General features: G+C 17.2%; 1 protein-coding gene, 1 non-coding gene and 2 pseudogenes across 2 annotated transcripts; 1 reads left to right on the plus strand and 3 right to left on the minus strand.

The window, feature by feature from the left end:
• Positions 1-10,476: 10,476 nt before the first annotated feature.
• Positions 10,477-11,460, minus strand: LOC125290536 (annotated as a pseudogene).
• An 8,898-nt stretch (positions 11,461-20,358) lies between these two features.
• trnan-guu lies at positions 20,359-20,431 on the minus strand. Its single transcript has one exon. It is a non-coding gene; the product is annotated as a tRNA-Asn (tRNA).
• A 3,251-nt stretch (positions 20,432-23,682) lies between these two features.
• LOC125290531 (flap endonuclease 1-like) lies at positions 23,683-24,549 on the plus strand. The gene is given in 1 exon segment (XM_048237211.1): positions 23,683-24,549. A coding segment is annotated over 1 exon segment (867 nt).
• A 3,602-nt stretch (positions 24,550-28,151) lies between these two features.
• On the minus strand, positions 28,152-41,900 carry LOC125290532 (annotated as a pseudogene).
• Between the last annotated feature and the right edge of the window lie 22,599 nt (positions 41,901-64,499).

Raw genomic sequence — 64,499 nt, forward strand, 5'->3', positions numbered from 1 at the left:
ATTGATATTTCATATAAAAATTTATGTAAAAATAAAATATAAATTTCTTGATTATCAGAATTAAAATTTAAACATTTTTTATTATTATTTAATATACAATTTATTTGTTCATAAGTAAATTTTATTTCTTGATTATTTTCAAATCATAATATTATATCATTTGCTAAATTATAAGGACTATTGGGATTATTTTCTATTGATTTTCTTTTAAATATATCTTTAATAATTCAATTACTATTTAAAAATTTTTTTACTAATTTTTTTAAATTTTTAAATTTTTAATATAAGTAAAAAAAACTCTATTTATTTATTTATTTTTAATTTTTTAATCTTTGTTTTATTTCTTTCATTTTTTGTTTTGATTTTAAAAAAATTTTTGAATGTCAATTAATGTCATATTTAGATTTACCTATAAATGATTCTTCATCTAATTCATTTTTAAAAAAATTATCGAAAAATAATATAATTTGAATAGTGTGGCTCATTGGATTGGTTCATTTTGGACAAGTTTCAATGTTATAAATTCCTATAAAATTAGGAGCGAATACTCTTGATAAACTATCTAGATTCATTTTAGTTATTGGTTCTTCTTTTATTAAAAAATTTATAAAATAATGTAAAAATATAAATATTTTCTTTTGATGATAGGAGCCGTTTTCTAAGCAATTGGAGTTATTATCTAATATACAAGTTATCTATTCGGGAGTTAAATGAGATTTTTTATTATTTAAAAACCATTTTTTTATACTTGCTGATATACTAATAGAATCATCAAGATTTAAAGATTGATTTGAACCAGATAGTCTAAATATACCTAATATTTTTCAGTCTGAATTTAAAAATTTTTTTATTAATGTATAAAGTTTTTCATCTACAGTTTTATTTAATAGGTTTAATTCTTCCTCTGTATATTGTTTTTGAATATTTTTAGATAGAATATAATAAAAAGTAAAATATATAACTAAAACAATTGATTTATTTTTCATTTCTTTTTTGTGTTATTATGTAGGATAATAATTTAAACGGGTCCGAAACGTTTTATTAAAATTAATTTTTTATTAAAAAATTATAATCGTTATATTTTTAAATTTTTTTTAAAAATAAAATTAGTTATTTATTTATTTAAAATTTAAGTTTAGGTTTTAGGCAGTTTAATTTTTTAAAAAATCTTATGTTTTTTTAATAAAGATTTGGTTTTATTATGATTTTTTTTATTATTATGGTGTTTATTAATGTATAGAATATTTTGATTTTTATTTTCTGTAATAATAAAATCTTCATTTTTAAATTATTACTAAAAAAATTTATAAAAATATGAATAAATTTTATTATAATTTTTTGTAATTAAGATAATTATTTTTTAAATTAATTTAGAAATAAATATTTCTATAAGATTAAATAAAATGTTTCAGTAATTATTAATATTTCATATAAAAATTTATGTAAAAATAAAATATAAATTTTCTGATAATCAGAATTAAAATTTAAACATTTTTTCATTTATTTTTGTGATTTTATTTAATTTTAAATATTAAAATATAGAAACAAGAAGATATATAAAAAATATTTAATTATAATAATAACATAAATACTTAGTATAATATTTTAATAATATTTGTTTTGATTTTTAATATATCTATATGATTTTATAAAATTTAAAAATTAAATTAGTTTTTTTTTCTTTCTATAAATATAAAAGGGATTTAATTTTTTAAAATTAAAAAATTTTTTTTTTTAGATTTTTTTCTTCTTTTATAGAATTATTATTATTGTCATTAGGATTAAATATATCTGTTTCTGTTTTTTCAGAAATATCTTTATTTTCTCTTTTTTAAATAATCAAAATTTATTTTTCTTTTTTTATGATTTTTACAAAAAATTTTTAGATTTTGATTTTTGATTTTCTAAAAAATTTACTATTTCTAATATCATCTTCATCATCTAATTATTAATATTTCATATAAAAATTTATGTAAAAATAAAATATAAATTTTCTGATAATCAGAATTAAAATTTAAACATTTTTCATTTATTTTTTTGTGATTTTATTTAATTTTAAATATTAAAATATAGAAACAAGAAGATATATAAAAATATTTAATTATAATAATAACATAAATACTTAGTATAATATTTTAATAATATTTGTTTTGATTTTTAATATATCTATATGATTTTATAAAATTTAAAAAATTAAATTAGTTTTTTTCTTTTCTTTTCTATAAATATAAAAAGGGATTTAATTTTTTAAAATTAAAAAATTTCTTTTTTTTAGATTTTTTTTCTTCTTTTATAGAATTGTTATTATTGTCATTAGGATTAAATATATCTGTTTCTGTTTTTTCAGAAATATCTTTATTTTTCTCTTTTTTAAATAATCAAAATTTATTTTTCTTTTTTTTATGATTTTTACAAATATTTTTTAGATTTTGATTTTGATTTTCTAAAATTTTACTATTTCTAATATCATCTTCATCATCTTCATCATCATCATCATTTATAATGAAATTATCTATATTTTCACTATGAAAAAAATCCTAAAAATATTTTTTTATTTTTTTATAATCTTCATATTTCTACTATAAAAAAATTAAAGTTTGATTTTTTCCAATTATAGAAGGAATAAATATTTCTATTAAATCATCAAAAGTTGTTTGAGTAATTCTATAAATAATTATTATTGATATTTCATATAAAAATTTATGTAAAAATAAAATATAAATTTCTTGATTATCAGAATTAAAATTTAAACATTTTTTATTATTATTTAATATACAATTTATTTGTTCATAAGTAAATTTTATTTCTTGATTATTTTCAAATCATAATATTATATCATTTGCTAAATTATAAGGACTATTGGGATTATTTTCTATTGATTTTCTTTTAAATATATCTTTAATAATTCAATTACTATTTAAAAATTTTTTTACTAATTTTTTTAAATTTTTATCTGGAATATCATTTATTTTTTTAGATCATACTTCTAAAATTTTCTTTTTATATTTTTCTACATTATCTGAACATAAACTATAATAAAAAAATAAAATATATAACTAAAATAATGTATTTATTTTTCATTTATTTTTGTGTTACTACCTAATTTTTAAATATTAAAACATAGAAATAAGAAGATATATAAAAAATAAAAATATATAATAATAAAATATATACTTAGTATAATATTTTATTATTATTTGATTTTTAATATATTAACTTATTTTTATAAAAACTAAAAATTAATTATTAGTTTTCTTTTTTCTATTCTTGTTATGACTGTGATGAAATATATTCTTGTTTTTTAATTTTTTAATTTTTTTCTTTGCTTTATTAAATTTTTGTTTTAATTTATGACGTATATTCTTTTTTTCTTTAATTTTTTTATTTTCTAAATCTTCATCATTTTCTTCATTATTATTTTCATTTAATAAATCTTCATCATTTTCTTCATTATTATTTTCTTCATCGTCATTTTCTTCTAAATCTTCAATCTAAATTTTATTTTCTATAAAATAATTAAAAAGATTAGTAAAAGATAAAGTAATTGATTTTATTTGATTCATAGCTGTTTTTATATCAGTAATTTTTGATAAATACTCATTTACTAAATTAGGACCCCATACTATCATTAAATTATTTAAATTCATTCGAGTTATTTCCTTTTCTTTTAATAATATGTTTAGAAATTTTGTTAAAATAATTAAATATTTTTTTTGATATTTAGTTAAACATATACCTTTGTTTTCTTTTATATCATTCACACATTTTATTTGTTCTTCATTGAATTGTATTTTTTTATTATTTTTTAACCAATTTTTTATATTATATGCTATAGTATATGGAGAACTTTTATCTTTCGTTTTTGATTTTCTAAATATACCTTCAACTCACCAATTTGAATTGAAAAAATTTTTTATTAATCTTTTAAATTTTAAATCTGAAATATTATTTAATAAATCTGATATAATATTTTCATAATCCTCTTCATTGTTCCTACATAAACTATAATAAAAAGTAAAATATATAACTAAAATAATGTATTTATTTTTCATTTATTTTTGTGTTACTACCTAATTTTAAATATTAAAACATAGAAATAAGAAGATATATAAAAAATAAAAATATATAATAATAAAATATATACTTAATTAATTATTATCTTTGTATTTTTACTCATTTTTTTCTTTATTATAATAAAATTTTTCTATTTCTTTTCCTATCTCTTCCGCATTATTTTCAAATCATTTTATACTTTTTAAAAAATCTGAAAATAATTTCTACTTATCATTATAAAACTAAAATAATATTTTGTCCTTGTCAAACCCATATATTATATTAACTAAACATGAAAATATATATTTTTTTATATTTTTTAAATATATTTCTAAATCATTTCTAAAATTAAAATAAATTTGATTTATATTATTAATTATTATATTATCTCCTATACTTATAAATAATGTTTTATTTTTTTCTAATATTTTAAATATAAAACTAAATCTATATAAATAATTTATTTGATACCAATATATTGACTATAAATATTCTATTTCTTTTATTTGATCTAAAACTATCATGTTATTATCTTTAATTAATAATTCCTAAATAATTATTATATTATCTATAAAAATATTTTTTTTATAATCTAATATCGTATCTGTAATACTTTCACACATATAATTTATTTTTGAATTATTTTTATTAATTTTATTATCATCTATAATAACATTTTCTTCATATAAATATTTAATATTATTTATTAATTCTAAAATATTTTCCTTATTTGAAAAAGTAATAACTAAATTTGTTATAAAATTTTTATAATCAATAACCATCATCTTTATAAACTATATATCTATTATTAACTTTATTATATTTAAACTAATATCATAAATATAATTAGAATAAAAATTTAAAATATTAATATTAAAATCCATATATATTTTCTAATTATCCTAATTCTCCTAATTTTTAATTTTTAATATCATATCTATTATTATTTTATACTTCTCATATAAATCTATTATCTCTATATTATTAATAATATATGAAAAAATATTAAGCGGATAAAATTCCTTTAATTTTTTAATAAAAATATTTAAATTCAAAATAAAATTTGTAAAATTATTCTTCTCCTATTCAATATTATCTATATTTAATATCTCAAAAATTAAATTCTATATCTTATTATATAATTCTTTTGAAAATTTATTATTCCATAAAACTATCATATTATACTTTATTTTTTTCATCTAAATCTCATATAATTTTAAAAATAATCATTTCTATCTCTCATTATTAATATATTCTATAAAATTTATTATATATTTTATAATATTATCTAATTCAAGATAATATGGAATTAATATCCTGTTATTTATTTGTTTATTATCAATATTCCCTATTGTTTTTATCTATATTATTTTGAAAATATATATTATAATAATAATTTTATATTTTATCTTTATCATTTTTATTATCTTTAAATTTATGATTTTTATTTATATAATTAATATTTTATATTTTAATTAAAAACGGTAAAATATAAAATTATTATATTAATAATATATTTATATATATTAAAAATATTTATATTAACAAAAAAATCTATTTACTTATTTTCTCTTTTTTTTACTTCTTATAAGTATATTTAATGGCTTTAATATATGTTTCTTAATTGGTTCTTTAATATATTTTTTACTTAACTCACCTAATTTTTTAATTGGTTTTAATAATCTATGCCTTTTTAATTTATGAGTTTGAAATTCTTCCTATTCATCCTCATCCATATTTTCATTATCTGCCTCATATTTTTTATTTTCATTATTTACATTTACTAAACAAATTATTATATATAATAAATAAACTATCATTATTTTTATTTTCATTATTTTTATGATTTTTCTATTATATATAAATTTATATAATATTTAAAAAAAATTTAAAATTTAAAAAAAATTAATTAATTAATTAATTAATTATCTCTATCTAATCTTTTTAATTATCTTCTTTATAGGTTTTACTGTATATTTTTTAATATACTTATTAGTATTATTTAATAATTTTTTATAAGAAAAATAATTTGATCTTAATCTTCGATTTTCATGTATACTATCCTAACTATATGATCAATCTTCATCATCATCCTCTGATATTGTATTTAAAAAATTCTAATTGTTTAAAAACTCCTAAGTAATTATAGTGTTTCTTCGAGTTCGTGGATATTTCCTATAATCTGCTAAACAATTCATTATATATAATAAACAAAATATTAATATTTTCATTATTTTAATATTAAATTTAAATATCATTTAACGAATATAATTTTTTTAAATATATAAAAAATATACTTTTTTAAATTTAACCTATTAACTATAAAATAACCTTAATTTTAATAAACACAAAATAATATTATAAAAAAATTAAATGGATGCTTCCTTTAGAGTAGATGATGATTATATTAAATACATAGAAGAAACCTTAAATCAATCCTCTGATTCTTTTGAAGAAAATAATATAGAAAATCTTAATCCTATATCTAATAATGTAAAAGAATACAAATATAAAATATTAGAAAATACTCTAAAAGATTTAGGATATAAATTTAATCTTACTTCTGAAGATAATCTTGATATAATAGAAAATATTCTTGATGATTATTTTTATTCTCTCTCCCATAATGAAAAATTACAAGAAAAAATTAATAATTTAGAAATTAATTGTTCAAATATTTCATCTGAAAATAAAAAATTAAAAGAAATTAATGATATAATTAATAAAAAATATAATTCTATAAAAGAAAAACAATTAAAAATTAATGATATAATATCAAAAAATCAAAATCTTTTAAATCTATTAGAAGAATAGAATCAAGAAATAAAAATTTTAAAATCAGAATTAATCTCTCATTTTCAACAAAAATCTTCAGAAAAATTTAATATAAATAAAAATGATTTTAATATAGCTGAATCTGAAATGAAACAAAAATTAAATATTAATAATTCTTATACTAATGATTCCTTCGTATTAAAAAATTTAAATGAATTAATAATTAAAAATTAACTTTCCTATACATAGAAAATAAAAAATATAAATTAAATAATAATAAATTAATTATTAATAATAAAAACTTAATTAATATACTAAAAACTTTTTATAAAAATTTACCCCTTATTAAAAATAATCTCTCCTTAATTAAAAAAAATATTTTTCTCATAAAAAATAATAAAAAAATTCTTAATTTAAAACAAAATCTTTATCTCTTCAAAAATATAATTTATATTAATAATCTTAATGATAATAAAATTCTTAATTCTTCCTTAAAAAATTTTAAAAAATATTTAAAAAATTTAAAAAATACCGTCATTGTTCTATTTAAAAAATTAAATTATATAAATTTATTAAAAAAACAATTTTTGTCCTTAAATAATAATTATATGAAATTATTAAATATAAAAAATAAAGAAAATAAATATTTTATAGAAAAATATCTTTATCTATATGAAGAATATAAAAATTTGTTCAATAAATAATAATTAATTAATAAAATAATTATGTAATCGCTATATTTAATAATAGTTCATCCTATTCAGTAAAATCTTCATCTATTGAGTTGTTTCCTTCAGTCTGTACATACATTACTATTAAAATTAATAAAAAAGAAATAATAAAAGCTGCTAATGATCCTAATATTATTCACTTTATTATCATTCTAATTTTCTCTCTTCTATTTATCTCATCAGTAAATCTACTATTACTTTCTTTACTATCTTCCTCACTATCATTATTATCTTCTTCAGATTTTTTTACATCTTCTATATTAGTTAAAGAATCCTCTTCTTCATCTAATGATAAAAATCCCTCTTTCTATTCTGAATTTTCATCTTTAATATTCTTATTTAATATTTTATTCCCACTCTACTATTGTTCTATTGGCTTAAACTCATCCCTCTTCTAATTTTCTTTTACTCTATTAGATACATTTTTAGGAATAGAATATATTAAATCATCCTTCTATCCTTTTTTATAAATGAATTTCTTAGGAGGTAATTCCGGTTTTGTTATAGTCTTTTCAGATTCTAATAAATTAAGCATCTATTTATTACTTAAATTCTATTTTTTTATATCTCCATCATTTAATCCATTACATGATTCATATAATGAAAGATTTGAATCTTGTTTTTTCATATTATTATTACGCTATGGTAACTATGGTGGTTCCTATGAACCAACATTCTATATTAAAATATTCTTATTAATAACATCCTATACTACAACATTCTTATTAGAAGTATTTAAATTAGTATCCTATTTCTATTCTTTCTTCTTATGACTAAATAAAGGAATTGATAACTTGAAAAATTTTGATTTTTTTACATTAACTGTATTAGTATTAACCATATCATCTTTATCATCTTCTAACGCATCACTTAAATCAAATAAATTACTATCCGATTTATACTATTTTCCTGTTTTTTCACCATTCATTACTCCAACTTGATTCTATAATTTAACTCCAGCTCATAAAGTTTTAGATTTTTTATTATTTTTATTCTCTACTATATTTATTTTTGGTGGAATTTTTAATTCATCCTATTTTAATATTTTATTATCGTCCTTATATTTTATTATACTTTTAATATCAGAACTATTATATAAATCATCATGACTTAAACTCTACTTTTTTCTTTCTGTAATAATTTGTTTCTATTTTTCATCTTCTAAAATTTCATTTTTTTCAACTTCTTTTACATCTATATTTCTAGTATATGTCATATAAATTATTTCTGAATCATCACAAGATATAGTCTAATTTATACCTTTAATATTATGATTTGTAAAAGTAGGAGTCATTGATTCAAAATTATTTTTGAATATTTTTCTATCATTATAAGAAATATGATCCGAATGTCTTCTAGTCTATAATATACTTATATTATTTGAACCATATAAATTATCTTGAGTTATTTCCTTTTTGTCTTTACCTAAAGATAATCCTAAATTATTACTATTACTTTTAACCATTATTTCATCCGTATTAAGCATTCTTTCCCTATACTATACATTTATTTCATTTAAAAAAGTAGTATAATCTTCTGTTGTAATTATAGGTGTTATCTTAGAAATCTAACTAGATTCTATATATCTCTTTAATAATTTTTCACATCCGTCTTCAAATGTTATAAGATTCTTATTAAAAAATTGAGCTAAATTACTAATATCACTATCAAATAATTTTAAATAAGAATATTCTCTATTTTCTTTATATATAACTAACTTCTTATTACTACTATTCTATCAATGAACCGTAGTATTATTACTTCCTATCTTAATATCTATAGTCATACTAGTATCTGCTATACCTTGAATAGGATTAGATATTATAAATATATATAATCCTATTATATTTAAAGCTTTCGGTGTTTTTACACCACTCTTATTTAACATATATGCCTACTTTAATTTAAATGTAAATAATTTTTCCCCATTTTCACTTGGACATAATATATATCCTTCATAATTTCTTCCTCCACCAATATCTATATAATTATGTAAAAATAAATAAAAAGATGACTACTATTGAACATCAAATTTTAATAATAAATTATAATTATTATCCTTAAAATGCTTTAAATAAAAATTATTTGATATTTTATCATGTTCACATTCATATATTTTAATATTATTATACGCTGAACTATAATAATATGATCATTGACATGGTATTTCTAATAATTTTATCTTATTATTAACTCATATCTATATACTATCACTATCCATTTTATTTGATTTATTACCTTTAAATCACTCTATTTTTTTAGTTCCTATACTTATAATATTACATACTAATAAAAAGAAAATAATCTAAATATTTTTCTACATAAATCAATTAATATTTATGTATTTATCTCTTTTATTCCTTACATAAATAAATATTATCTTTCTCATTCTTTTAATTATCGGATTTTTCTCAATTTTAAACTTAAAATAAATTAAATATCTTTTTTTAATTTTTTGATTATAATAAGTTAAACTATTCACTAAAAATTCCCCTTTAAATAATTTAATCTTAATTTCTATTCATATTTTAATTTATTGTAATCAATCATTTCATTCTCTTTAAGAATTATTATTAACTCTTCATATCTTTTTTTATAAAAAAATCATAAATTTAAAAATAATGATAATTAATTATAATGGAACAAATACAGGATTGTATCTTGCTATTCTTGGCCCTATTTCTTCATATGCTTCTTTTGTATGGACAGACTAAATAAATTCAGGTATAGTAGATAATATTGATGCTCCAAATCATACTGCATATCTCTATTTAGAATGTGTTATAACTTTACATAATACATCAGAACTTCCATCTTCTAATAATCCTATTCTCTAATCAACTATATTCTATACATCTCTCTATAATCTCTTAGAAAAATTCTTAAATAATGTACTTCCTCCTGATAATATAATATTCTAATATAATATTCTTCTATAATCTATAGGACATGAACTTATACATTCATCCACTAATTCAGGTATAGATTTTGTAAATGTTGAATTATATATAGAAGGATTAAAAAACATTTCAGGTACTAAAAACTATTCATATCCTATTGATATCTTATATTCTTTAGAATTTCTTGAATCAAATCCTGAAATAATTTTGAAATGTTTATCAGGTTCATTATCAAAATTCTAAAAACTTTTAACTACATTAGAAGAACAATAACAAAACTATTCCTTTATTTTTATAGCTGTTCTCATCATATCTTCTGAAGGTATAGGCTCTCTTCTCCTATTTAAAAATTCAAATATAAACTTTGTCATATCACTCCCTGCTAAAGGTACATGTTTAATACAACTACTAATAACAAATCCATCTATAACAGGTATTATATGTGTTACTCCATCCCCTATATCTATAACTGTACCTGTTAAATGATGCTTAGTCCCTTTAGCTATTCTACTAGTAAATAAAGCCATTACAGCCTATACTCCTATATATAATCCCGGTACATTAAATGTTTCAAACATAATCTCAGCTGTTCTCTCCCTATTCTCTGGTGGATTCATTGGCGGTTCTGTTATAACTAAATATTGCTACGTAGGATCAGTTCTTAAATACTAATAATAACATCTCTATAAAAATCTCTCCATATAATCTCAATTTTCAATTATTCCCTAAGATAATGGTCTCTTTATCAAATAATCAGACTCATTTTTTTCATATACTTTTTCCCCTATCTCAAAATCAAGAACCTCCTCCATTGATTTATTTCTCTGTTTTATTCCTGTAACTCTTGATAATCTCATAGCATTAGATAACTCCTTTCCTGTATTTGGTACTGTTAATATTGTTGGTATAATAAATGTTGGATCAAAATTTCCAGCAAATCCCATTTTAGTATATCCAGTTCCTACATCTATAATAACAGGATCTCTTAATGTATTATTCATTTGTGTTATATTTGAAGAAAATATGAAATCTGATGATGAAATAAATATAATATGAAAAATAAAAATTAATGAAGAACATTTACCCTTAAAATTAATAGAAATGTTTTTAAAATTAGAAAATATAAATTTTAATAATTTTTATTCAATTTTATATAATATTTTTTTACTTTTATTTAATATTTCTGAAAATAATAATAAAATTAAAATATTAAATGATTATAACTATTTACAAAATAAAATAGAAAATTAGTATTATTTTGAAAAATATAATATGTATTTATGTCAAGATATAAACATAAATAACTTAGAAAATATATTTAAATTATTTAATATTTGCCCTATGTTCTTAATATTTTATAAAAATAATAATATTTATTATAAATTTGATAATTGTTTATGCCAAAATAAATTAATTATTAAAAGAAAAAGAGGAAGAAAAAAAAAAATTAAATTAACTGATGATTTAGATAAAGAAAATGATAATATTCTAACAGAAAATAGAAAATTTATAAAAGATATATGAAATGATTATGATATATTAATAGAAAAATTAAAAGAAGATATAGAAAAATATTATAAAGATAAATTAAATAAAAAAAGATCAAATTATTCAAGAACAATAGTCTATTATAGAAGAATTGAAAAAAGGTATTCTAAAAAATAATATAAAAAATGAACAAAATAATCTTGTAGAAAAAATTGATATAATTTAGAATATGTTATTTAATAATATCTAAATTATAAATAAATATTTTGAACTTTTTAAAATTAATTAAAATTTTAAAAATTACAAATATTTTAACAAATTATCTAAAACTTCCTATTTTAAAATAATTTTTTTCTTTTAACAATTCTACTTCTTTATTCTATTCTTCTATTTGCTCTAAAGGAATTTCTTTTATTTCTTCATTTATAATATTTATATTAGAATCTTCTATAAATTTCTAAGTTTCATTAACTAAATTTTCTAAATTTTTTAAAATTTCTATTTCACAATCTGTATTATATTTTATTTTTAAATCATTAATAAATTTTTTAATATTTTGATCTTCTTCTTTAATAATAATTTCTTTTTCTTCAGTATTTAAAATATTTTTTATATTATATATTCTCAAATCTCTATAAGTTTTTTTCAATTTTTTATACATTTCATTTATTATCTAATTTTTATATAATTTTAAATGTATTTTTTCACTTGTTTCTTCATTATTAATAGGAGGAATTGATTTCATTTTACTTCTTAAATTTTGTATATAGCTAGCTCTTGCTATTTTACTATTAAATTGTAAATAATATTCTATATTAATCTATAAAATATAATTTTTCTAAGTTATTTTTTTAAAATTTTTATTAGTAATACCTTGTAAGGTTAATCTTTCTATGCCTTCATTATTTTTTATAATATTTTTCAAATTTTGAAAAGATGAAATAATTAATATAGGTTTATCTACTATATCGTTAGTTACTTCTAAGTCTATTATATAAACTTCAAATAATATTTTTTTATCTTTTCATTCTTTATTAAGATTATTTCAGTGCATATTAACTTTCATATTTAGAGTATCAAATCAAGAACAATAACATTCTCCATTTTCTCATTCAAATTTAATAGGTATAGTCTAAGATTCTTTTTTTATAAATATTCCACTCTATGTATAAACTTTTATAGAAATATAGACTAAAATTTTCTTTTCTTCTATGCCTATTATTTTCAATTTCTTTAAATTAAAAATAAGATGAAAATTTTTCTTTTCTTCTTTTTTCATTTGTGATTTATGTAAAAAATTAAAAATTAAAAATTAATAAATTTTCTAAGGTTTACCCATTGTGCTTTTAATATATATACTTTTAATGTTTGTTCATTTTTTCTTTAATTGAGCAATTATTTTAGATATAAAAAATATAATATTTTCTTCTATTAATTTCTATTCCATGTTTAGATTACCTACAACACCACCAACTGATAACTAACAATTATTTTTTAATTTTAATGTTATTCTTATAGTTTTCTTACATTCATCATATTTATCTGATATATTTGTACCGGGTAATATAGGCTAAGGGAATTTTCCTAATTTACTTATAGTTGGACCTAAATATTGAGGAACTTTTCTTACTAAAGAAGAAGATGCTAAGAATCCATTATAACTATTTGCTAATTTTTTAACTAATTTTTTATCTTTTTTATATTTCATTAATTCTTCTTGTGTCTATATATCAACTCCTAATTCTTTACATTTATCTATATCTTCTCCTGCACCAAATACACATAACTTATACTTATTTCTAGGCTAATTTGGGAATGTTAATAGGAAATTAAAGCCCTAATCTCTAGCTCTATCAATATTTTTTAATCCTATCTATATCTAAATTGATTCTATAAATTTTCTTTTCTTTTTTTCAGAAGAATATTTATATATTTCTTCTATAGCAGTCTTTAAAACTTCACTTTTTATTTGATTCATTAGTGTTATATATGAATAAAAATAATTATATTAATGGACAAATTTTAGAAATAGAACTAAAAAATATTATGACACATAGTTATATATGTATTCAACCATCTAATAAAATAAATTTAATTGTTGGACCAAATGGTTCAGGAAAATCAAGTATTTCTATTGGTATATGTTTAGGACTTGCAGGTAAAATATAGACTATAGGAAAATCTTCACATATTAAGGATTTTATAAAAAGAGGACAAAGTAGTGCTTATATAAGATTAAATATAAAAAATGATAAAGCATTTAATAATTAGTTTATAATTGAACGTAAATTATTAGTAAAAGATAAAAATGTTCAAAGTAAATTTTATTTAGATAAGAAAGAAATTACAGAAGAAAAATTAAAAAATTTTTTAATTTTATTTTCTATAGACATAAATAATATTTGTCAATTTTTAGCACAAGATAAAGTTTATGAATTATGTTCATTAACACCTGAGCAATTATTATTAGAATTAGAAAGAAATTTTACGATTAAAGATGGTATATTACTTTATAATTTACATTTAAATTTAATAAAAAATATAGACAAAATTAATTAATTTATAGGATTCTTATAATAAAAAGTATTTAGAATTATTATCAATAGAAAAAGTTCAGAATTTTTTAACAAATGATTATACAAAATATAAAAAAATAATTGAATATGAAAATACGATTGACATTTTAAAATATTTAAAGCATAATAGAAACAAAGAAGAATATGAGCATATTTTAAATAAGAAAAAATTAATTATAAAAAGTATTAAAGATTTAATTGAAATGAAAAAAATTGAGCTTTAGCCATTTCAAAAAGAGATAAAAGATATGGAAAAAAATATTAAAAATTTATTGGATAAAATTGACAATATAATTAAATAGATAAGCGATAATATTAAAAATATAGATTTAATTAAGAATAATATGTATATAAAGAATAATGAATTAATACAATTATATAAAGAAATTTATTTATTAAGTATTAATATAAAGGAAATAGAAAATTCATTGAATGAATTATTAGAATTAGATGAGAGTGTAATAGATTGGAACAAGTATAATAAATTGGAAGAAGAGCATTCATAGTTAGTAAAAAGTATGATATAGAATAGAAAAAAATTAAGAACATTTGAAGATAAGTTAGAGGATATTAAGTATAATAAAATTCCGATATAGAGAGAAATTAATATGTTAAATTAGGGATTAAATAGTAATAATTTTTTAAATTTATTTGAAAAGCATCAAAATTTACATAAAATTAAAGAATTTATAAATTAGAGTGTAAAAAATCAATTAAAAAGTGAAATTTATGGGCCATTAATATCATTAATAATACCTAAGAATAAGAAGAGTTCATTAATGTTAGAAAATGCGATAGGTAGTAGTTATGCGTATGCTTATATAGTATTAAATTTTGAAGATAGTGTTTTTTTAAATAAAAAATTAAAAGAAAATAATATAAAGATACCGATTATATTGTATAAATAGGGAAATTTAAATAGTATAATTAAATAGTATGAGGAAGAGAGGATAGGAGATATAAATTATCTTAGGGGAAGTGGAGCAGAGTGTTATTTGGATGAGTTAGTTGAAAGTGATGATTTGATTAAGTGTATATTAAATGATTATTTCAATTTGCATAGATTTGTAGTATCGTATAAGGATAGTAAAGAATTAAATTTAAAGAATCTATTAAGTTAGAATAAGAATGAAAGGAATAAGACGACATTATTATATACAAATGATGAAGTTATAAGAGTAAAATTTTCAAGATATAATAACAGCTAGTGTATTACGGAGATGAGATGTTATGATAGGAATAATAAGTACTTATATTATACGTAGGAAGATATAGAGGTAGAAAAGAGTAATAAGAAATAGATAGAGAATAAAATAAAAAATTTAAGTATAAAGGAGGAAGAATTTATATATGAAGAGAAGAAGATAAATAGGATATAGATAGAGATAAAGGAAACAAATATTAAGTTAAAAGAAAAGATAGATTAGATATCAGTAGAATTAAATAAGGATAAGATACTTATAGAAAAATAAAAAAAAACAAAAAACAACAGAGAAAAGTTAGAAGAAAAAATGAAAAAAATAGATGAAAAAAATAATTTAAAAATAAATTCTATAAAAAATATTTTTGAAAAAAAATCAGAGTATATAAAAAGTTTAATAAAAGAAAATTATTTTAATTTATTACTTTTATTAAAGAAGGAAAGGGAAGAATTAAAAAAAATTAAAATAATTTTAGATAATAAGAAGGAGGGATTAGGAATAGTATCGGATGAATTTAATTATTTGAATGAGATGATAGAGGAATAGACTACGGAGAGTAAAGATTATGAGGTTAGATTAAATATAATAAATGAAAAAATAAAAAATATATAGATTAAAGATAAGGAATTATATAATTAGTTAGAAATTATAGTAAAAGAATATTCTATATAGAATATATAGAACAAAATAATAGAGACAAAGGTTAAATTAAAGAATACTACGTATAATAAGAAAAATTTATAGGAATATTTAGACAATAAAGAGTTATATAAAGAGTAGGAAGAATCTATTAAAGATATAGAAAATGAAATTTTATAGTTAAAAAGAGGGGTAGAAAAAGACAAGTTAATATGAAGGAATAATGTGGAGGAAATTATTAGTAAGGTTAATGAAAGATTTTCTGATATGTATAAAAAATTAGAATTAGGGTAGGGTTAGGTTAGATTTTATAATCCTACAGATATGGAAGGAAATTATGATTTTAATAAGGGAAGATTAGAAATATGGGTATAGTTTCACAAGGATTAGAAATTAAAATTATTAAATCCTTAGTCTTATTCTGGGGGTGAAAAATCTATTACTACAATAACATTTCTTATGACATTACATAATATAAGTTCATTATCATTTAAAATTTTAGATGAAATAAATTAGGGGATGGACATTAACAATGAAAAAAAATTTTTTAATTGATTATAGAATGATCTTTCTAACAATTGTTAGTATTTTATTATAACGCCAAAATTAATAGAAAACAATTTTTAGTATTCTAGTGATATATCATTACATTTTATATTTAATGGATCTATTGAATAGGGGACATTAATTAATTAAACACTATTATTATGTTTTATCCAATTCAAATATTAGAATTTTTTAATAAAAAATAGGATAAGGAAGAAATAATAAGAGTATTAAAATTAACGGAGGAATTAATAAAAAATAATTTTGAAGATTTTTAGAGTATATTTAATGATTTTATATTAGAATTATTAGGAATTAAGTACAATAATAATTGTATTAAGATATAGAAATAGATAGATAAAATAATAAGAATTATATTAGAGAAAGATAAAAAAATTATAATTGAATTATTAAATTAGAATATATCTACATAGAGTAGAAAATATTTATCTAATTTAATTAATAACACAAATTAGTAATCAATATCCAAGAAAAGAAGAGATTCAGATATTGATCTAATAGAGGGAAAATATTTTTAGAATAATAAAATTTATGTTTATTTTAACTTAATGAAATATTAATAACACAAATCAAATGGAAAATAATAAGTAGATAACACCAACAGTTAATGATGTATTAGAGGATAAGATAAATATGGCATTATAGAATAATAAGTTCAATGGATATTTTATAATTAAATGTAAAGATCACAATATAGTAAAGATAGATAAGAAGATAGCAAAATTATCTGAAGTTTTATTAGATATATTATTAAAAAGTAAAAAAAATCAGAAGAAGATTTTAAGATAAGAATAGATTATGATTCAAGTATTATTAAGACAGTATTAAAATATATAAATTATCATTTAGAGGAAGGAATTGAAAATATTATTATTCCTGATATGCCATTAGAGAGTGTAGATTTAAAAAAAAGTATTAATAATGTATTTGATTTAGAGTTAGTATATGAATTGACATCTAAAGAAATATTATTATTATTATCATGTTCAGATTCTTTAAAAATAATTCCATTTACAAAGTTATTATGTGCAAAGATTGCGAGTATGATAAGGGGAAAGTCTATAAAATAGATTACGGAAATTTTAGATAAATAAAATTATTTTATGTTTTTATACAGAAAAATAATATGATAATTTAATATCCGAAGGCTAATTATTATTAGTGTAATCTTTACATAAAATATTTTTATCAGAAATATGAAAGCAACAAATTAGAAAGAAATAAATGAGGATATGATTAATAATGGTAGTAAAGGAATGCAATGTACAAAGAAGCAAAAATCAGACTGGATATTTTTAATTATTCCTATAATAATATTAATTGCACCACTTGGATTTTATTTTCCAATACATAATAAATTAATAAGTTTAGATACAGATTCACTTATAATTTCTTAGTTTTTTAATACTATATTATGAAAATTAGTAATAATCGGGGCTTTAAGTGCAGTTGCATAGTATATTTTATTTTTAATTATAGTTACTATAGGATATAATGCAATTTATGCTGGATTATTATTAAATTTAATAATAATGGGAGTATCATTTTTTATTTAGGATTTTGTTTCATTAATATTTAGTGGAGTTGTTTTATTTATATAGTTAGTATTTTGTATTTTATTTATGTGTTCAAAATTATTTGAATTTGAAACAATTATAATGAAAATTACATTCGATATAATATGAAAAACAAAATTTTTTTATTCAATTTTTTATTTTATTTTACCTACATTTTTAGTATTTTATAAAATAGTATTATTTATACCTACATGTGAAGGAATATTATTATAGCATATAATTGATGAAAACGATGCGATAGAAACTCATTATTCTACATCTATATTTTTAGGAATATTACCTGTAATAACAATTTTTATGGCTGAATTTTTATCATATTTATGGTTTATAGGAGCTATTTCTATAGAAGATCAAGCTGATAATAAAGGAAATGGTGTTAGTGTATTTAAAATATTAGGAGATATAATTTTTCATTCAGGTTCAGCTTCTATTTTAGCATTTTTAATAGCATTAATTAAAGTATTAGAAGGAATGATAGAGGATTCAATTGAAAAAAATAACAATATTGTTGTTGTTATTTTACTTATTATAGTTCAAATAATATTAAGAAATATTAGAAAGGTTATTTAGGTATTTATAAATTATGCAATTATTTATACTTATAAAACAAGACAAGGTATAATGAAAGGAGCAAAATATGCAAAATAGTTCTTTGAATCTTAGGGATTATTAAAATTATTATCTTCAATGTTTTCACATATTTCATATTATGTATTTTTTACATTAACATTATTAGTTTGTTCATTAATAAGTATTATATCTATAAAAGTAGCAGAAATAGTAGATATGGAAAAAATCCATATTTTATTATATATATTATTTGGTTGTATACTCAATTTATCTATAATGATAGGAATGGGTCAAATTTCATTTTCAGGAATTTATTTAGCTGTTTTTGTTAGATATTTTGACGATCCTACTTCATTTCAAGAAAAATATCCAACATATTATAAAGAATTACAAACATGTTGAACATACTACAAATAGGGAAAAGAAAAAGAAAATAAAGATAAAGATAAAGTTTAAAAATTTAAGTAATTTTTTTATTAGAGAATTATTTTTTAAATTTTTTTAAATTTTTTTTAAAAAATAAATAAATACGGAGAAACTTTTTTATGAATTATTTTTTATTAATTACATAAATTATAAAAGAGATGTATTTGGTATTAATTTTAATATTAAATTAGATATATTCTAATGATTTACCGGTTGATGGAATAATAAAAGATTTATCTAGTAATAATAATATAGAAAAAACTTCTTCTAGTTCAGATAAAGAAGATGATGATGATGAAATTCATCTTAGTTGAAAGAATAAAGATGATTTTTTAGAACTTTTTAAAGATAATCAAATAATAAAAAATATAGTAGATAGTCCAACAAATAAAGATACAGTTGATCATCCTAATGATAAAAAAGTTATTAAGGAAAAATATTCTTTTACTAAGAAAGAAGATACTATTAAGTTAAATCTTAAGTTAGATGATATTGAAAGACCAGAAAACGTTGAAAAAATAGAATATAAACTTGATTTAAATAAAAATTAGAAAAAAATTTAAAAAAAATTTAAAAAAAGAAAAATAAAAGAAGAAAAGAAATTACTTAAAAAAAACTAACTAATTAATTTTAATTTTAATCAAAAAATAGGAATAATATCCACTTATTTTGGAAAGGACTTAAACATTTGGTCTTCCTATTAGGAACCAAACACTCTATGACCACTTGAGTTATCAAAACTTATTTAAGAAATAATTTTATGACTATTAATTAAAAAAAATAATTAATTTTATAACTAACTAAATTAATTTTAATTTAAAAAATTATTCTTTTATTTTTTAGAATAAACTTTCCGTTTCGGAGGGGACCCGAACCCCTGACCTTCCGGTTAACAGCCGAACGCTCTACCTACTAAGCTACCGAAACTTATTTAATAAAATAAGTATATGATTATTAACTAAATCATTATTTTATTTAAATTTAAGTAAATATGAAAATAATAACAATAATAATTCTTTATTCTATATTAACATTATTTATAATTTATTTAACATATTATGAATATTTAAAATATAATAATAAATCGAAATTAATACATTTATTAAATTAGTTTCTTGATATAAAAATTAAAATATATGAATTAGTTCCAATAGAAATAGAATGTATTATTCAAATTATAAAAAAATCAAAAAATTTAACAAATAGAGAAAAAACTGAATTGAAAAATGCAATTTATAATTTTTTATATTTTAATCCATTTTTATATAATAATAACAGATTAAATAAATTATATAAAATGTTGTTATAAAAAAATAATTGTATTAAATTTTTCTTTAAAAAAATTTATTTAATTGCGAATTTGTTAATATATATACCTAAAATAATAGATATCGAGTACACAGAATTAACTATCTAATAACCTTCTCTGTTTTTTGTATATTCTTTTGATACTAAAAAGAAATTATTAATCTATATAGAATAAACAAATGAAAATATTACTAATAAAAATATTGAAAAAAAATTATATTTTCAATTTTCAATAGCTATTATTAAATAAATAATTGTTAATAAAAATGTTATAAGCATTAATATCACTGTTTGTTTTAAACCAGTTAGAGATTCTTTAATTTTTACTTTAAAAATTAATAAACTTTTAACTATTGTATCAATTAATCCGAAAATAAATAAAGAAATAGTATGATCTAATCTAAATATTACAAATTGATTTTCTTCATTTATTTCAAATACTTTTAGTATAAGCTTAGGATATACTATATGCAATAATGTATTACTTAATATAATTAATAATAAAAATTTACTCATTTTTTTAGTTGTTTGTATTAAATTCATAAATTTAACATCTCTTTTTCTATTCTTTATTTCTTCATAGAATAAAATATTATGTATTGCATAATAACATATTATCGAAATTATCTAAATTAATAAAAAAATTGTATAAAATAAATAAATCTAAATATTTTTCGTTATTTTTAATCAAATTATTATAAATCTTAATATAGTAGATATTATTAATGCTAAAGGTATTCCCATTACTCCTATTATAGATTTTCTTGTTGGAATAGATGCTAATACAGAATAAAAGAAAGTATAAGAAATTTGAGTAAATATTCCTAAAAATACACATAATATTCTAAATAATAATATTTTTTTATTATCATTTTTTATTATGATTATTTTAATAATAATGATTAAACATTGTAATCCAAATGATAGACATATACTTGAAATAATAGACATATATGACTCTAATAATATGATAAAAGGAGACAAAATTGAACAAAATTTAAATAGACTTATACTCTATTCTACTATTTCATTATTTTTATAAAATTCTGATCAAAAATTAGATGTATTAATAATAAATGAAAATGGCAAAGCACATGATATACTAACAAATCCCAAACAAAAAATTTCTGATAATGTTATATTGCACTCAATCTTTTTAATAATTCTATTATTCATGATTTATATACTTATTATTATTATATTTTAATGTTTATATAAAATTTTGTGATTTTTATATATAATTCATAAATTTAAAAGTTGATTTATTTTTTAAAATAGAATTAAATAATAAAATATAAATATTTTTTAATTATAAAAAAAATTAAAAAAATTAAAAAAATTAAAAAAATTAAAAAAAATTATTTTACTTCTTTTGTCTATATCATTTCATTTTTTCCTAATAAATTCTAAATAATTTTAAATCCCTCATCTGTTATTACATAATAGTTATAACTGCAATTATATATTCTTTTTACTATTTTTTTAGAGACTAAACTCTACATTATTAACCATGATTCATGTAATGGAATTCCTAATTTACCTTTTTTATTTGGATCAAAATCTTTATACTCACAATAGACGCCTTTAGTACTTAATAACTATAAAATCTTTTTTCTATTCTAAATATTATAATGCATTTTTAAGTTGATAAAAATATCACTATGAATATAAATTTATATAAATTAATTGAATCAAGACTTGAAGAAATAAAATATTTCTAGAAAGAAATAATTTTATGAAAAAATAAGATAAAAAAATGTGTTTATCAAAGATTACCAAAGCATTTAATTAGAAAAAGTATGTCAAAAAAAGAAAATAAAAAAATCAAGAAAAAATATAGAAAATTAATAAATAAAAAGGAAAAAATATATACAGAAAATTATATATTTTTTGCTAAAAGATTTTCAATAATAAAATTATGATTTCATAAATTACCATTTTCTCCTATGGATAAACAATTTAGATCTTTATTTAGAAGTTCTATTAATGAGAATTTTGTTATTTATAATCTTTCAACATATTATTCTATTTCTTTTAATTAGGAAGATTTAATTAAAATTTCTAATTATTTTAACAATAAATGTGGAGATAATATTTTTCAAAATTAGAATATAGGAATAACATATTTTTATAATTATAATTCATATCCTTATAATATTATTACAGAAATTTATTTTATTTATTTTAATAAAAAAATTATTTTTTTAATTCATTGTTCTATTTATAATAAAATAATAGAATTATTATCTAATGTTATTAGTATAGTAAAAAATGAATTTTCTATTTATCAAATTATTGGACCAAATAAATATAAATTTAATTTTATGAAAAATATAATAAAAATAGAAAAAGATAATTCATATTTTATTTTAATAGAAAAAGAAAAGAATAAAATATTTTTTAATAGTATTAAAAAATGTAGATTTTTTGGTTTAAATGAATATATTTATTATAATAATTGTCATAATAAACTTTATTTTCATTTATAGTCTATTGAAGAAGAAAATATTTTAAAATATATTAAAAATAATAACTTTTTTGAAAAAAATAATTTTTATATTTTAAGAGAAAAAATAAATTTATTAAAGTTGAAAAATAATATTCCAATAAATTTAGGAGAAAATTCTAACAATTGTTTTATATTAGTAAAAATTTATAAAAAATATAAAAAATTTGATATAATTTTTTTAAATAATATTTTTATAGGTATTATTATTTGTTCATTATATTCTATGAAAGAAGGAAAAAAAATTTCATTTGGTTTAATAAAATATGAATTTATAAAAAATAAAGATTTTATAATAATTTAAAATAAATTTATTTTTTCTCTTAAAATATAAAAATTATTTTTTTCAAAAAAGTTAAAAAATATGGGAATAAAAAATTTAACTAAATTATTAAAAGAAAAATGTCCAAATGCAATAAAAAATAAAACAATAAAAAGTTTATCAGGTCATAAAGTAGCTATTGATGCAAGTATTTATCTTTATCAATTTTTAATTGCTATAAGAACTAATTATGGAACATTAAGTGTAACAGATAATGAAAATGAAGAGAGTACTACTAATCATATTCTTGGATTTTTTTATAGAACAATAAAATTATTAGAAAATGGAATAAAACCTGTTTATGTTTTTGATGGAGAACCTCCTAAGTTTAAAAATGAAGAAATAAAAAGAAGAAAAGAATTAGTTATTAAAAATGAAAATTTATTAAAGTAGATAGAAGCAGGAGAAATAGAAGGAGATAAAGAAAAAATAGTTAAAAGAACTATAAGAGTAGAATAGAAACATGTGGATGATATTAAAAAATTATTAACTCTTATGGGTATTCCTATAATAATTGCTCCTAGTGAAGCTGAAGCTCAATGCGCTTATTTATGTAAAAATAATTTAGTAGATTATGTTTTAACTGAAGATATGGATGTATTAACTTATGGTTCTCCTAATATTATTAGAAATATAAGTAAAGGTTTATTTAATAAATCAAAAGAAACTCTTCAAATAATATTTTTAAATGATATTCTTAAAGAATTTAAATTTTCCTATAATCAATTTATAGAATTATGCATATTATTAGGATGTGATTATTCTTCTTTTATAGGTAATATAATTGGAATAGGAAAAATTAAAGCTTTAAATTTATTAATAAAATATAATACAATAGAAAATATTTTAAAAAATTTATCTAAAAAATATAATACAGAAAATTTTAATTATTTACCTATTATAGATTGATTCAAAAATCCAAAAGTTGAAACAAATATTAAAATAAATTGAAACATAATTTCTAATCTTAATGAAATAGAATTAAAAAAATTTTTAATAGAACAAAATAATTTTTCTTCTATAAGAGTAGAAAAAAATATTGAAAAAATAAAAAATTTAAAAGGAACTCTTAATCAAAGTAAATTAAAAATAAATTACATAAAAAAATAATTAAATATAATTTTAGAAAAAAAAACATTAAAAAAATGTCTTATATTAATCTTAGTAAAACAAATATAACAAATGAAGAATATGATAATTTAACTATATATTTATATAAAATTCATGAAAAAGATTCTATTACTATACTTAAAAATGAATATCAAAAAAAATTAGACGAATTAAATGCTCTTAATGAAGAATTAGAATGTTAGATAGATCCTATAATATTAAATAAAATATTTAGTGTAACAAAACAATTAAATTTAGAAGAATTTAAAAAGATTTATACTGAACAAAAAAAATATTATATAGAAAAAATAGAAAAATTAACAGATAAAATAAATATGCTTTCAGAAGAAATAAAAGAATTAATTAAAAATATTCCTATAATTAATTAAAAATATTTTTTTTATTTTGATGACATCAACACTTAAAAATACTTAAACTTTAAAAATGATAATTAATGAAATTTAGAATTCTGGAACAATAAGTTGAAATAATTCATATAATTTTAATCAATTATTAGCTATTGGTACTAAATCTAGTATTCTTGATGAAAATTTTCAAACACATAGTAAATTAACTATTTATAATACTTTACCATCTAAACATTCAGTATTATTAGAGCATAAAAGTAATACAATTTATAATTCTATATCTTGATATGAAAATAGATTATTAACATCCACACATGATAATCAATTAAGTATTTTTGATACTAAAAATATTTTTGAAAATAAATTAATTTCTATATCTTAGTAGAATATATTTAATAGTAATAATAATTTTATAGAATTAAATAATATAAATAAAAATTTATTATTATGTTAGGATTATCAAAGATTATTTACTTATAATTTAGAAAAATTAAGTTTAGAAAATGAAATGAAATTAAATAACAATATATTAAAAGTTAAATGAAATAAAAAAGTAGAAAATATTTTATCTTCTATTTCAGATAATAAAATTGAAATATTTGATACTAGAAAAAATAAATCAATTATGAATATTAACAATAATTATAAAATTAAAGATATGGATTGATCATTAAGTACAGCTACATAGATAGTTTGTATAACAGATAACAATGAAATAAATATTTATGATTTGAGAAATATTAAAGAACCTTTACTCCATAATTAGATTAAAAATAATATAAATAAAGTATCATGATGTAATATGGATACTACATATATTGCAATAAGTAGTATTAATGGTCTTTATTTATATAATACTAACAATAAAATTTAGATTTATGATGAAATAAATATTAATGAAATTAGTTGAAAGCCATATACAGCATAGTTATTATGTGAAAAAGATGAAGACAATAATTATATATTAAAAAATATATTTTCAAATTTAAATACAAAACCTAAATGAATTTTTGAGAATAAAAATTTAAATAAAATTTCAGGATTTAATAATATTATAAATTATAATAACAATGAAAATTCAATAATTTTTAACAAAATTTATTAGTTAAATATTAATGACAACATTTAGAACAAAATTAAAAATATTGAAAATATTATTAACAATGATATAATAGATTATAATAAGGAAATGGATAAAGAATTTTGAAAATATATAGAATATAATAAAAAAAATAATATTGAAAATTTTTATAATTATTTAAATTTAGAGACATAGAAATAGGATAAAAAGTAGGAAAGTATTTCTTCTAATAATTCATCTAATATTGTTAACAATGATATTACAGATATAGATTTTTTCAATATAATAGATGAGAAAAATAATGAAATGGAGGAGGTAAAAGTTGAAGTAGTAAAAGAAGAGAAAATTTTTTCAGAAAATTTTAATATGAAAATTAATAAGTTATCTAAAGATATAGAAGAGTATATAGTGAATAAATTATCTAATAAGGAATGAGATAATATAATAGAATTTTGTTATAATAATAATTTATTTATGGAAATATTTATTTTAATTATGGCAATATATGAGAATGAAAATAAGATGAAATTATTGGAAGTATTATGAAATAATTATATGATTAAATTATAGGAAAATAAATCATTATTATATAAACCAATTAATTTAATAAAGAATAAGGATTATGATAGTTTATTATTATTAAATACAATATCTGATTCTACATCTATATAGAGTAATTGAAAGAATACACTTAGTATGATATTAAAATAGGAAGATAAGGAATAGAAGATAAGATTATGTGAGAAATTAGGGGATGAATTATATAATAATAAATTAATAAATGAGTCATTTATTTGTTATCTTATAAGTGGAAATAGTAAAATTATTATATAGTTTTTATTAAAAAATATAAGTTTAAATATTTATGATTTGAATTAGGACAATTTAATAAATAGTATTTTAGAGAATTATTTAGTATAGTTAGAGAAGATTGTAGCATTATTAAATATTTAGATTATAAATTAGGGGGATATGTCTATAATAATAGAGTGATTATTAGAATTTAAGAATAAATTTATTCATATGAATAATATAAGAGAAATAATATTAAAAATAGAAAATATTTTAATAAATAATAAGATTAAGTGTGATTAGAGTGATATAAAAATTAATAAGAGAGTTATACCTGTTACTAGTGTTAATAACAAGGAAATAAAAATTAATAGAGTTAAGGATATATCTAATAATTAGGTTAATAAGATTAAAGAAGAAAGTTTATATTAGAGAATTGATTCAATGCCTAAAATATAGAATATTAAAATTAAGTCATAGGTTAGTAGTAATATTTAGAAGCTACCTATAAGTATTTCTTCATAGTCTGTTTAGAGTTAGAAGAAGAATATTAAGATTAATTAGGATATGAATATAGAGATGGGTAATTTATTTGGATTAGATGAGATAATAAAGAAGTTAAATACTATTAAGGATTTATCTAAGATTGAGAAGAAAAGAATAAAGGATATAGAGAGTAAATTATTAGATTTGTAGTAGAAGAAGGAGAGTATAGGATAGGAATTAAAATGTAAAATTGAGCAATTTTCTGGAGCTATATTAAATAAGAATTTTGAATTAGGAAATAGTATAAGAATGGATTTAGTAACTAAGGAGTGAAATAATCATAAGAAATGAATACCTACATTAAAATTATTATCGGGATTATATAAGGATCATTTTTAATTATATTTTATTTATTTTTACTTATTTATATTCTTCACTAATATCTATATGAAAACTAAATAATTCTTGATTATTTTCATCATCATCTGAATTTCTTATTATATCAATAACTCTACAATTAACACCTACAGTATTTAATTTATCTATAGAATAAATTTCGCATTGATTTTTACTGAATAAATCATCATAAGAAATTATATTTTTATTTATTAAATAATTTGATAAAATTTCTTTTTGTTTTATTAAATTATAGAAAGAATTTTGAGGATCATAATTTAATACACCGCTAAAGATAAAAAAGGAAAATTTAGAATTTTGATTATAAATGAATAGATATGTTGTACAAGTTGTTATAAAGAATACAAATAATAAATTTATAGTCATTATAAATATTCTAAAGGGACTTTTTAATAATTTATTAAATTTTATTATTTTAAGATAAATGAACAAATCTATAAGATTAACAGAGTATGAAATATTTTTATTATTATTATTATTAATTGATGTATTTATAATATTTATATTCTATTTATTGTTATTGTTTTCATTAGTTTCATCAGATAATTGTGAAGAAAAATGGGGCAATTTATTTTGATTATTATTTTCTATAGAAGAATTTAGATTTAATTCATTCATTATTATTTTAATTTAGTGTTTTTTAGTATTTAAAATATAATTTTATTATTTAAAAAATATTTTTATTTTATTATTTTAAAAATAAAATTTAATTTAATTTAATTTGGAATAAAATTATATTTTAATGATATGTATGTATTTTTATTAGTAGTATATGGATTTATTTGATGATGAGATCAATAAAAATACAAAACAAACAAGTTATTAAGATATAATTAAATATATTTTCATTTTTTTTATTAGATTTAATACTTTTTTATATCATATTATGTATTTTATTATTTTTATATTTTTTTATATTTAAGTTTAAGTTTTTTTTAAAAATATAATATATTAAAAATATTTATTTAAAAATTTAATAAATCTCTTTTAACTATTTTATTTTATTTTCTATTTGATTTTTTAAATTAAATAATTGTTCAGGTATTTCCTTATAAATATAAAAATATTTTTCAATTATTTGTTTATTTTTTTTACTATGTTCATCAATATAGATATTTAAGTGATTTAATAATAAAAATTTCTAAAAAAAATAACTATACATTAAATTATATTCTCTTTTCTTTATTATAGAATCAGTTTCATATAGTTCTTTTATTTTAAGTTTCTTCATCTAATTTTCAGTTTTATCTAATTCTTCATATAGTGAAGTACTATCTATCTATAAGATTAAATATTTTTTATTATTTTCTAATATTTTATTTCATAGAAATATTATTCTACTATTTAATTTAAAGTTTAGCATTTTCTCACTTTCATATAACTATTTTAAAGAATATTCAATTTTTTCTCTAGAATATTTAATATTCTATAATTCTTTAATATATTTTCATAATGTATTTATTATAAGCTAATATGTTATTTTAAATTTTTCAATTTTTATTTTCTATTCATCAGTTAATTTAAATTTCTAATCTTGATATATTAATTCGGTTTTATATTTTTCAAATTGATTATTTAATATTTCTACTTCATCATATTTTTTCTAATAACTAAAATTTATCTAATTTAAATGTCCAAATCAAATCATAAATTCTAATAAATAATTTTCATTAATTGAATATAATTTATTATATCTTTGTGCAATAGTAACTATACCAACTATATCTTCTAATATATTCTATTTATTAGATTCAAATTCATCCTATTTTATATAAAAAATAATATTAAATAATATAATAAAATGCATTTAAATAATTTTATATACTCCGTATAATTAAATATTAAAAAACTTATTATAAAGTTTTTTTTATTAAAAATTATAAAATAATATGTAATAAATAAATTTTTAAACAATAATATAATTAATTATATTAAATAAAAAAAATATTATCAATTTAATGAATAATATATGTTTAATTTTTAGGAATAAATTATTTAAATAATTTTAAATAATTTAATTTAAAATTTTATTATTAAAATATATTTACAATAAAAATAGTTATTTTAAAGATGAATAAGAACTATATAATATTATAAAGTTTTTTTATATAGATAAAAAAATAAGTTTTTAATTTATAAATAAAAATTTTAAAATATATTTTTTAACGGTTTTTCTAAAAAAATATGAATTTTCGTAATTTATAAATATTTTTTTATATTTTAAATATTCTAATAAAATAGTATTAAGCGGTATTTAAAAATAAAGGAATAAATTTAAAAAAAATAAATATAGAAAAATTGAAATTTATTAGAAATTATGAAATAAACAATATTATAAGAGAAGATGCAATTAAATAGCATAAAAATAAAATAGACAATATTGAAAAATTATTAGATTCATTAAATAATAAAATTCTTAAATAAAAAGTAACTTGAATTATTTTTACTTTATTTCTTATTTTTTTTAATTATATTTCTTGTTTTATTATATAAAAAATAACTAAGTAAATATTATATAAATTTAAAACCTTTTTATATCACATTATGTTATTAAAATATTACTCTAATCTAAATTAGAATATAAAATTTCTATATCTATTTTTTTATAATTTTAAATTTATGTTAAAAATAATATACAAAAATATTTATTTATATTTTATTGAATAAGAATATTTATATTTTCCACCTCTTTTTCTATCTCATTTTTTAATTCGTATATATCAATACTTAAATTACTTATTTTTGAATAATAAACTTGAATTCTATCCTCACCATTAAATTTCTTTAATTTTAAATACTATAATAATTTCTTTTTCTACATTAAATAACTATATAATACATTATCTTCTTTCCAAAATAAAGCCGATCCAAATCATTTATCTCTATTTTTTTCAATCTCTCTTCTAGTTAATTAAATTTTCTTTTCAATATTGTCCATACTAATTGTTAACATATTATCTTTCTAAAAATATTTTTCTATAATTTTTTCTAATCTAATCAATACATAATAATCCTACTATACCTATTTTATTTTAATTAATCTATTATAATTGTCTAATAATTCATCCATAATCTATCCGAATCTAGCTATAAATTTCTACATATGTTCCTATACTTGATCAGGTAATTCTTCTAATTCTAAAATATTTTCTAAATTCACAAAATACCATTCTATCATATCTTAATAAATCCTCATAATTATCTCATAACAAATCTATTTCTTCAAAATAATACATATTTTGTATTATATTCATTTAATATTTCTAATATGATTCAAAATGATCTTTTACCATCTCATCTAATACAACTATATCCTAATACGAATATAAAATAACAAAAAATAATAAAGTACATTATAATTTTTTAAAAATTTTTTATGTACCCTGTAAAAAAATTATTTACCCCCTAATTTAAATATTCAGTAATTTTATATCTAAATAAATTTTATAAATATATATTTCTTAATTAATAATTACTTAAATTTTGTCAAATAATTTTTTATTACAACTAATTTTTGTTCTACTTTATTTTTAAAATATTTTAATTTCTTCTATAACATCATAATATTTTCAAAATAAATATCAAACTAATTAATATCGATACTACTATGATTATCATCATTTAAATTATCTAATAATGCTCATTTCTATAATATAAAAGTTTTTTTAAAATTATATTCTCTAGTACTATTATTTTCATAATCCTAAAAATTAATTTCATCTAACTATTTATTAGTCTTTTCCATTTCTTCCTTTAAACTAGAACTATCTATATATAACATATATGATTCTATATCCCTTTCTACCCTCTTATTCCATAAAAATATTATTTTACCCTATAAATTAAACCATAAAATATCTTTACTTTCATTTAACTATATTAAACATCTTTTAAGTCCTTCCTTCTATCAATCAAATTCTTTTACTGATCCAATATATTTCATTATCTTATTCGATATAACCCAATATAATATTTTAAATTGATAAAGACCTACCATATCATCATGACTTAAATTCTCATCTAATCCTTTCATCTAATTCTTAAAATTTAATTCTAATCTCTCTAACTCTTTATATTTCTTATAAAAATAAAAAATCATATATTTTAAATTCTTAAACTATTCTATAAAATTTTTTAATCTATTCTTATTCTCAATATATAGTTTTTTATGCACCTATACTATACTAACTATATTAGATAAATCCTCTAATATATCTATATTCTATTCTGAATAAAAAATAATATTTAATAATATAATAAAATGCATTTAAATAATATTTTGTGTATTTCCGTATAAAAATCTATTATTACTATTTATAATACATAAAATAATTTAAAAATATTTATTTAAAATTTTATTTTAGATTCTCAATTTCCTATACCATATTTTTTAATCTATCCTTTAATCTTAATAATTTACCTTCTAATTCCTTCTTCTAATTATATAATCTCTACTATAATCTCATATTCATATCATTGTCCTTATCAACCTCTAATTCTTCTAAAAATATTTGTTTCTATTTTAAATACTCTAATAATACCGGTTCCTAATTCTCAATATCAAATTCCTTTATTTCTTCCTCAGTCTTCTTATACTCCTTTCCTAATTCATTAATATCTATCCTTAAATTCTTATATTTATTAGTAAATCTATTCCATAAAAGAACTGTTCTTCTCTTATATCCAACATCTAATAAATTCTTAATATTTGATTTATCTTTCTATAATAATAATTCACTCTAAGATTCTATATACTCAATCTATAATAATTCCCCAAGACACTATCATACATTATATATAACTTTCTATAAATTTACCTTATAATCCTCAAGCTTTAAATAATCTTGATCCGATATTTCCCCTTTCTCCTTTATCCTCTCTTTAATCTCTGATAATTCCTATAAATCAATCTTTACCTAACCCTACTCAACCTTCCATACCTTAATTAAATCTGAAAATATTTCCTTTAAAAATTTTTCAAAATAAATTCCTAACTAAAGTTTTTCATCATATAAAAATTCATACTAATCCTATATCTTATCTAATAACTAAAAAGATTCTATCTAATTTACTAATTTCTATTCATACTTCTAATGTAAACTTCTATGTGTATTAGCCATAGTAGTTATATTCTTCATCTAATCTATTAATTCACTTTCCTAATATGTAAAAAAATTAAAATAAAATATAATAAAAAAATACATAAAATTTAAAAAAGTCCGTAAAAAAATAAAAAAAATTCCTATTATTTATTTATTTTAATCGATATTCCCATAGCGGTAAGCTCCTAAAATAATAATTTACACGCATATGGTAACTCTATTATACTCAATTTACTAGTATTGTTACATTTTCTACATTCAAAATACTATTTTTTATAATTCTATATCCCCTAAAATCCACATATATCACATACTACTATCTCATAAAAATCAGAATTTAAATATAATCTCTCCTTCAAAAAACTTGCAGCCCCATGACTTATTATACAATCTCTCTCCATCTCCCCAAATCTTAATCCTCCTCCTCTCTATCTTCCCTCAACAGGCTATCTTGTTAATATATTAACCGGTCCTTTAGCTCTACTATGTATCTTATCCTCTACCATATGCTTTAATCTCTAATAATATGTAGGTCCAATAAATATCTTACTTAACATCTTCCTTCCATTATACCCATTATACATAACTTCATTTCCCTAACCATCATATCCATATGTCTTTAATATAGATATTAATTCATCAACTCCCATATGATTAAATGCCGTAGACTCCTATAACTCACCACTTAATGATGCTATCTTTCCTGACATACACTCTAATAACTATCCTATAGTCATTCTTGATGGTACACAATGTGGATTAATTATTATATCTGGTACTATTCCATCCTATGTAAATGGCATATCCTCTTCAGGTATTAATAATCCTATAGTTCCCTTCTATCCATGCCTACTTGAAAATTTATCTCCTACCTAAGGTATCCTATAAGACCTTGTTCTTATCTTAACAAACTTATTATTGTCATTCTACTCCTTAGTAGTTAATAATACTGAATCTATTATACAATTCTCATTATGTCTTGATCTTATAGATACATCCTCTAATGTAGACTTATCATTATCTTCTTCCTTCTTATTCTATATAGTTTTTCCTATTATAATATCTCCTTCCGTAACTCTTACTCCTACTGGTAATATTCCATCACTCTCTAACTTATTATATAATTTTCATTTATTACTACTAATATTAACTATAGGTTTCTCTATCTTCTCATACTTATTCATATCTAAACTATTCTCTTCTCCTATATATGTCCTATATAATAATACTCTAAATAATCCCCTATCTACACTGTCTTTATTTATTATAATACTATCTTCCTAATTATATCCACTATATGCACATATAGCTACTATACAATTTATTCCTGATGGTAATTCAGAATATTTAACATAATCTATTCCCTTAGTATAAACTAATGGCTTCTATATATCAACTAAAACATGACTCATATTATCATATCTTAACATATAATTATACGCAAATATTCCTATAGACTATTTACACATACTACTCTAATATGTATTTCTAGGACTCTAATTATGATCTGGATATGGAATTAAAGATGCACATACTCCCATTATAATAGATGGATGTATCTCACAATGTGTATATCTCATACCTTTATTATTTATTAATGAATCTAAATCCATTGCTATTAACATTGTCTCTTCTTCATCTGTATCTAAATATTCTATATATCCCATTTTAATTAAATTTTTTCATGGATTATTTTTTAATATTTCACTACTTAATAAAAAATTAGAATTTTCATCTAATACTAAGAAAGGTCTTGTTAATCTTCCTTCATCTGTATTAATTTTAATTTCTTTACTTTTAATATCTCAACAGCATGAAAATTCTCAAGAATTATCTAAATTAAATTTATAGATTTTTAATAACTTAATTAATTGTTCAGGTTTTTCTGTTACTCCTATTCAAGAAGAATTAAATAAAATTTTAGTATGATAAATTAATGTCTTTATGTTAATATAATCTAATGCCTTAACATTATACTAATTAAATAATAAATCTAAAATTTCTTCATTATCCATTCCACTACTAACATAACACATGATAGCTAAATTTTTTAATAATCCACAAGATTTTCCTTCGGGTGTTTCAAATAAACAAATTTTTCCTCATTGAGTATTATGTAACATTCTAGGAAAATGAGAAATTGTATCTCTACCCATGGGTAAATTAATTCTTCTTAGATGACTTAAAGTGGATAAGAAGGAAATTCTAGATAACAATTGGGAGACACCTGTTTTAATAATACTACCATAGCCTGATCAATTACCTGTAGCTAATGAATATTTTAAACCTTTAGTTATTATATCGGAATTAAAAATTAAATTCATATTAAAATTAATAGTTTGTTTTTTATCTATAGTATATTTAATATTAGAAGAGGCATTATTTAGTACATTATTTAATAAATTTTTAAATAAAATAGACAATAATTGTCCGGTAATATCTACTCTTTTATTACTATAATTATCTCTATCATCTTGAATTATTCTTCCTAATAAAACCATACAATAATGATTCATACAATGACCGAGATAAAGATATTTATATTTTTCTCAATTATTAGAAGAATTTAAGTGAGAGAATAGCTATTCTTTTAATAAATCTCTGGCTTTTTCCAATCTTTCTTCTTTTTCCAATAAAGTTGAATTTTTTCTTCTATAAATATAGTCTAAAGCTTGATCTTGAGTTAAGACTCAGGAACATTCTTCTAAAGAACATTTAATTAATTTCATCATTTCAATATCTTCTAAATCATTACAAATCTAAAGAATTATATCTTTATCTGAGATACAGCCTAAAGCTTTAAATAAAATAACAGCAGGAATAGAATCTTTTAGAGTAGTTATAGTAATTCTAAATACTTTACCTAAAATATCATTAGAATTTTTTGGTTTAATATAGGTAATAACGGAATTACTCATATATTTAGAGGAAATATTTTTAGTACATCTAATTTCACCTTTCAATTCATTATGTTGTTTAAAGCAAAACATTTTATTATAAGTTAATCTTTCTTGTCCTATAAGAACTTTTTCTAATCCATTAATAATAAAGTAGCCGCCATGATCCATAAAGCATTCACCGGACTATATTTTTATATTATTTGTATTAACATTATCAACTTCTTTAATTATTTTAGATAGTATACAATAATCTGAGCCTACCATTATAGGAATTTTACCTAAAAATACGGTATAAATTTCTTTTTCTATTAATTTTAAATTTTTATCGTATTCATTTTCTAAATAATAAATAGTTTTTAATATTTTAATATATATTTCAGAAGTATAATCTAAGGATCTTAGTCTAGCCATATTAGGAGTTAAAGTTTTCTTTTCACCATCTGATTCAGTAACAGTGGGATAATTTATATTTATATCTACAAGTTTAAGAGAAATTTGATAAATACCATAATTTGAATTTTCAATATCTAATGGTCTAAATTCTTTCATTATAGAGATTGGAAGAGTATCTTCTATTATTTTTTTAATAGTTTTATTACAGAAAGTATTGAATGAATAGAAGTGAGAAGCAATTAAACTGATTTCTTGGAAATATTTATCTATTATTTTTCATAAATCTTTATTTTTTAAATTAAGATTTTTCATTTTTAAGTTTATTTGATATTTTTATCAGAACAAGAAAGATAAATGGAGGAGTATGAAATTATAACAAGGCCAATAATATATGGATCAATATCCAATTATATAGGAAAACAAATGAATAACTCAACACATAACTGGTGTTTATATGTTAGGGGTATCAACAATGAAGATTTATCTTATTTTATAGAAAGTGTTATATTTTATTTACATGCATCATTTGAAAACAGTATAAGAGAAATTAAAAAATATCCATTTGAAATACATGATAGTGGATGAGGTGAATTTGATATTATTATATAGATTAATTTTAAGGTAAAGGATATACCTTCTATTAAATTATCGCATTATTTAAAATTATATTCAGACAATCCGAATGTATCAATAAAGAAGCCAGTTATTTCAGAGGTTTATGATGATATAATATTTTTCAATCCATTAGAAAATTTTAAAAAATTATTAATAGATGGACCTGTGAATATATTAGATAATAATTATACTAATAAGTATACAGATTTAGGTAAATTGGCATTAGATGAATAGTAGTATATAAAGAATATAATAAAAGCTGATGAAAAAGTAGAAGAGGAAATTTAGACTATTATAAAGGAATAGAATATAAATTAAAAAAAATTATTTTAAAAAAAGTATATATGAAAAGTTCATAAATTTTGTTTGAAAGTATAAAAATATAAAAATTTATTTTATTATATAAAGAAGGATTTATTTAATTATATGAGAAATAAATTCATTACTATTAATTATACCAGTAGTAAGTATAGGAATATCTTTTATATTTTTTATAGAAATAATTTCATCATAAGTAATGCCGCCGATAACTACTATAAGATTTATATTTTTATTTATTATATTATGATCTAATTGAATAGTATTATTAAATTTATTAGTTATGCCATTATTAATATTATATCAGGAAATTTTTAAAGAATTTATTAGACCAATTTCTTTTAATTTTTCAATATTATTTATTTCTAATTCTAATTGCAATAAACTATTAGGATCAAACTATTGATTAGAAATACTTTTTTTAATAATATATTTTAAACAATCTTTTAATTCTACATGATTATATTCATTATCATCATTGTTATTATATAAAGACAAATTAAATTTTTTTAAATTAAATAATTCTTCAAGAATATTAAGATGTCTATGAACACTTTTTTCTAACATTTTAATATTTTTAATTTTAGAAATATTAATATTTTTTTTAATATTGATATAGGAAGAATTAATTTCTTTTAATTTATTACTTAAAATAGTATTAACTTCAGAAATATCTTTATATTTAATTTCATCAAAGATAATATTATTAGTATTAAAATCTATATTTAATTTTTCTGTATTTAATAAATTATGCTACATATTAAAATATTCATTTAATAAACCTATATAACTATATTGTTCATTTAGTACTGTTTTTAAATCATTATTTCTTTCATAAATAAGTACATTTATTAAAGGATAATCTATAGAATTAACTTTATTAAATTCAATTAAATTTTTTAATTCATCAGATAATGTTCCATATGAATAAATATTATTAACCTAACCTAAATTTAAAATTCTTTTAGTTAATAAAAATAATATTTCTTTATTTTTATTGATATATAATTCATTATAATATTTCTAACAATAAATATTTTCTATATTATCATATTTTAAAATTAAAGGAAATAATTCTAATGTTAATTTTATATTATATTTATTTTTATAACATATTAATAAAGAATTTTCAGTTTCATAATTCTACTCTAAAGTATATATATTTTCTATATTATTATTTTTTAATAATTTCATTCCTACTAAATTTAATAAACTTAATAATTCTTTTTCTATTATTAAATTTTTAACTTTATTTATTTTTATATTTTCTATTATATAACTTATAAATTCTTGAATTGTAAAAATTTTCATAATGAAAAAACACAAAAAATGTTAATTAATTATTTTTTTAATAGTAATTTTATTTTATCTTCTAAATATTCTGAATAAGAAGAATAAGCAAAATAATTGTCTATATTTCCTTTAAAGAAATTTTCATAATTATATCTTAAAAAATATTCTCGTCATAATTCTATATTTTTACTATTATAACATGGATATAATACATTAGTACATGTTTTATCATAAAAATTATTAATATATTTTTTATTTATATTTTCCCTATTTTTTATATTAAAAAATGATAATGTTTTATTTTTAATTTCAGTTTCATATTGTTTAATATTTGTACCTAAGAAATCTCCATAAAGACCAGAATACATCTAATCAAAAATATAAATTAAAAAATTTGTTTTATATTCAAAAGCATCTGGAAACTATTGAATAATAATTCTTAATACATCTAAAAACTATAAAAAAACAGGAGAAATTTGATCATCCTATAAACAAAATATTCCAGTTCTTTCTCCTAACTTATGTCCATAAATAATTCAATCTTTTCTTATTAATTCTAATAATCCATCTATTGTTCTATACTTACTATCCATACAAATCTATACTAATGAACATAACTAAGGAGTTCTATCTCATCCATCGCTACAATGTATTAATACATTACTATTTTCTTTATCTAATTTTATAATAACTTTAAATAAACCTATTAATATTCTTTTAAGTAATTCTAATCATTCCGATTTAACTATTTTCTAATGAAAATTAGAATTTTCTTCAGTATTTTTATTTTCTAATCCCATAATTTTCATTCCTTTATTTCATCAATTACTTAATTTTTTATTAATACTCTTAGTAGGTATATTATCATTCATAAAACAAGCATTAATTAAAATTTCATAAGAATTTCTAACTTTATGCATATTATCAATATCTAAAAAATAAACTCTAATTTTATTTCCATAATATTCAGGAATTTCTGTTCCTTTCCCCATAATCTAATTTCCAAAAACTATTAATTTATTTCTACAATCATAAATATTTAAAAAATTATTAGGACTTATATTAACTATAGATTCTATTAATCTCTCATCATAATCTGATCTATTAGAATTTAATCCTACTAATGGCTAACTTGATCTTCACATACTCATCTTCTTATCTTTATCTATTCAATTTAATACAGGAATTCTTTCCCTACTTCTAAATGATCATATTTTATTTAAATAAGAATTAGAAAAATCTTCCGGTATTATTAATATTTTTGGATATGTATTACAAAATTTATATTCTTCATTATAAATTTTCTTTAACTTATTCTCCTTAAGAAATTTCTCCTCTAAATAATCATTTTCATAATTTAATTTATTTTCCTATTTTTCTTTTAAATTTTCATAATAAGTAAATGGAAATAATTTATTTAAATTTGATTTTTTAGTTATAAATTCTAATAATTCTAATATTTTATTATAATCCTATAAAGAATAAAATGATAAAATATATTTTCTTATATCTATTGATATTATATGTATAATTTCTTCTATAATATTTTCATTAATTTTACAATCTAATTTATATGTTTCTATATTATATATACTAAATAAACTCATAATATAATATTTTTTATTAAATATTTTATATTCTTCTTTATCAGATAATATTATTATTCTATTATTTGTTACTGATAATATTACCTCTATACTATAATCTATACTTACTATCAATAAACAATTAATATTTATTAAAATTTCTTCTCCTTCATATAATTTTTCTTTTAACTTTAACATTTTGTGTTATGAAAATAATATAAAAATAATAATAATAATAAAGAAAATAATAAAGAATAACAATAATAATACTTATTTTAACTATAATGGTAAAAAATAAATTAATAAGTTCTTGAATATAATGTATACTAACTATTACTACCACATATAAAACAAGTATTCTACTAATTTTTAATTTTTAAAAAAATATCTGAATTATTATTACTATCAATAACACATAATGATCTAATACTAGGTACCTTTTCATTATTAACTTTTTCAATCTCTTCTTTGAATTTTTTTCCTATATAAATTTCACAATCAATACTATTACATGTAGGAACTAATGCAATTTTTTTATTTTTTTGAATAATTTCTAAAAATTTATTTCAATTGTTAGTATATATAATAGAATCTAATGTATTCTATTTAGATTTCTAATATAATTGATCATTAATACTGTTAAATAATGAATTTATATCAATAATAACATCTTTAAAAGAATATTTTATTCCATTTCTTCCTATAATAAATATTTCATTTTTCTCTACTTCATTTATACCTATATCTATCCTAATAGGTGAACCATTTAATTCTCATTCATAAATCTTATACCCTAATGAATAATGATTTCTTTCATCCAAATAATATGTAACTTTATTTTCTTCTAAAATATTAATTATTTCTATAATTTTATTTTTAATTATTTCTAATTTATCCTTATTTTTAGGATAAATTAATATAATATGACACTAAAAATTACAAATATTTGAATTTAAAATAAGCCCCTTATTGTCAGAATGCTACATTATAGCTATACCTATAGATCTTATCGTTATTCCAAATGAATTTTGATATGGATTAATATTTTCTTCCTTATTATTTTTAAATTTTATATTAAATATTTTACTAAAATTTCTTCCTAAATAATGACTTGTTCCCGCTTGAATAGATTTTCCACATTCAGGAATAAATGCCTCTATTGTTTTAGTATATATCGCTCCTGGAAATTTCTCATTTTTTGTTTTTATCCCCTTAATAACATAAATACTTAATATATTTCTATATAATAATTCATAAAAATCTAAAATCTAATCAACTTCTCTTATCGCTTCCTCTTCATTCGCATATACTGTATGCCCTTCCTACCATAAAAATTCTCTAGCTCTTATAAATGGTGTAGGAACTTTGAACTCTCATCTTATAACATTGTTTCATTGATTTAATTTTAATGGCAAATCCCTATAACTACTTATTCACTTATTATAATACTAATACATTATAGTTTCAGATGTTGGTCTTAACGCTATCTCTTCATCCAATACTTTCTTTCCCCCTTTAGTCACTCATGCAACTTCTGCTTCAAATCCTTCCAAATGATTCTATTCTTTCTCTAATAATTTTTTAGATATAAATAATGGAAAATAACAATTCTATATATTGTTTTTTCTAAAATAACTGTTCATAAAATTCTAAATCTACTCCCATATAAAATATGATTTTGGTCTTAAAATATAACACCCAGATATATCTGTATACTCTAATAATTGTGACTTGATTAATATCTACTAATATCACATTGAAAAATTTTTTTCTTTTTTTTCTGTTATTCCCTTCTTCATAATAATTAAAAGTTACACAAAGATAAAAAAAATAAAAATAAAAAATTTATACTCCATAAAAATAATACTATCATAAAAATATTACAAAAACTAAATTATTTTCTATAACATTTAATTTTCATATCGGTATATTAGTTGTAAATATAAAAATTATTGAAACTATTATATTAACTATTTTATATATTATACTTGTTAAATTTGTATTATAAATTTTTTTAATATTAAAATTAACATATATCTATGGAAATAAAGTAATAAATTCTGACTCATATGCATATTTCATAGTTGTTTCTACTATAAATTCCAATAAATTATTACTTTTATAAAATAAAAAAGAAATAAAAAATTTTCATATACCATAAGTAATTACTAATAATTTAATATAAAATAAAGCCTCCACATCATATAAATAAGTTTCACTATATAAATAATCATCATCAAATGTTCATTTTATATTAGGAATAAAAAATATTCTATAAATTATAATAAAATTTATTTTTATTTTCATTATTTTTAAAATTAAATATAAAATTAATAAAATTTCTATAAAATAATAAACTAGAATTAAAATGTTAATATTTTTTATTATCATTCCACATAATATAATTATTTTAAAAACAAAATTAAGTAATAAAGATGATAAAGACACACCATTTATATCATTTTTATAATATCAATATATTAAGTTATTAATTAGTGACAAATAATCTAATGTTATATAAACAGAATTAATTAACATAGTTCAAATTAAATGTCAAGTTTGCTTATTCTAAAATGGAACTTGTAATCAATTAAGATAAATTATATTTTTTCATAAATAAATATAATGAATTTTAGATTTAACTATTTCAAAAGAATATTTTTCTATATTTTCTTGTAATAATAATATAGTTTCATTTATTGGCTATATATCTATCTCTATAGGAATAGCTTTATAATAATCTTTTATTATTATATAACTATTAGGATAATTTCAGAATTTATCTATATAAAAAATAGGATTAAAAGTTAATTCTTCTTTATTTATTTTTACTTCATCTTTAAATTTTAAATTTAATCACATGTTTTTAGTTAAATATTCAATATTTAAAACTCTAATATAAATTTTATTTTGAAATAAAATATCGGAATTATTATTAATAGAAATTAAACTATAAATTTTATATAATGATTTTAATTTTTTATTTAATGGAATTATTTTTAAATGCATATAATAATTTTTATTTTTAATATGATTATATGTATCAATAATTATAGGATAATCTAATAATATTTGTATAATATTTGAATTAGTAGAATCTGAAAATATAAGATTAGTAATTTCATATATTAAATCATCATCAGTAACAGAATATTTTTCTATAGAACTCGATAAATATATATACATATTAAACTCTGTATTATTTTTTCATATACAAGTATATATAGTTTCATATTGATTATCAGAAATTAGATAATATTTTCTTATATAAAAAGTACATATAATAAGTAATATGAATAATAAGTAAAGGGAAAAATATCTTATTTTTTGAAACCACCAAGTATAATTCATTTAATAATATATTTGTGTTAAATTTAAAATTAATATTTAGTATGAATAATAACTTTATTTGGAAGATTATAATTATTATATTCTAATGAAGGAATATTTCCTTTATGTCAGTCATAAGAATATACTTTAGCAAAGTATGAGTAATCATTTGAGAAAGCGGAAGAGACAATATTTAATCTATCTAATTCTTTAGGGAGAGAATTATATTCATAAGAAGGAGGAGCATCAAAAGTAAATAATCTTTCTTTAACTAAAGCATCTCAGAAGAAGACAGAACCATCACCACCACAAGTACAGAAAATTGAAGATTTTTTATAAGACAAGATTGAATTAACTGGATAAACATCTTTTGTTATTTCTTGGCCATTAAAGAATAATTGTTGTCTAGTTGGAATATCTACTCTATGAGAAATAAATTCAATATTTTTACTAGTATCACCATCTATATTTAAAATATTAACTTTTCCACCAGTATTACCTACAACAACTGCTCTAATATTTTTTAAAATACAAGAGGAAGATATTTGAAATTTTATTAGATTTTGATCAATTCTTTTTAATTGTTGTAAGTTTTGATTAAGATCCATTATAAAGACTTGTTTATTAGAGCAAGAGATTGCTAATAAATTTTCATTTCTTGATAAATGAACGCATTTATCAGGTAGAGTTACTGTTGATATACAAATAGTTTGTTGATTATAACCTTGAGAAATATTTCAAAATTTTACTGTATTATCTCAACTTCCTGATATTAAAATATTTCTTTCTTTATAATATAAGATTTTACTTATAGGAGCATTATGAGTACCTAATAAAGTTTCAGTAGGTGGTTGAACTGAAGTATTATAATAAGAGAAGGATGATTTAATAGTATATTGTTTAATTTGATTATTAGTATCTGAAGTAAAAATTATTTCATCTGAAGCAAAAGTTAATGATAATATAGGAACATTATTATTATTTCATTTTTGAACAAAAATTCCTTTATTATTATTAATAGATCATAAGCCAATATCACCATTTCAAGAAGAAATTGAAATATATTTATTTGAATCAGAAAATGAAATATCTGATAGACAATTAGAGATCATATTAGGTAAAGTGAAAGTATTTGAGAATGATTTTTCAGTGAGAGTATCTGAAGAATAAGTTCTATACATTTTTATGATATGATATATAAAAATATCAAATTTATTTAAATTTAAAAAAAGAATATTAATAAAAATTTATTTTAAATGTTAATTATGCTAGATATTTTGAGTGCATCTTTTTAAGGTATTAGAAAATCTGAAGGTACTAATAGATTCTGGAAGATCTTTTTTATTATTATTTACATTAATAATAAAAAGAGTTTTAGAATTACCACCTAAAGAGTTTTGTAATAGATAAGTTAATTTAGAGTCTCTATAAGGGATATGATTAGATTTATTAGCTATAGAATTAATACACATTCCTAGAGTGGATAAACTTTTATTAATTTTTTAGTTTCTTCTAATCTTATTCCTGTGACTTTAGATTTAGAAATTCTTTCTGAGCCTGCTAAATCTATGAAATTTAAAGTGGAAGTTTTATTATTTTGAGTTATAAATAATTGAAATATTGAATGAGATCTACTTGAATGAGTATTAGATTCTGTTTTAGCTACAGATCTTCTTTTACTTGAATTTTTGAGTAAATTTATTATTTCATTTTTATTATTTATTTTAATTTTTAAAATTTCTGATTGATTTTCATTGTTTAGTAGGCAAAGAATTTTTTCATTATATATTTCAAAGAAAGATAATTCTAAAGTAATTTGATTTAATTTTTCTATTTCATTATATATTAGATCTAAACTTAGAGAGATAATACCTTTTTCTTTTATTAAAACATTTTCCATATATTCTGGTCCATACATAGTATGAGTTTTTCCACTTGAAGTTTGACCATAAGCAAATATTGAAACATTATAATTATCTAAAGATGAAAGAATAAATTCTTGTAATTGAGTAAATATTTGTTGATTATTTATATCTGAGTCAAATATTTGATCAAAAGTAAAAATTTTATTTTTTAAAATTTCTATTTTATCTGTTTCTAAGGGATTAGTTTTTGGTATTATATTATAGAGATGAAATTTTATAGGGCCTTTTATTCTACAACAGATTCAGATATTTCCACGAACAGTATGTAATTCATTAAGAAGTTTTCTTTTTAATTTATCATTATTAATTTGAATCAATTTTTGATTATTTATATTATTATTAATTGTATTCATGTTATTAATTATATTATTTATTTCTAATTCTATATTAGAAATTTTAATTAAAATATTTTTTTCTTTATTTTTTATATTAGTTAATAGGGTTAAAATATTATTATTTTCATTTTTTAAATTTTCAATTTCATTATTTTTATTTTTTATTAAATTATTTATATTATTTAAAATATTTTCATTATTTTCATTTATTATTTTTAAATTATTTATTTGATTTAAAAGAATATTTTTATTATTTATTATATAATTTAATTTATTTTTAAGAATTTCATTTTCATTTAATAATTTTTCTTTTTTATTATTAAGATCAAATAAATATTTTTCTAAATTTAAAGTTGAAATTTTTGATTGAATATTTTTATTTTCTAATAAAGATGAAAAATTATTTTCTTCTTCAAAAATATTAATTGGAATATTTAATTGTTTTATATCTATAGGATATAATATTTGAACATTTTTTATTGGTATATTTTCAGACTGAATAAATTTCTTCATTTTGTGATTATTACTTTTAAGTTTATGTAAAAATTTAAAATAAAAAGAAATTAAAGAAATATAAAAATAAAGAAACTGGATTTTTAAAATAATAATAATAATATTTATTTTTAACTTTAATTTAATAATAAATATCCTAAAAAAACAATGAATACAAACTATAATATTTATACTACTAGAGCAATATGAAGTACTTTTATTGTAATATCATTAATTTTTTTTAGATTAATATCATTTGAGTTGTGATATTTATGAAAATAGTATTAGAATAATAAATTACAATAGTAGTAGAACAATATAGAATTATCAGAATAGAATAATGAATATAATATTATAGAAAATTAGAATTTAATAGATACTAGAATAACAAATCCTTATTATCAATTATTAAATACACATAATAACAATGTTTACCAAAATATTTTTTCAAATAATTCTAGATTTTCTTAGGAAAATATAATAAGAAATCCTATACCTTAGAATAATAATTATTTATTATTACAACCTCCTGCATATGATAATTATACTAATTATTATACTATAGTTTAAATTTATGTAAAAATTTAAAATAAAAAAACTGGATTTTTAAAATAATAATAATAATACTTACTATAACTATAACATTTACTTAATTAAATCTTTTTATTATAACATCTATAAAATGATAAATACAAAATATAAGAAAAGTTGAATATACTAATATACTACTATAGAAATATAATTCTTTATTAACTTTTTTTTCATAGTTTTGATGATTTAATTTAAAATTATCTTCATACATTAAATATATTCTAAAAAGAAATAAAGGTAAATTTAAAATAAAAGGTAATCAACTATTTGTCATTAATAATAAAAATAATAAAAGAAATGTATGTATACCAAATTCTTTCATTCTTATATCATTAATTTCGTAACACATATTTAAAATATTTATGTCATCTTTTTCTAATTCATTGTATAATTTTCCTGTATTTAACTATAAAATTATTAAATAAATTACCATTATGAATATAAAAATTCAAACTATCATAAATATAAAAAGTCTAATAGTATAAAATAAAAAATGAGATTTATATGTTCCTAATTTTAATTCTTTTTTACTTTTCTAATACTAGCTATGATTAATTGAATCTATTTGTTCAAATCTATATACTATAAAATTTTCTAATAAAATCTAAGGATAGTATTTTGCTTTTTCTATTTTATTTTCTGTTTGACTTTTAAATGCTATAGTATATTGTTCATTATTAGAATTTAAAATATTTGTTTTTAAACATGTATATCTTTTATTTCACATAGAACCTGATACTATAGATATTTCTAATTTACTATTTTCCTATAATAATTTTATATGACTCATCTAATACTCAGATAAAATACATTTAGTTTTTTCTCCATTTTTATATGGATTAACTCTACTATCATAGATAGTATTATTTTCTGTAACAATAGTGTAAACTTCTACTTTTTTATTCAAATCATAATCATTTTTATACTAAAATATTATTATAAAGACTTTATCTAAGTATGTAATTAAATTTTCTATTTTAATATTGTCTTTATTAGTTAAAAATATTGACTAAGATATTTCCGAACGTCTTTTATCTGTATCTTCTGCTGTAGAATTATAAAAAATAAGTGCAATAGTATCACCTTTAGATGGTATATTTGATGACATCATTTCTGTATTAATTTTAAATTGTTTTAATTTTAATGAAAGATCTATCTATCATTTCTATATATGATAAAACCCATAATCACATGCATATATACCTCAAGAATCCCTTTTCTATGTTATTAGAAAAACACCATTATTTGTAGTAACAATAGACCCAAACTATGATCAAAATGGTGCTTTTAATATTGGTATATGTAAACTTAATTTATGCTATATGATTTCTCTTTCATTTGTAGATAATATTAACTAAATTAAAAAAATAAATATTAACATATATTTTTATGATAAAATTAAAAATTAATTTATTTCAGCAAGGGATGCTATAAGTCCTGTTAACTATATTTTTGTATTTATACCCGAATTTATTATCATAAACTTATCTGAAATTACTTTAAATAATAAAAATTTTTTATTTTCATCAATATTTATTGTCTTAGAAACTTTAATAAAATTGTCTATTATTTCATTAATAGAATATCCTTTATTTATTAATTTATATAAATCTCCTAAAGCTTTATCAATATTTTTATTAATAGAATTTATTATAATATTTTCTATTATAAGAGGATGAGGTTGATCACATATTTTATAAACATTATCTATATCTATAGACCCAAAACCTTTATAAATTGTCTGTAAATAATTTATAGACATTCTCATATCACCATCTGTTAACATAGTAATAGCATCTAATCCTTCATCCGTATATTTTATTATATTTTCATTTTTTAAAATAGAAATTAATCTATTTTTTATTTCTATATTTTCTAATTTATTATATAATAGAGATAAACATTTAGTTTTTATTTCTTCTATAATTTTATCTATAATATTACATGATAAAATAAAGACTGTATTAGGATGATTTTCCATTAATTTTCTTAATATTTGTTGTGCAGAAATTGTCATATTATCTACTTCATCTAATACAACTACTCTTTTATATTGTCTTGATAATGTAGTAAGTTCAGCGAATTTTCTTATATTATCTTTTAGTATAGAAATTCCTCTATCATCAGAAGCATTAAGTTCATAAATATATTTATTATAATTTTCTTTATAAATATTTTTTAATATTACATGAATAGTAGTTGTTTTACCAACACCTGAAGGACCAAATAATAATAAATTTGATAAATTATTTTCTTCTACAATTTTTTCAATATATTTTTTTATATGATTATTACCAGCAATATCAGAAACAAATTTTGGTTTATAAATATTTAATCAAGATAAATTATTTTCCATTTTATTATTTGTGTTTTTAATTAAAATAAACTTAATTAATACGCTAAATTTTAGCTATAAAGAAGGAAGAAGAAGATGAATGTCAAGGATAAATTCTTTTACATTTTTTTATAGATTTATCAAATAATTTATCAGAATATAATATCAATCCTTTATCTCCGATACAATTTTTTATTTTTTTTAATTTTATTTTTTTAGATTTTAAGGCATAATTTATAATTTCTTCATTTTCTTCTACTAATATAGAGCAAGTAGAATATATTAATATTCCATTAACTTTTAACATATTTATAGCTGAAATTATAAGTTTTTTCTATATTAAAATATTATTAAATAAAGTTTTATTATTTTTTCTCTTTATATCATTATTTTTATATATTGTGCCTGTACCAGAACAAGGAGCATCTAATAAGATAAAGTCTACATTAGAAAGATGATTATTTAGAAATAGACTATCAGTATTTAATACTATAGTATTTCTAGTATTAGTTCTTGAGATATTAGAGCATAAAGAATTTATTCTATTAGAATTAATATCATTAGCAATTATTTGAATTTTTTTATTATTAGTTAATAAATTAATTAAAGTAGTTTTTCCACCAGGAGCAGCACAATAGTCAATAATTTTTGTATTTTCATTTAATTTTATATTTTTGGTATTAAATAAGGAAGATACAGCAAAATAAGAAGATATATCTTGTATAGAATAGAGACCCATAAGATATTCTGTAGTAGCACCTATACTAACTTTATTATTTAATAATTTATAGCATAAATTATTAGTATTTTTTATTTTTTCTAGAACAAAATTTTTATTTTTTAAAATTTTTATTAAATTTTTAATTTTAATTTTATTTGTTGTATTTAATCTAATAAATTGAAATTTCTTTTTATTATATTTTATAAATTTTAATATTATTTTAATATTATTATTAAAAAGAATAAATAAATAAGATATAAAATCATAACTATAATGATAATAAGACATAAGATATTTTATTAATAAATCTTTATTATTATTAGTTTTTATTAAAGATTTTATTTTACTTTTTAAAGCTATTCTAGAGGTTTCAATTAGCATAATATGTTTGTGTTTTTATTATTTTTTATTTTTTTATTTAAATTTAAGTTTTTTTATTTTTTATAAAAGAATGTTTATCGCAGATTATTTACCAGCGTATGAGACAACGAGATATTTAGAGATAGATAATAAAGTATTATCAATAACATATTATTTATCAAGTTTTATACTTTTAATATATTCTTTTTATGGTATTTATGTGAATGAAGAATATTTAAGTATAACATATTTGAATGGAACTACTAATATATCATTATAGGGAACAGCATGATATAATAATGGGAATGATATAACTGTTTATGATCATTTAGATTTAAGATATCCACCGCATGAAGAGAATGCAATATTTATTACTACAGCTATAGATTCTATATATAATTAGAAGAACAATGGGGATTCATGTGTAGGAAATAATAATTGTAATGAGGATAAGGATTGTGATGGGATAGATAAGGAGAAGGGAGTATGTAATAAAAAATATAAAAAATGTGAAGTATCTGGATGATGTCCTGCATTATTTAAGGATGAAAATAGGAGAGTATTAGAGAATGTTGAGAATTTAAATATAAAATATAATATTAATATACATTTTCCAAATCACAATATAAAATTGGATGAAGAATTAAATTATAAAGTATCGGAAATATTGGAAGAATTAAATTATAGTATAGATGATATTAAGGAGGATGGAATTATAATTTATATGACTATAGAATATAATTGTAGGGTATATAAATTATATAATTGTAAGAGTAATATAAAATTTTATTAGTTAAATAAGGATGACAATGAATTTCATTTTTATTATACTTATTATAGTAGGATAGATGAGAATGATGTGACATATAGAGATATTCATTATGTATCAGGAATAAGAATTATAGTATCATTATAGGGATATATTGGATCATTATCTATATTTTATGGATTATTAAGTATAGGATCAGCGATAGGATTATTATCTATAAGTTAGTTAATTGCAGATTTTTTAATGGAGTCTGTTATAGAATAGAGTAAGTATTATAAGAAGAGGAAATATATAGATCCATTTAAGTAGGATGAGGAATTAAAGGAATTAGTGACTGATATAATTAATAATAAATATTAGGAAAAAAAGAATAATAATTTTTATTAAAAAAATGATAAGAAAAACAATATTTATTAATGTAATTTTTTTATTAAATATTTACAATTTCAGTGAAATCGATGAGAAATTTAATATTTTTGAAATAGATATAATTTAGAATGATATAATGAATGAGTGATATTATACGTATATAAAGAATGAAATAAGGGAAAAGATAATATAGGTATAGAATTTTTATTATCATTTTAGAAAAGAACATTTTAATAATTTTATATTTACAAAAGAATATATGGAGAGAAAAAATAAAAATAATTTTACGAATATATATTATTTTGAAACTTTTATTATTTTTTTAGAATATTATTTTTTATATGAAATAAAAAATATGAATGAAAAATTTATTAACAAAAATATTAGTTTTTATACTGATATAAACAATACAATAGAATCTATAAAAGCATATTTTATGGGATTAATAGATGAATTATATAATATTATGGGATGAAGAGAGGTAAAATGGAATAAGAAATATTGCGATAGGATAAAAATTATATTTGAATATATATTTTTAAAATTTAAATCTGGTATAGTAATTAAGATATATGATATATAGTAGATTATAAAAAATTTTTTAATTAAGATAGATATATTAATGAATAATTTATTTTATTAGTTAAGAATAAAATTTATGGATTTAAATATATTAGAAATATTTAATAATTTTTTATATAATATGTATAAATATAAAAAAATAAGAGAATGCGATTTAATAATATTGGATGAAAATAGATTTTATTATAAAATATAGAGAGGAGGATCAATTATATGATTAAATTATTTGGATGAAATACATTATATATTAATATCTATAGTATTATAGTAGAATAATAATTTTTATAATTAGAGAGTATTATATGATTTTTATATTTTATATTATCATAGTTTATTAAAACTTTACAATATTATAGAAAAGAGAATATTATATGAATTTAAATTTAAAAACAATTATAATTAGATATTTAATATTTATTATAAAATTAAGGAAAATTATAATAGATTTAAAGAATTATGGGTATTAATAAGTTATATTTTTTATGAGATTAAAATAAAAAATATAAATTTTATGAATCATTATTATAATAAATATTTTATAAATAATGAAAACTATTATGATTATAATAAATATTTTAATAAGATGTCAGAAGATGCTTAGAAAATTATAAAAATATTAATTAAAAAAATAAATAAGGATATGTATATATAGATGTTTGGAAAACTTTTAGATCATTATAATGAGATAATAATAATATAGTTTAATAATATAATAGAGGAATTAAATAGAAATATATTTGAAATTCATTATTTAATTTTTATAAGTAATTAAGAATTTTTTGAAAGAGTAAAATTATTATTATATCGTGAAATTATATTGAATTCTATTAATTTCTTTAAAAATATATTTTTGATTATAGGATGAATTTCTATAGCCTAGATAATTTATATATAATGTATTTGGTATTCTAAAATCATTACAAATAATTGAGATTAATATTCCATAAAAATAACATATCTAAATTCTTATTGTTTCATTTATTAAATTTATATATATAGAATCGCAAGTTTCTATTTCTAATATATTAAAATATCCATTTAAAACCATTGAATGACCTAAAAAATTTATATTTATAGGTTCATTATTAATACCACTATAATATTCTATGGTTGTATAGTATCTAAGATTATGAATTTCATTTTTCTTTATAGTTATATTTTTTATAGAAATAAATCTATTATTAGTATAATCGAAATCATTTAAAAAATAGGTAGTATATAAAAATTTATATGAGTCATATGAATTTTTAATTACATCATAGTTAAATATTTGTTGATCATTTTTTCTTTTTATTATAAAATGTTTAGTATCTTTTTGTAATAATATATGAAATTCATATTTTATATTTATCGATGGATTATTTTTAATAAGAATTAAACTTTTCATTCAGCTAGATTCATGAACAATATTAAAATCTAATTTTTCATTAGTTATTTTTTTATAATTAATAAGTTTATTAAGACCATTATTTTTGTATAAAAATGCGAAATTATTTTTTCCAAAGTATAAATAAACAATATATTGGGTTGTACCTTTTTTATTATAAAAAACAATTGAATAATTAATATGAGTATTTAATAAATTTGAATTTTTATATAATAAGTTTCTATTTCAATTTATAAATTGGTTATTGTATATACTTTTTGGATTATTTATTTGATAAAAAGTATCATTATAGTGTCCAATGATGCATTCTAAATTTATATAATCATTAGTAAATACGTCTCATAATAGCATTTCTTCATTTAAAATAATCTAAAATTTTACAATAAATATTTTTAATAATAATGGATATTCTACTATATTGTTATTATTATTATATACTATTTTTTTCAAAAAAACTAAAATATTATCATCTTTATAATATTTATATTTCATAATTTCTTCTATATCATCATCATTTACTAGTTTAATTTTAGGATGTAAATTTTGTATATTTTTTATACGGAAACTGATTGCAGAATCATACTATATTATTAAAAAGTTACCTATATAATCATTTCAAATCATTTCATCATATTCAGTATTAATTTTTTCATAATTTCTAAATATAAGAAATATATTTCCGCAAGAATTTTTTATTATTTTTATTAATAGATATACTATAGATATATTAGTTATTATAGTATCATCATATTTTATATCTTCATTATTAGAGATATAATGGTAATTCTAAACTGATAAGTATCTATTAAATAATAATTCTTTTGGATTATTATTATCTAACTGTATAAAATTATTTAAAAAAACAACGTGCATTAAATAGAATTTATTAATATCTTTATAAAAATATTTTATACATAGATATCTGGTTTTTTGATCGTTATTATTCATAATTGAAAATACAAAATTTACTGGAATATATAATACATCATCTTCTGTTATATATTTCTTTAAATAGATTTTATTTTCTTTATTCTATTCAAAATAATAATAATTTCTATTATTTATTTCATTAGAAGAATCTAAATTTAATTGATTTTTATATGAAAAAATAATGGAATGTATAGAATCTTCATTATTAAATTTATAACTATAAGTACATTTATAAAATAAATTTTCTATAGAAATTTTTTTAAGATAAAAATTAATAGGTGATTGATAATATATTATAAGTTTTTGATACTAATAAATTTCTATTTCATTACTACTATTAAATATTTCACATATTTTATATAAACTGATATCATCTTGAATGTATTGATTAAGATTTTCATCATAATAAGTTATTAGATACATTGTTACTTTATATCATAATAGTATTAAAATTATTGTCATTTTATTATTATAATAACTGAAAATAATGTTTTTTTAATATCATATATTATTTTTTTAAAATTTAAAAGAATCATAAAATTAAATTAATAAATTTTCTGAAAAATCATTTGGAATTTTATTAATTTTTTCGAATTTATAATTATGTTTTTCTTCCGTTTCTATTTCCGTTTTATAACCTAAGTAATATGTATTTAATTTATTTTTTACTTTAAAATTATAATGCATTACTGATATTAAAATTTCATAATAATAACATATCTATATAATTATGTTTTTTGTTTTTATATTTATTATGTTACAATTTTCATTTTTTATAGTAAATAAATTTTCATTTATATTTTTTATTTCATCATTCATAATTGTTATAGTAGGACTTCATATTTTCTTTCCGCTATAATATTCTATTTTTGTATAATAGCTACAATCAAGAATACTTTTTATATTTAAATATATACTTTTTATGAAAATAATATTATTATAAACAGGATTATAATCAACTAATATAGATGAATCATAAATGAATGGAGATTGATCAATTAAATTTTGATAATAATTAAAGTTAAATTTCCTGATTCTATATCTTTATAGGATATTATTTTAAATTTAAAATATATTATATTATTATTAAAAAGAATTAAATTTTCTTCGGCATTTTTTTCAAATACAAAATTATAACAATAAGAATTTATTCTTTTATATGAAATAAATGGAAAAGAATTAAATATTTGTTTTTCATATAAATAAGCGCATTTATTTTTTTTATATAATAAATATATGATATAGTTTGTTAATCCTAATTTATGATAAAAAACAACAGAATAATCTCCAAAACTATAACTTAAATTTGAAATTTTATAAAAGATGGTTCGATTTCAACTTATTAATGCATTATTATATGTATATTTTGGATTATTTATTTCATATAAAGTATTTTTATAGAATCCTAAAATACATTTTAAATCTACATATTTATTATTAAATGTATTTCATGTTAGTATTTCATCACTTAAAATAATTTGAATTTTTATATTAAATAATTCTAAGAGATTGTTATTTTCATAATCATTAAAACTAATTATTTTTTTCAAATGAATTAAAATATTATTTTTATAATTTTCATAATCTATAATTTGATTTATATCATTATCATTTACTATTATAATTTTTTCATGTAATTTTTCTATATTTTTTATTTTATTTTCATGATTTAAACCACACTATATTATTATAAAGTTACCGATATAATCATTTCAATTTATATCATTGAATTTAGTATTAATTTTTCATAATTTCTAAATATAAAAAATAAATTTCCAGAAGAATCAATTATTTTTTTTATTAGAAAAATTGTTGGAGAAGTTTTATATTTTATATTATTATAGGATTCAATATAATCTATATTTTCTGTATTATTTATTTTATATGATGTCTATAATCCTAATCAATTATTAAAATAAATATGATTTTCTTCTTTCTCTGGATAAATTAAATTATTTATAAAAATAATATGAGATAAATAAAGAGTATTATTAAAATAATATTTTATACATAAATATTTTTTTTGATGAAAATTAGATAATAACGAAAATCCCATGTTTACATTAATATTTTTCAATTTATTTTTTGATATTGATTTTTGTAAATAAATTTTATTTTCATCAAATTTATCCTATATAAAACAATATTTTTTCTCGTTCTTTTTTTCTAAAAATCATTAAAATCATTAAAATCATTATTAGATTTAATTGAAAACATAAGATATGTATACTTATCATTAATATTACATATAGTTATACATTTATAAAAACAATTACTAATATTAAATTTTATAATAGAATCATCATCAGATTTATAGTAAATTATAAGTATTTTACAAAGAAAAAATTCCATTTTTGTATCATTGAATATTTCACATATTTCTTTTAAATTAATATCATCTTGCATAAATTGATTTAGATTTTTATTATAATAAGTTATCATATACATAGATATATTGTAACATATAAATATAAATAATATTATCATTATTCGTTATAAATTTATAAATGTTGGGTTCCAAATCCATTCGGGACTATATTTTTAATAATATTAAGATTATAAGATTATAATCAAATTAATTATAAAAATATATGAAAAGTTTTATAAAATATATTTTTTAAAATTTAAAATAATTAATTTTTTAATTTCTTTTTTTATGGTTAAAATTTATTTTTGTGTATAACCCTGGGGACCAGATCTATCTAGGGTAAAATATTATATCAAAATCATATAAATATTACAAAAAAATAATATTTATTAAAAAACCAATGGAAATATTTAGTTATTATTTAGAATTTATAAATATTTTCAATGAAAATATTGAAAATGTTAGAGTTTATTTTAGTAATGGTCCACATTCATCCCATTCCATATAAATTGAAAAAAAACATAATAAAATTAAATACTAATTAAATATTGATAATATTATATATTTTTATAATTAATTATATATATAAATTATTAATTATTTTACATAAATTTAAAAAAATGATAATAAAAAACAAAGAGAAGAATATATTAATTATTTAAAAAACAATAATATTCCATACAATTTATCAATACAATAGAAAATAGATATTTATTAAGTTTAGATGAAAGATATGAAAAAAGGTATTATAATATCTATTGATAATTAGATTTTCAAAATTCAAACCAATGATTAGATTTTTAAAATTAATAATAAAAATAATATAAAAAAATATTATAATTAATTATTTATTTCAATTTAAATAATAAAAAAATATCATTTATAGTCCGGGATGGATGTGGATCCCATAGTAAACATTAATAATAAATTCAATAGATTTTTTTATTTTTAAAATAGTTTTTGACTATAAATTACTTTTATCTGAGGATGTTGATAATTCTTTTAAAGGATTTTTTGTGACTATTTATCATCATCAAATAATATTTTATTTAAAGACTATAATTTTTTTACTAAATAATCATAATATATTATTAAAAATTGTTCTTTTTTATTATATACAACAATAAAATAATTACTAGATATATTAGGTGGTGAATTAAATTCTAAATATGTATTTTTAGAAGATGTAAAAATGCTACTATTCATTTTATCATATTGATTTGAACTATTTTTAATAATATTTATTTCGGTTAAATAACATGGAGAATTAAATGAATTTTTTTATTATAATCTTCATTTTTATAATAATATGATCTATATAATAAATTTGAAAAATTTAATAGTGGATGACCTTCCATAATTTTATAAAAGTTAGTTTTTTTAGAAAATTCAATTATTTCTTTTATTGATTTCAACGAATCGTATTTTATTTGACAAGGTTCTGTTATATGTTCTAGTTTACTATATAAATTAGTTATTTTTAAATCAAATAATTTTTTAAATTCATTTATTTTTTCTTTTAATGAACAATAAACTTTTATTAAATATGAAAGAATTCAAATATTAGAATCTAATTCTTCTAACTATTTTATATAAATTAATACTAACTCTAATTTATTAGATAAACTTTTATAAGATAAAATACCTATATTCTAGAGCAACTTTTTTTTCATTTTTATAAAAATCTAATATAATTTTTCATTGTTTTAAAAAATTATCTAAATATTCAAAAATATATACTAATTTTACATCAGTATCTTCTATTTTATTTATAATTTCTAAAAACTTAGTTTCTAATTTTTTCATGGACTATTCTAAATCATCAGCTTTAAATTTATCTAAGTTATTAGTAAAATAACCATTATTATTTTGTTCTAATATACTTATTATATCATTATATTGTTGTTTATATGAAATTTTTTTTTCTTTTAAAGAAGAAATAAGATGAGTTATATTCATTACTATATCAATTCTATTCTATTTGACATATATTTTCTGAAAAAATATAAACCGACTTTTTTATTAGTTTTTTTCTGTTATCCATTCAGATGTGTTATTATTTAAAATTATTGATAATAGATAAAATTCAGATAATATTTTTTTTTTCATAATTCTTTGTTGTATTTAAAAATAAACCCAATATTAAGATTCAAAAAAATTTATTATTTATCATATATATAATTTTATGTAATACTAAAAATAAAATAAATTATTTTATATTATTTTATGAACTTATAATAAATTTAAAAATAAAATAAATTAATATTTATATTATTTATAAAATATGAATTATTAAATCCGATAAAATAAAATAAAATTAAAATCTTAATGAATTAATTATATTTAAAAACTATTGTTAATATAATAAATATCTTTTTATAAATTATATATAAGATAAAATTTTCCATATTTGTGTTATATTATCATATTATATATATATATATATATATATATAAATTTATCTATTTATAATATTATTTAAATTTAACACTAAAATATAAAAAATATGCATAGAATTTTTAATCTATTAATACTAATAGTTATAACAAATATATTGATAAAAAATAAGAATAATGTAGAAGAATTAAAAAAATTAAATTCGACACGACTAATGCAATAAATACATTTGCTTGAAAATAGTAAAGAAGAAGAATTAAAGAATACTTTATTAATGGTAGAATATTTAAGTTTAAATGTTATATAGTTTATGATTTAGAATTGATATAAAAATGATAAAAATAATATTAGCCATAATTTGATAATAACATAGTATAGAATATAACTAATATAATTAAGTTAAAAAAAATAATAAAGAGGATATAAATGATTTAAATAAAGTTTTGAACAATATTAATAATATTAAATTTTTAGAAAAAATGGATTGAATATTAAATAAAAATGAAATAACAAATATATTAGAAAATCCAATATTTAAAATTGAGAATGAATATATATTAGAAAAAAAAATTAGTTATAAAGAAATATTATTTAAAATGTTATTATTAAAAGATAATGTTTATTTATTTGATGAGATAAAAATAAGAATAAATGATAGTGATAATAGGATACACCCCTCATATAATAAAAAAATAATACTAAAAATTAAATTTAATATTGAAAAAAAATCAATAAGTAATAATAGACAATTTATTGATTCTTCTGATTATGATAAAATAATAAAGAATCATAGGATAAAAATAATAATAATATTAGTATATATTTAAAAGTTTCGTTGGATAAAATAACAAATAATGTTAAATTGAAATCAGTTATTAATGAACATATTAAAATTGATTTTTTTAATAATGATTCTATAATAAATAAATTTAAAAATATATTTATCGATAATGATTCTTTAAAAAATATTATAGAAAAAATGAAATAATGAAATAATAAAAAATCAAATAGATAGTCTAATAAATAGTCTAAATATTGATGGTGATGATGGTGATATTACCAAATTAAAGGATTTTAAAAAAATTAAATAATAAAAATATGTTATTAAAAAGTGAATTAGATGATATTCTTAATAATATAACTTTTTTTTAAATTTTAATTTTTAAAAATTAATTATTTAATGTTTCTAATGGCCGCCTTATGCACCTTTACTCCGCCAGACGATATAATATAACTAATAAAAATGAATAGTATAACAAATTAAAAAAATCATATGATAGTTTTATTAAAAATATTGAAAAAAATGATTATATATTATATAAAAATGAAGGATAAAATTATAATATATATAATTTTTTAGAATCTAAATTAGAAAATATTATAAAAAGTAAGATGAATGAATATAAAAATAGTTTGACAAATCTAAATAATATATTAAAAAATGAATTAACTAAAATATTTAAAAATACACATACAAAACCTCCTAGAAAGAATGATTCTTTTTTCGATTGAAAACTAATATTATTTTTAAGTATAGTAGGATTTAGTTTAGTTGTTGTTATCATTATAATAGTATTTTATCGTAAACCAAAAAAAAATTTATTTATAATGAAAAAAATTAATTAATTAACAATTAATAGAGATTTTTAATAAAATTATATTATTTATTATATAAAGATTTTATATCTTAAAAATCTATTTATACTTTATACTTTATTCTAATATATATTTATGTAAAAAATTTAGAATTTTTCTATCTATCAATTTTATTTCTACAGATTTCATTTAATTATTTTTATTTGTTTTTTAATTATTATATCAAAATATTTATACTATTCAATAAATTTTTATCAATAAAAAATTAACATATATAATAATACTCAACTATGTTAATTAATAAATGTTATAATATTAAAATATCTTAAATTTAACTTTATAGTCAAAAATAATAAAAACATTTAAAATATTATAAAAAGATATATAGATATAAATTAGATTTTTATATAGTATTACACTATAATCAATAAATAGATGAAAAATAAAAAATTTAAATTTTAAAATGATAAAATATAATTAATTTTTATTTAAAATAATGCTCAAATTGCTTTTTATAAATTCTAATAATTGAACTATTATATCATGATTGATTCATGTTTTACTATTATCACTTTCTTTACTTTTAATTTTATATTCTTCAAGTACGTTTTTAAAATCAATAATGTCATTAAGATATGATTTATAATCTTCATTAGATAATAATAATAATAAACCTTTTTTTCCATTTATATTTTTGTAAATGAGGGGTCCACGTCCATCCCAGGCTATAAATGATATTTTATCATGATATTTTTTTATATTATTTTTATTATTAATTTAAATTTATGTAAAATAATTAGTTAATATATAACAATAAAATTGTAATTGAAAACAATAAAGATATAATAAATAATACTATAGAATCATGTCATTATAAAAATATGTATATAGCTACAAAAAATTATATAATATATTAAATAAAGAGTTTGTTTGGTATATGTAGGTAGGGAAGAAATATTTAATGTAGTAAAAAAATGCGAAATTTGTCAAAAAACACATTAATAAATAAAAAAAAAAAATTATAGGGCCATATTGTTTCTAATAAATCATATAAACATATTACAATAGATTTAATAGATTTTAAAAATTATAGTGATTCAAATGATAATTATAATTGAATTCTAACTATTATAGATACTTATAGTAGATATACATGAGTAAGAGTAATAATAGATAAAAGATGCTAGAATATAATTAATAACATAGATGATATATTTTAGATTTTTGGATACCCGAAAATATTACAATCAGATAATGGTAAATAATTTAAAGGTAATGAAATGATATAGTATTTAGAAAGAAATAATATATAATTTAGAAATCCTTTATCATATAATCCTAGATGTAATGTCATTATAGAATGATTTAATTAGACAATAAAAAATCTTATAAGAAAAAATAATATTGATAATAGATGAATAAATATACTAAATAAATACAATATATTATATAATAATACATATCATAGAGCTATAAATAATATACCTTTTAATCTATGTTTTAATAGATCATATAGATTTAATAATGAAATAATAATAGAAAAGAATTTATATCATTAAAAAAATACTATGAAAATATAGAAAAAGATTTTTAGAATAGAAGAACATATGAAGATATAGAATATTATATAGGAGAAACAGTATTATTTAAAAAAGAATAGAGATATTTATTAAATTTAGATGAAAGATATGAAAAAAGTATTATAATATCTATTGATAATTAGATTTTTAAAATTCAAACCGATGATTAGATTTTTAAAATTAATAAAAATATTATAAAAAAATATTATAATTAATTATTTATTTCAATTTAAATAATAAAAAAATATCATGATAAAATATCATTTATAGTCTGAAATGGGGTGGATTTCCCACAGAGATAATTGAAATAAATGAGGATATTTAAATATATATTCAGTATAAAAGCCTATAGTTAATTATAAATAATATAATAAAAAATATAAAAATATAATTACCCGATTAGAACTATCTATATATAAAAATCATCACAATATATTTTCATTATATATCATATAAATTAATTTAATTTTTAAATTATAATTAAAAATATAAAATAATTATATAAGACGGATTAATTAATATATAATTATTATATTAAAAATATAATATTAACAAATAACGAAAAAAATTAACAAATATTAATAAAAGTAAAAAATAATTAATTTTATATATTTAAATAAATTAGAAATAGTAATAATATATTTGTAAAAATAATAAAATTGAAATATATTTTAACAAAAGACTATTATTATTACTAGAAATAAAAAAATTAAACAAAATAATAATATTATTAATAAAAATTTAGATAGATTATATATTTAAAGAATCTAATAGATATAACAAAAAAATTATAAAATGAATTAGAAATAGTTTGAATTAAATTTTTTTAAGATAATTATTAATAAAATTTGATTATATTTTACTTTAAAAATAATAATTAATATAAAAAGAGATTTATTAATCAATTTTATTTTTAATATTATAAGAGTTAATATCTATAATTTAAAAATATCATAATATATGATAAGAATTAAAAATTATAATATATCTATATATACTATAGTTTTAATTAATATATATTGTATATTCTATATTATATCAATAGATGAGAAAAATAATAAAATAGGATCAGCCTCTTTAGAATTAAATAAAAATATATTAATAAAATATTCAAATATAATAGAATTTGATGAATTTTCAATAAATGAATAGTATATTAAATAAAAAGATGATTTGATACAAATATTATGAGAAATCCAATGATAGCTAATAAAAAAGTATATATATAAAAGTTATAGGAAAAATATAATTAGTTAAAACAAACTTATATAAATGAACTACAAAAATTAGAACCAAAATATGATAAAATTACTGATTTGAGTCTAAAATTAAAAAAATAAGAAGTTACAACAAAAATTAAAACAAAAATATCAAAAAAGTATATAGAATTAGTTAAAGATTATAAAAAAATATAGAATTATTTATCTAAAAAACATAGATATATGTTTGAAGAAATTGAAAAAAAAATATATTAAAGAACCTAGTAAAATAAAAAAAGTATCAGAGAATCTATTATAAAATAGAAATCAAATTTAGAAGAAAATTAGCATAAAGAATATGTAAAACAAAAAACTAAAGAATATGCATTTAAAACTGAATAATTGCTTATTAATAATCAGAAAAGATATTAAATAAAGTTCAAGAAAATTTAGAAAAAATATTAAAAAAGATAGAATCATAGGATTTACATATTATTAATATTTAAAATATACTTAACATAATATATTATTCTAATTAATTAATTTTAACTTATTTATTATTTTATATAGTTTTTAAATAAACCATTTATAAACAATATATTATTATAATATATATAAATTAAAATAAATAACTAGAATATAAATTTAAATAAAATATAAAATTATCTTTTTTAATATATTTTGTTTCATTAATTTTAAATATTTTTAAAAATAGTTTAAAAATAAAATACATAATATATAATATATACTAATATAGAAAATATTATAAAAATCAAAAAATATATATAAAAATTAATATATATTAAAAATTTTAATTTATTATCTTAGATATTATATATTAGTTTAAAATATTATTTAATATTTTATCAGATAATTATAAAAAATAGAACTAGATATTATAAAATATATAAAAATAAATAATATTGAATATTATTATAATAATAATAAAAGAAAAAGAAAATAATATTAAAACTGATCTTTTAATAAATATTAATATAAAAAAGTAAATTTTGATAATATTTCCATTAAAATAGGATTTTCTTTATTAAATTTTAAATATTATAATAATGATATATATTACTCTTCCAAAATAATTAATTATTTAAAAAAAAAAAAGTAAATTTTGATAATA

Source organism: Alosa alosa, unplaced genomic scaffold (assembly GCF_017589495.1).
Source record: "Alosa alosa isolate M-15738 ecotype Scorff River unplaced genomic scaffold, AALO_Geno_1.1 AALO_1.0_unplaced_6, whole genome shotgun sequence".
Taxonomy (NCBI): domain Eukaryota; kingdom Metazoa; phylum Chordata; class Actinopteri; order Clupeiformes; family Clupeidae; genus Alosa; species Alosa alosa.